General features: G+C 41.3%; 1 protein-coding gene across 2 annotated transcripts; it reads right to left on the bottom strand.

The window, feature by feature from the left end:
- Positions 1–32,963: 32,963 nt before the first annotated feature.
- sts (steroid sulfatase (microsomal), isozyme S) lies at positions 32,964–63,980 on the bottom strand. Of its 2 annotated transcripts, XM_056254399.1 has the most exons (10): positions 63,902–63,980; positions 63,354–63,507; positions 62,894–63,015; positions 61,976–62,098; positions 43,106–43,520; positions 41,355–41,491; positions 38,585–38,722; positions 38,279–38,438; positions 37,552–37,673; positions 32,964–33,968 (listed from the first exon to the last, which is right to left on the bottom strand). In XM_056254399.1, exons 2-10 carry the CDS (start codon positions 63,497–63,499, stop codon positions 33,595–33,597), a joined length of 1,737 nt encoding a protein of 578 aa, XP_056110374.1. In that variant the 5' UTR covers positions 63,500–63,507; positions 63,902–63,980; the 3' UTR covers positions 32,964–33,594. The 2 variants fall into 2 exon arrangements, with proteins under 2 accessions (XP_056110374.1, XP_056110375.1); XM_056254400.1 differs by lacking the exons at positions 62,894–63,015; positions 63,902–63,980 and having other exon boundaries at positions 63,354–63,493.
- Positions 63,981–72,089: the final 8,109 nt, after the last annotated feature.

The raw sequence follows: 72,089 nt of genomic DNA, 5'->3' as shown, positions 1-72,089 counted from the left end.
ACTCATGTTTATGCATTTCTTAAGTGGTTATACTTATAGACAATATAAGATTGCAGAGGCTATTCCTCTTTCTTCATCAGAATTCAAGTGGGAGCTGCGATTTCCCTTGGAATTCCTTTTGGGAGTTATAAAGTTTTATGACCTAGCAAGAGGGAGAGTTATAGAATCTTTCTTTAGAAATAAACTTTAAGGTTCGAAGTTACAGAACAGTTAAGATTACATCTATAGAATAAGACAAGACTAATTAGATATGCATGCATACAGGAAGGTTGGATACAATTCTGTGTTATATACATTATAGGACATTCTTATCCTAAATTATGCACAAAGACGTCTGTGTTCGTGCATCTGTATGTGTGGCGTGCATCTGTCCATCCGTGGTGTCTGTGTGTGTGTGGAATGGGCAATTGTCCGTCAGCATTCAGGCAGCATTGTGAATTGACTTACTCATTGCACAAGGCTCTGTTTGTAAGGTGATCAAATCAAGGATACCCTGAGGGGTCGCGTGGTCTTCGGCCGGACTCGTGAGATGTCACATGTCCTTTTGGTCACAAGTCGTAAACAGGGCATTCCTTTCTTTACTCATTAGAGGAAAACGCTGCATGTGTGAATCAGAGTCAATGATCTAATCAATTCAAAACGCTACTCCTTCTGGTTTCACGAATGGAAGAAGGGAGGGGAACTTAAGTAAATTAGAATCTAGTTAATTTACTCCACATACCAGAGCTGGCTCGATTACCTATCTGATTATCACTACATTGTTATAAAAAGTTAATTTCTATTGCACAGCTTTAAAACAAGTGCTCTCAGTACAGAGCCATGAGAGCACTACAGCGTTTTTTTAAGAATGACTAAACGAAGTGTTTAAATATTTCTGAAACTCCTTTTGTTGGAATCTGTTCATAATGGCCTTTAAAATCTCAGTCAATCCCAAGACCAACAAGTCACCCTTTTGCCTACACTTGCTGCACATATCAGTGTAGCGTTTTTGTAGATCCTTGAGGACAACACTGGAGAACAAGCCTTTGAAGTAAAGCCGCAGGAGAGGTCGTTTGAACTCCATGAGTCTCCTTACCTCTCAGAACTATCGGTTTACTTGCACTTGATTCTGCGAGAGTGTTCTGATCATTTTTCTGTCTGTGAGAACGTCTCTCTGGGGAAGGTTTGGGGATTAGCAAAGGATTGTGGGTATTTATGATGTGGTTGTAGAGAGAAACAGAGCGCTGGCACACACACACTACGGCATAAACTGCTCATGCAAGTTATCAAATCATATGAAATAAATAGTAAAGTTTTCGCAATTAAATAGCAATTTTATTGACTTATTGATTTATAGAGCAGTTAGTGTTGTCAAAAGATAAAAAGATGATAATAACTGCTTCTGTGAAATTACATCAATTGTAATTGGTCTTCATTAGAAGCAAGAGCAATGTTATAAGCGGAGCACCATTAGCTTGATAAAAATGGATTATTCGGTGTATAGTTCCGTGCCAGCATGGGTAATTTACATCAGTCTTTAAATGATGCACATGTTCATATGGGTTGATCTATTATTTATAATAAGACCCCATATTGTATGCCCTCAGTGCTGAACCAGCGTTTTTGAACTACCTTGGAATCAATAGAGTGAATGGTTGTTTAAATGAAAGTATTGTTTAAATGAATGTTAAAATGAAGGTTATGTTAAATAATATGGCATCGCAATGTACTTTGTCTAAGTGTGTGTGAATTTATTTGTGCAATTAACTCTGGCGGGATGTGTCTTTGAATAGCTGCATTAATAATGTAATTAGAATGCCTTCACATAGACCTGTTACAAAGTGAATCTGACACCTCACAAAGACGATCTAAGGAGAAACCCCTGACTCAGGGATGTGCATTATTTACTGACAAATCAAGTCTGTATTAATTTGCATTGTTAAGCACTGAGATTTTTTTTAAAGGGATAGTTCACCCAAAAATGAAAATTAGCCCATGATTTACTCACCCTGAAGCCATCCTATGTGTATATGACATTCTTCTTTCAGACGAATACGATCGGCGTTATATTAAAAATTGTCCTGGCTCTTCCAAGCTTGATAATGGGAGTGAATGGCTGGCTGTCTGTCTTTGGAAGTCCATCAAAGCACATCTACTCCTGATTAAAGAGCTCCATCCGTCTCAGGGGGTTAATAAAGGCCTTCTGAAGTGAAGCGATGCATTTGTGTAAGAAAAATATTCATATTTAAAACTTTATCGACTAAATTAACTAGCTACCGGCAGACGGCCGTACGCAAGTCGACATGCGCCAAAAGAGTAACCCTTGACCTTAATGCACAACGTAATGACGAACCCAGTCGCCCAGCCCTGTTTGTTTGAACCGCGAGAGGCGTCAATTGCCGTCATTACGTTGTGGGTCAACTTCAAGTGTTACTCTTTTGGCGTAAGTCGACTTGCGTACAGCCGTCTGCCGTGGCAAGGATGTCATATACACATAGGATGGCTTCAGGGTGAGTAAATCATGGGCTAATTTTCATTTTTTGGTGAACTATCCCTTTAATCAATGGTTTTATGATTGACATTAATGGCAAGTACTGAAAACACTAGAATATTAATATAATTAAAAGAGTTGAATTTTTTGACAAGCTAACAGATAACATCAAACAGGCAATAGTAAAGATACTGGACAAAAATATTAAAGTGGTGAAACATGAAATAGAATAAATAAGTGCTGTTTGTAGTACAGAGTACCCACATTAATTTAACCCTGTAAAAGTCCGTGTCTGTCATCAATTAATTTTGTTGAATGTTGAATCAAGATGCAGCATTTGGTTGGTCAATCAGAATGGTGACTGGACCACCAATGGATTATTGAGTGCAGTGGCTCAAATGAGCCACAACTTTTTGGAATTTACTGAGTGTTTTTGTCGTTATCTGCTCTTACGACGAAGAAACACTGAAGTCACTGTTCTGGATCGGCGGCAAATTACCAAAATCCCATTGATCTCGCAGACAGCACTGGACTGAACTGGAAGGAAGCCATCATCCGGTGTCTGGAGAGTGTCCTTCCCCAATCCAGGACACAGACCCAGAGCCCATATTACCACCTTCAACCGTGGAAAAATCGTGTGATCCCCCGGCAGACAGAGAGCTACCGCACGCCGCAAAGCCAGAGTCCGAGGAGAAGAAGACAGAGCTGACCCTCGCCCCGGAAGTGGAGCTTCATAGTGAGTCTGACCAGGGGTGTGAGCCCGCAACATCAGTGGACGAGGGAGTAGTTAACGTGGAAAATGAGGACTGGCTGAAGGACTTAAACATGAAGGTATTGACTCCCATCCGGTACCTTCATCATCGCTGTTTCTAGACAGCATTAAAGACCATATGAACTGAGTTATTCATTTCATTGACCTGCATGGACTGTGTCATACTTACCGTCATTCTGTCGAGATTCTTACTGCCACCATCACCGCGAAAGCTCAACCAGTCCTCCAGCTCCGCCGCTGCCGGATGTCTACAGCCCTGTGACGTGGTTCCACCTCCAGCCTCTGATCTCTTCGCTCCATCTCGGCCTGTCGGCTTCGCCGTGGCTCCGACCACCTTCGGCTCTTCCGGGTTCCCTCATCCCACCGGCTTCGCCTTGGTCAATCGTCACTCTACTACCACCATGGACTCCACGGTGCTCTGTCCCTCCACCCCTACAGTTGCAGCGGGTTCCTCCTCCCCTTCGGCGTCACCTCTGTCCTCCGTCACCGCCTCAGCCCTCGGGTACTCTGGCTCCGCCTCCATTGTCGCTAGTTTCCATTAGCTCGCCGTATGCTCCCATGGATCCATCTGCCCCGTCTCCTGCGGTCGTCCCCCAGCTGTCGTCAGCCACTACACCCTTTTGGCTCTTCCCTCCCTTGGCAGAGGTGAGCTCTGGGTCTGTGCCAGCGGACTATCTCCACCTTTACTGCCAGGGGATGGTCGTCGTCCATCTGCCACTATAGTTCTGTCTTCACCACAGTCCATAACCAGTCCCGTCACCGCCTCCCTTCACCACATCTTCGTCCACCTCCAAAACCCCCTCCATCCCTCCCTCTGCTTGTTTGTCAGTTACTGCGCAACTTGGTCGCGCCTTGCCTTGCCGGGGGAGTAATGTCACAGTTATGTTTAGTTTATTTAGTTTTCATGGACTTTTGGTTTCTATTCTCTAGTCACATGTGTTCATTTGTTTGATTTTGCCACCACTCATCTGTTACTATGGACACTAACACTATCATCACAGCTGTTAGTCTTATTTAATCACCATGTGTATTTAAGTTCACTCTGTGTTTGTCAGGTCACAGTTGCATTTAGTGTGTGTTGCCCTACCTGTCTGGCTGCTATTTGTATTATTCTTATTAAACTTCCTATTGGAACTTTATTCTTCGTCTGTTTGCCTGCAACATCATGTGACAAAATGATTTATCTGTGCACTTCATTATTTTATTTTTTTAAATACGCCCAATTTCCAACAATCCATTCCCAATTTTTTTCTCATTTCGGAAGCCGTTTCACTCGGATATTCGTCACAATAGGGAAAAAAAGAACAATCGCAACTTCCGTTTCATGCAGACTTTAACATTAATGACAGACAGCAACAGGTATTTGCATTAGGCTTTAAGACCAAATGCATGGATATAATGATACACATCCGATTTCTTTCCCAACTGTTTATTCACTTAAGACATAACTGACTGTCTTTATGAAAATACTCGCCATGACGGACATTTTTAAATATTTTGTGTATATTTGACCGTTTAGGCGTGTGCCTGAAACCCTAGGTATAATTTGCTAACTTTTCTTTTTAAAATAAAGCATGTCCCTCAGTAGACTGTATTTTATGACAGACACGTTACATGATAGGCTTTTAACCCTCTGGGGTCCAAGGTGTTTTTGGGGTCCTTGAGATGTTTTGACATACTCTGACATTTGTGCTTTTTTCAGTTGCTTATAAACAAATTACTGGCAAAGGTGTAATTACACTCTATTTAGCACAAACAGGGCTACCATAATATGTTATCAACATGTATACATGTTTATATTTTTGAGAGAATATTGTTTATGCGTGGTTATTGAAAAAACTAAAACTTAAAGTTTCTAAAATAAGGCCACAAAACACATACTAAATATGTGTCCACAAGACTTTTGACTAATGGATGTTGTCGCCTAAAGTTTTTTCTTCAAAATGATCTGAAAATCATCCTGCCTTATCATTCACATAAAACAATAGATTGGTTTAAATTTAAAAATGACACTTTTTGTTTGGAAAGGCAATATGCGCAGGGGTGTGACCTGCTGTGATTCACACCTGAGAAGACAATGGGCCCCGGATAATGAGCGCATAATGGGGCTGCATACTAATGACCCTTTCATTCAGGTGTGTCACTGAGCCACAAGAATGCAATGACAATATATATATATATATATATAGGCCTATATAATACAAAATTGGTTCATATTCAAACAGTCTTTTTGTTTACAGACACTATTTCATATCGCGATTAGAACAAAGCACTTGAAAGTAAAGAATGTACCTATTCCTCAACTGGATCCGTTGCTCCTCCAAATGAAACTACCTGCACTTCTGAGGTAATTTTTTCCAGGATTATTATTAAGATAGTATTATTCCTCACAGCGTCGTAAATCTGAGTCTCTTTCGGTGGGTTATCCAGCTGATGTGGGCGTGGATCGCCTCAGAGCATTTGTGTTTGAATAGAGCGCGCGCTCCGTGGGCGTGGTCAAATTAACTTTAATGACCTGAGACGAGAACGACTATCCTCTCTCTCTTTTCGTACAGATTACATAAAATGAGAAAATTTGTTTTTTATATAAACTTCATTTAAAAGAAGATAATTCAGGCTTCATGCCTGTGTGCCTGTATACCTGTTTGACTGAGTATTTGCAGAGTTACAGTTCATTTTTCGGACGCGTTTCAGAATGGACTTCACTGACAGAGAGAACACAGAACGCGCATCATGTTTATTTTTCTTTATTAGGCGAAAAGCACAACACTTTGTTTTTATTGTGAGGTTCCACAAAAAAAATACAAACTTAACAGGATCGAATGATGTACAACACTTTTGCACTGATAAGGAAAAAAGTGAGCTGGTATCGCCGGCGAGACCGCCGACCCCAGAGGGTTAAGGAGGGGTGAAAGCACACCGCTTTAAATGAAAGGAACGGCATGCGGCACAATGATCACGTTTTCATAATTGTTGGAAGCCAACAGATTCGGATTCCATGTCTGCTGAGGCAGCACGGTGGCTTATATCAGCTTGAGATGGGAGGGACCTTTCTCTTGCTACATCCACCAACTCCGAGGATCCTTTTTTGGGGATTTGGAAGCTCACTCTGTGAATTCTTCCAATCCAAACAAGGATCCAATGCTGTCCACATCTAGCCCCGAAACGTGGCCACACCTGTCACAGTTACAGCCTTTTGCGACTGCTTATCTTGTCATATTTCAGGCCTTTTTCCTTCACTGCTTGAATTACCGAAGCAAGAAATGCTTCAGCTACTCAGACTCCAGTGTTGGGGAAGTTACTTTTAAAAAGTAGTGTAACTCGTTACTCGTTACTTCTTTAAAAAAGTAATCCGTTACTTTACTTAGTTACCCCATATAGAAAGTAACTTTTTACGTTACTTGTTACTTTTACGTTACTTTTATGTTGCTTGACTTTGGGCAGAATATCTGTTCCTAAATGTGTAGGCCTACATAAAGTTCTACTATGCATAATGCCATATTTAATGCCATAAATGCATAATGCATTTATCAAAAATTTTAATATTTATGAAGAAATGCCGGTTAATGGATAGGCATATGCATGGGCGGCGCTAGGGAGGGGCTAGAAAGAAAGCCCGCAAGAAAGACCAAAGCACCCCGTTAGCACCCCCAAAAATCATTTCTGGAAGTAATTATATTCAGGCTGTATTCTATGGAAGTCCTGAACCGCATGGTGAAGAAAAAAAAGAAAACTTATCTTGTTATTTAGACATAATAAGGGGACATTCTAATCTGCATTAAGCCAAATTAAGCGTTCTTATAATGGTTTTCTATGGGAGGAAAATGCTTAACGTGTAAGTAAACACGTTGCGTTCATATTCTGGGCTCATCTGATTTTTTGTACATAGTATAGACTTTATCATGATTTTAGTATCATAATGATTAATAAATGCACGCACAATTATCCGTGAACTTGATAAATGTTGCAGATATGTTTTACTATGCACGTAAACAAATGCCTTTCAACTTATGTGTGCAAAATTCAGAATTAAATTAATGTGCAGCAATATACAAATAGAGAGTCTGTAGGCCTACTATAGCCTACGTGTTGTAGCCATTAAATAAGCGCATTTAGTTTCATATTTGTTAATATATTATAATGTTATTTTTTTCCATCTATGCTGATTATGAAAAGTGAACAGCGCGAGTAAGATGGATGCGCAATATATCGGGAGACATTGAGTCAATCAGACATGATTTTGACCACTTCATTAAGTTTTGTTTTGAAGAAAGCCTTTCTTTAAAGCGAATTTCGTTTTGCATAAATTTTATCTTAATTTTAATCAATTTTTTATCAACCAAATGCCTGCAAGTAAGAAGCAAATATAGGAGACAATATAATAAGCGCCGGCGTGGTCACTTGCATTGCACGTGAACTGGAGCATCTCATCATAAATTAACCTTAACTCAACGTATAGAATTTAAGCTTGAAATGTCTTTAAACGAAACAATTCAAAACGAAAAGAAATAGGCTACTCTCTGATTATGTAATCCATTATGTGCATTTCTCTCTGGGGCGTTCACTACGGAGATGGCGATCGCGGTCAAATCGAGATCGCTGTAAAATCCCAGGGACAGATAATCTGTCCCTGGGAAAAGTAACGTTGCGCCGAAGTGAAAAAGGAACTACGTTTCGTTACCAAATTTTCAGTAGTAGCGCGTTACACTACTTTTTACCCGAAAAAAGTAGTTACGTTACTGTAACGCGTTACTTTGTAACGCGTTACACACAACACTGTCAGACTCTGAGGATTTACATCCACCACTCAGGCCAGTGATGTAAATCCTCTCAACTATTGATCTGCTTGGTGGTCGTAGCAAGGGGCTTGTGGTCACCTAGTAGCGCCTTTTATCTTTGATAACAGATGCAATTTATCCTATGATAAATGGCCTATGATGCTCTGAATGGTTTCACCTCTAGGTATAAGAGCTCACTCCACCGAGGGTGTAGCATCTTCCAATACACTTTCCAAAATCCCTGAGAACGTCTCCTTCTGTGGAAATCTGGTCACACCTCAACATTGTGAGCCAGATTTTCTTCAGGGCTTTCAGGGGACGTCTCTACTTATCCTGACACCCGTGGTGATTCGGGAGGTGGAGGCCTGCGATGGGAGCGAATCCTCCATTTGGTTAGTTCAGGCGGTCCCTGCCAGTCTTTCTGCTCTACAAGTGTCTGTGCCAGTGTTTCACAGCCTTGTTTGGCAGGCATCTTCCCTCAGAGTGGCAGCATTGGTATTGAAGTTTCCATAGCGTCAACGCCATGACACAGCGTCAAGATCCATTCGAAAAGAAACGTCTCAGGTTATGTATATACCCCGGTTCCCTTAGAAGGAAATGAGATGCTGCATTGTTTTGTCACACTTCAGGCATGCCTGTGAGGCTACCTTCAGAGAATTAGAATCTGGAGATTTTGTGACATAGGTGGTTTTTATGGTTTGCTGACCTCACGTCAGCCAATCAAGATTGGCATGTTTTCAAAAGTGTTTCAGGCACTGGTCACACAGAAGGAATCCCATATCATCAATGCCATGACACAGAGTCTTGTTCATGTTCCTGTTCAGTGTGATGACATTTGCGTTCCCCAAAGCGCTCCTTCATTTCCCCACAAACTGCATCGATATAACTGAAATCCTGCGTAGGTCTGTTTCATCGATGAGATCTTCATATGTAATTCTTTTCTCAACTATATACATACATTTACATATTTATGTATTTACATACTACTTTACATTATTTACATTTATGTATTTACATACTACAGTGTTTACATACTAAACACATAAAGGATGTGTTTAGTGTTCGTTGTCTCTTACTTGGCACAGGCTCTATTGTTGCATCCTTGCAACGTTTCAAGAGTGTCACAAATTCTGTCTCAGAACGGAAATTTTCAATACATGTACATGCCGAATTTACAAGTTGCACACCTGTTAACAGATCCATGTCTTCTGCCTGTAGAATCATATTAGGGGGGTCAAGATATGATAAGATTTTGTGCACCATCTCGGCAATTAACCTAAAGCTGGGTTCAGACTAGGGGTTGAACGACTTCAGATTTTTTGAAGTGGACTGTTATGACATCAAAGTCGAGTCGACGTCGACTAGTCGATGACGTCATTCATAAAAACACAAGAGATGGGACTGCTTTGCAACATGCCACAATTTGCAATTAATTAACAGAAAATTATACAGATGCTGACAGACAGCTCATAATGGGGCTGTTTACACCTGGTCACTTCATGTTTTTTTACTGATCTGATTTAACAAAACGATGCCATTTAGCCTACACCTGGTCACATAAATTATGTTTTCGCAAAACAGATATAAATCCGATCTTCAAACAACGCGCTATGCAGATTTAACGGAGTTCACGTCACCGAAAGCAACATTAATGAGCTGCATTTTATTGATCATCAGCTAATTTCAAAATCAAAGAGCGCAATAAGAGAGACAGCTCTGGTAAGATCATTTCTGTTTCTTTTCTTTTAATGAAGATGATTGTGTGTTAAGCGTCTGCGACTTACTTTCACTTTGATTTGCATAGTCTGCACGTTGGCTTGATGAATAGATGCTCGAGCTGCTCATATGCGGCGATGCGCGTTGCCATAGCTTCATCGCTATAATACGTTTATTTCACACGTTTATTTTTAGCATTGTTGGGAGAAGTCCAATTTACATATGTGGTTTCAACAACTAGATGCATTTACACTTGTCCAGTTTCGTCTGTTAAGCGGCCCAGGATCCTCCTGAAGCGGTTTGAGCGATCGGATTTAAATCCATCTCGAGTGCGTTTCGGAGTGCATTTACACCTGGTCTTTTCACGATCGGATATAGCTATCAGATCACAGAAACACATGAAGTGGCCTGGTGTAAACAGCCCGCAGTTACATCATCATTTAGGATGAAAAGAAAAGAAAAAAGCTATAACTTCACATCTGTGCCTTAGTGATGCGCAGATCCAAGTAATACAAAATAATATTCCAATTAATTGCGGGTGAATTAGCTACATCATTAATATGTTTAAATAAATAAATGGGAAAAAAAATGTTTTAATGATTTTAATAAAGATACTGAACTCTCATTTCCGGTAAAATAGTGAGCGTGCGTCATGCTTTTACTTTCGTTTTCAACAATATCTATTGTTAGGTTAGTAAAGTATTTACACACACTTGATGTACCAATGCTGCTTTCTTGCTGCAATGACCCTCTGGGCTCTTCATCTGTTGTCGTCTTCAACATGTTAGTATCAAAATTAGCGCAATCATAGTGTCACATGATCAACGCGACTAGTCGACGTCAAGCTTAAAGCGTCGCGGTATTTCATTAAGGTCGACTAGTCGACTAATCGACTAGTCGGTTCAACCCCTAGTTCAGACATGGCCCGAAGTAAACCTGCTGCTTCAACTCGCACATCTGCTCAGCTGGGCTGCTGTTGATTTCTCGGAGCAGTGTGGCTAGGTCATCAAATGATCTCAGAATAACTGAGACCGTGTCAAAATGACCAGTCCAGCGTTGGTCTAGGAGGCGCTTCAATGTCTATCCCTTGTAGAGAATGGCAATGGTAGGCTTTCTGCAGAATTTGTAGAGCATGTTGCACATAGTGAAAAAGTCCCCCAAGGCCTGCTCTGCTGCAGAAGCATGGGTCACCACCAAATGTAATTGGTGGTTGAAACAGTGGACATATTGTATGTCTCGGTGCAGTTTTTGTTGGAGACGTTTTTGCACCCGTCCATGTTTACCTGACATCAGGGAAGCGCCATCATACACCATTTTCCCAGAACTCAGTCCTGCTTTTGTTAATTCTTCAGTGATCGTGTCAGTCAGTGTTTCTGCATTTCCCTGGTCAGCGGTGCCAATTGTAAGAAGACGTTCAGTTGGCTCACACAGTTAATTCACAAAACCCACAACTATCTAAATATTCTCTCTTCATGTCGAGTCTCGAGTTCCATCCACTTTTATCATATAAAATGAATCGCCAACCTCTTTCACTATGTGCTCCGTGACCAAAGTACTCATTATCTCAATCAAACTGTTTTGAATGTCATGGCTAGTATAGCATTGTGTGGGATATGCTTGGCCAACACAGCATCTTTCCTCAAAGTATATTCAAATAAGGACAAAAATAATCCATATCCATCTTCATCCATACAATCAAAAGCATCATGGTCACCTCTAAAAGGTAGCTGGTTCACTGCAAGGAACTCAACGACATTGATTATTGATGACAAGTAGTATCTATTGCATTCCAAATGTTCTGCATTGAGGAAAGTTGTGATTTCTTTACTGGTCTGAATCCATCTCTCCTTGTCCCTCCACATAGCTTCACAAGTCTGGTGTTCTTTTGACGCTGAATGTTTATTAAGTCCTTTCCCAGTTTCTACTGCATGCTTCCAGTCGCAAAATCCAATAATCGTATATGTGGTGTCTGTGGCAGTGGAGGGTGCTCAAAACGTTCTGCATGGGTAGCAGAATGCAGCATCTGCATGAATAGAGTTTTCCAGCCAGTCTCTGCTTCCATACCAGGAGCTGTTAATCAATCTTTTTTTTTTTTTTTTGCCTGAGAAAACACATGCAGGAAAGTTTTTCAAGAGTACTTGGTTGGGTTTCTCAAGTCCGAGATCCTGTGGTGCTGCCACCTGTGGCCGTGACGACCCTTGCTTGAGGCTATGGCCTCAAGTAACGTTAGACCTACTAGCATCGCTGGAATGGCAAGCCTCTGCACTGTCCGGAGTTGGATCGACCTCTTGTGAACTGCTACACCCTGGGTTTTTTGCCCATTACCTCGCTGCTCTCTTCTGCCAACTTTGGTGGTCTTTGATTAAAGACACGCTGTATATCCATGGTAACTGTCACACGAAATAGCTCAGCATAGTTGTTTAAAAAATAACAGCTATTGTTATTAAGCGCTACTATGCTTAGGACACAAACACACATTTCCGCACTTACTAACGACAAACCAATCAAAATCCGTTTAAAATTATTATTTTTTAAATCAGACCAAACACATTTTTATTTTTATTCAGGAGTTTATTCATGTATAACGACAACAGTAGCCTATGGAGAATGCGATTGTGACGTCACACATTTCACTCCGCATTGCAATTTGGGAAGGCGCCGCCATCTTGGAAGGATACGCTATCAGTTGACATGGTTACTTCGACAGTGAGACCAAGAGAAATAGCAGCAAATAGAGAGAGAGCAGCTTGATATTTGTTCGCTTTTTTGCGATATGGCGCAGTTTCTTTGGAATAAATGGAGAAAGAGGAAGCGAAAGGAAAGGGGCTCTAAATAACAATGCCAGGCAGCTTTATTTAGAGAAACTGCTTGACATCAACAACATGGACCCGTATGACCTGCAGCTACAGAATGGACGAAAGCACTACCAAATTTCACATACCCTTACATTGTCAATTACCTGGTTTATGGTATCAGTGCCTACACAATGCAAGAGTTCAGAAGCTTTAAGTTATTAGAAGCTTATGAACAATTCTGTAAGACTTACAAACCCACAAACTGCGAGAGCTCAGTCAAACTTGAGGTTTCAGGCCTTATTCATATGTGGAAATAAATGTGATATGAATCAGTTACGTGCATTTGCATCTGCCGTGAAAGCAGACAGATCGGATATTCCCGTGTCAATGCGAGTCGTACGTCATTGTTAGTCAACAAGTTGTTTAATTTGTTATAGATATATCTGTACTGCAAAATGTTTCAAAAAGACACTTTTTCAGAGTATTTGTCACCGGGTGAACAAACCAGGAACCAAAAATCATTGACTCGTTTCCAGGGGGAAGAATTGCCGGTGTAACACCGGGCCGGCGCTGGGTATACACATCATGGTCGCTGACCATAATGAGCGCCAGCTGAAGCCCATGAGAAATGCTTCATTGAACCACCTGCCCGGGAAAAAGGAGTATAAAGAGAAGGGCTTGAAGTGCTCAAGAAGAGAAGAAAGCTGGTTGAGGTGTTCAAAGCGGGTTGTCCCAGAGAAGTGGTTGTCTCACGGAGAAGTGGTTGTCTCAGAGTTCGAGTGGTTGTTCCAGCGCAGTGAAGAGTGGTTTTCGGGTACCAGCTTGTTCAGGAAAGCTGTCGGGTTGCGGCCGCCGCCCATTGAAGTCTGCTGGATCAGAGTGATCGTCTATGGGAAATCTGCCGGACCGAGTTATCGATTGGACCTGCACGGCGAAGAGAGAGAGATACGTGCATTGATTTCCTCTTACGAACATTCAAACAGCCTGAAGAGGATGCAGTGAGTGTGAACCTGACTATTAGAGAAGTGTGTGTTGCAGAGTGTGTCTAGGAGGAACTGAAGGTTGAATCTCCCCCACGTGAGTGTAACAAACGGATCGTAGGCCTCTGATCAGCCCTATCGTGTGAGTGAATTGCAGTGCTTTTGCCTTATTGATACACATTGATTCCTGGCTATGGATTTGAAGTGAACACACGTGTGGTGTGTTTTTGCTGAGAAGTGGTTCAATCCATGTTTACACGTTTGTGGAAAGTTATTATCTGCTCTCCATCAGAAGCCAGAGTGATGCAGCTGAGCTGGAGAGTACTTTGTACTGTGAAGAATCCTTACCTTTCTACTCACTGTCTGAGTTTGGAAGTATGCAGCATCGCTGATGAAGTAAGCTTTTAAACCACTGTCTCCCTACTGTGCACCGACGAAAATGCTTTGTATTGTGAAGAATCCTTACCTGTTCTACTTACCGTCCGAGTCTGGAAGTATGCAGCAACGCTGGTGAAGTAAGCTTTTAAACCACTGTCTCATTATTGTGCACCGACGAAGAGTACTTTGTACCGTGAAGAATCCTTACCTTTCCACTTACGGTCTGAGTCTGGAAGTATGCAGCATTGTTGGTGAAGTGAGCTTTTAAGTCACTGTCTGTCCCACGAGCCTATTCGACGAGTCTGTCGACGCAAAGAGCCACGAACGTCCCTGTCCCTGCTTTTACCCTGTTTAAACTGAATAAAAACGTACCTTTTAGTCACTGTGGTTGTCTGCCTCTTGGTGTCCTCTGGTGTCTGCTCCTCCGGAGTGTGGTGAATAAACCCTTGGCCTTAACCCCGGTGGCATATTAGTTTCGTTTGTGTGTTAAATAAAAGGCGATCTGGCCCTGAAATGTGTTGCATTTGAAATCATGAGTGCTTGTTCTCGCTGCTGTTAGTTTAGTGACAAGCAGCTTTTCTCTCTCTGTCTCTGCCGCTATTTCTCTCGGTCTCACTGTCGAAGTAACCATGGCAATGGATAGCGTATCCTGCCAAGATGGCGGCGCCGCCCCAGCATGCAACACAGCATGACGTAGGTTCGCATTTTCTACTGATAAAAAAAAAGAAATTGCAAACAAGCAAGGACTGGTAGTTGGTGGTAGACACATGGACTCCCGTGGGACTACTAACGTTTACCGATTAGAGACTGAGCTACAGATAGTACTTTGATTATGGTTGCACTTATTGTTTGCACTTAATAAGACTAAGAGAAAAGTGTTATTTATTTTTGTTATTTATGCTGTTTTTATTTCTATGTTCAATTTACAGAAAGGAGTTCAATCAGGAGGTCACACACAGCCTCAATCAGAAGTTCTGGAAGCTCATAATTAATTATTAATCATACAGGAGAAAAGTCAGTCGAGTTTGTGGCAAAAGCTTTTACAGTGTTTGTACATTTTAGGCTTTTTTTTTGTCTCTTTCATTTGATAATTCATACTCATAAAGTAGAACTGAAATTACATTCATTAGAAGATTATTAGTTAAAACATTTCCAAATGCACCTGCAGACTATTTTTCCAGTCGTGAACTTTGTCATTGAGGATTTCTATAAAATATTGTGCAAAATAGTGTCTCGTCACACCCCTAGTGCTTATAGATTTCAAATGAAATCAGTTTATGCTCAAATACGATTTAAATCACATATGCCGGACGAAACGATCAGAGCTAGTCACTGACATCAGACACTGGCCCTGTCCCAAATGGCACACTTCATATGCACTTACTGTACAGTCTTGGCTGCCGCGTGTGCGTGTCTGTTAAGTCCACAAGACCATAGGGTGTCCCATTTGTCATTTTAGGTGTCAGAAGGGTGCTCGTGAGCGCCACCTTTGCGGTCGATATGCGCCTTCAATGCACACTTTTGCTGAGCCTGCACTGAAGCAAGCTCTGCAACAGACTTCTTCACGACAGTCAAAGCGGCATTACGTCACGAAAGCGTGGACAAGGAAGGCAGTGAGTGTTTAGGGTGCCATTTGGGACAGGCTCAATATCTCTCCAAAAATACACTTTGTATTTACTTTGCATAGGGCCTTATTTATGTCTACAAGCCTCACCGAGGTTTCAATTGTGGCTGTTTCAAGATGTACATTTTATTCTGCACTAGCCTACTGTGAATGTCAAACCCAGTCTGGTATTACATCTGTCACTTTGCTATAACCATAGTTTTACCTGTTTTTCCCCATCCATATTCTTCTAATGTCTGTTTATCAGTGGTCCCACGTCACAACAACACACCTAGAATCAGCGGTAGGGTTCTGTGGTGCCAGGTGCAGTGAATAAGGCGATTCTTTATAGTCCACATGGGGATTTGCCTTGTCAGGCAGCATCACGTTAATGATAATTTTGGGCTAAATTGCCAGAGGCTGAAAGTGGTTACAGGAAAAACACATAAAAACATAGGAGCCCCGCCAAAACCTGACTCAAATTAACAGCAGTTAATGTCAAAACAGAGGACAGAGCTGATTATATCTGATTCAGTGCTCAGATAAACAGTGAATCTGGTTGTCTGAGTCATAAACATTGGCAGTCTTTAGCTGAAACACAACAGTAAGGAATGAGAGGCCACTGAAGTTCAACTAATTGCATTTCATATACATTTAAACTATAACATTTTTTTTTGTATTTAAAAACATTACATTCAGTTGGCACAAGAATATATTTCAAGGCAATAGAAGTAATTACGAAAATTCATATAAAGATCGTGGGTCAGCAAGCACTCTTAAGTTTAAGTAACTGCATTTCATACAAATTAAAACCTATAATACATTTAATTGAAAATAACATGCATGTGTTAAAAAACATTTCATTCAGTTTGCACAAAAATATTCTTTTAAAGTACATTATTTCCATACTCTGTTTAAAAGTAGGCTATGTTACTATGTCCTCTATCTCATTTCCGGGGGCGAACGCTGGCGCAGTTAGCAGCCGCTACTCTGAGGAAGCTGCTCGTCCTCCAGGGAAACATATTAGGACTGCCGATCACAGTGTGTTAGCCAAGGTAACCAAGGCGACTAAGAACGATCTTTCATTTGGACTATGCAATATTCGATCAATCTACGATAAAGGTCCTTTTGTGAATGATCTGCTGCTTTATCGTAAGTTCGATTTTCTCTGTCTAACTGAGACTTGGCAACGAAGTAATGACTTTTTCCATTTTAACCATTCTGTTCCTCCTGGATATGCTTTTATCTGTAAACCATGTACTGTTGGTCAGGGCGGGGGGCTTGCAGTACAATATAAGGAAAAATAGAAAGTTACAACTCTTCCTTTAACAGAATGTACATCATTTCAGTCTTTTGCCTTCAAATCAATGGATTCGTTCCAACTATCCTTGCTATTGTATAAAGGCCTCCGAAGGCCAATTCTATATTCCTACAGAAATTTTCTAGGCAAGGCAATTTTATGTATATAGCACGTTTCAGCAGAAGTGGAATCCAAGGTGCTTTACAAAAAACATAAAATATAAAAGCAACATTTGAAAACAGATTAAATACAAGAATAAAAGTTACAATACAATACAATGAATAGATTAATTAAAAATAAGCAACATTAAAAAGATAGATCTTCAACCTTGATTTAAAAGAACTTTAGAGTTGTTGTGAACTCACAGTTATCAGGGAGTTTGTTCCAGATATGTGGAGCATAAAAACTGAACGCTGCTTCCCCCTTTTTGGTTCTAATTCTGGGGACAGCAAGCAGACCTGTCCCAGATGATCTGAGAGATCTGGGTGTTTCATAGTTTACAAGCAGATCCGTAAAGTAACTATAGGTCCTAAGCCATTTAATGATTTGTAAACCAGCAGGAGTACTTTAAAATCAATTCTTTGTGACACAGGAAGCCAGTGTAAAGATCTCAAAACCGGATTAATGTGATCCATCCTCCTGGTCCCTGTAAGGACCCGAGCAGGGGCATTTTGAATTAGCTGCAACTGTCTGAGAGATTTTTTCGGGAGGCGTGTAAAAACTGTTACAATAGTCCAGTCTACTAAAAATAAAGGCATGGACAAGTTTTTCCAAATCCTGTTGGCACATAAGTCCTTTAACCCTTGATATATTTTTAAGGTGGTAGTAAGCAGACTTTGTTACAGCCTTAACATGATGGGTAAAATTCAGGTCTGGGTCCATAATTACACCAAGATTTCTGGCTTTGTCAGTTGTTTTTAGCATTGTTGTTGTTTGGAGATAAGTGTTGACTTTTAGGCATTCGTATTTTGCTACAAAAACAACCACCTCAGTTTTTTCCTCATTTAATTTTAGAAAATTCTGGCACATCCAATAATTAATTTGTTCAATGAACCTAGCCAAATCTTGTATTGGCCTTTAGTCCCCGGGTGACAAGGTTATGTTGACTTGCGTGTCGTCCGCATAACTGTGATAGCTAATGTTGTTGTCTTCCATAATTTTAGCTAGAGGAAGCATGTAGATATTGAACAGTAGAGGTCCCAGGATGGAACCTTGAGGAACTCCATACGTCATACTTGTATGTTCAGATGTAAAACTTCCTATGGACACATAATAGTGTCTATTCTTTAAGTAGTATTCAAACCACTTTAGTACTGAGCCGGAAAGGCCTATCCAATTTTCCAATCGGTTGCACTGAGCAGCACTGAGATCTAGCAAGAACTGTAGTTTTGCCACTATCTGTGTTTAGATGGATGTCATTAAAGACCTTAACAAGAGCCGTCTCAGTGCTGTGATGTGGTCGGAAACCCGACTGGAAGGCATCAAAAATATTGTTTAGGGACAAAAAGTAATTTTTCAACGACTAAACCTTTTTTTTCCCAATTATTTTACTTAAAAATGGAAGGTTTGATATCGGTCTATAGTTATCCATTAGTGACGCATCTAGATTGTTCTTTTTTTAAGAGTGGCTTAATTACTGCAGGGAATTATTGAAATTATTCACAAGTTCAGTGATTAAAGTCCCAGAAACGGCAGGAGTGAGGGAGAAAAGGTGAGTGAATGATTCACTTATACTTTCAGTGATGTATCGTTTTCTTACTATCTTTGTTTGAACACGGTTACACACAGAAATAACAGCGTTGAAGAAAACACAGAAATTATCGGAGAGAGCAACATCTGTCACTACAACCTTGGAAGTGTTCAAACCTTTGGATATAATCAAATCAAGAGTGTGACCTTTAATGTGAGTGGGCTCTGCCACATGCTGAGTCAGCCCATAGTTCTCAAAAACACAGTAAAGTTCCTTGGTCGCTCTGTCCTGAAGGTTGTCAACATGAATGTTGAAATCGCCAGCGATAATCACACAGTCAAAATCAATACAAATCATAGACAGCAATTCAGAGAGGTTATCAAAAAAAAACAAAAAAAAAACTGGACAGTGTCTAGGTGGCCTGTAGATATTTAGAAATATGGCTCGAGGGGAGGACTTTAGCAGAAGCGCTACATGTTCAAAAGAGGCAAAACTTCCATATGATAATTGTGTACATTGAAATGAGTCTTTATGTAAAATGGCAACTCCACCTTCTCTTTTATTTACTCTGTTCTCACTCACAAAACTGAAGTTGGGGGGGAGCCGACTCAATGAGAACAGCCGCATTATTATTATGATCCAACCATGTTTCAGTTAAAAGCATAAAATCAAGTTTGTGTTTAATAATAAGGTCATTGATTAAAAATGATTTTCCTGCTAAAGCTGACATTTAGTAGGGCTATTGTTAGTGTGTTAGAGGAATTATCTGCATCATTTATTAGAACAGACTGTGGTTGGCGAGGAATGGGTGCTAAGTTGACTATGTTTGAGTGTCTCTTATTATTGTTTTGCGGATTCTTTTCTTTATGTAATCTATTATTGATTCTGACTGGGATTATATTGGAGTTTCGTGGGCTTCTACATTTTTAACTTCTCTTTGTTCCTTGTCCCCAAACGTGGTTTTGGTTGGTGATTTTTACAGTATTTCTGAATTGCTAAAACACATTTTTTGAATGTTTCTCTCGCTTTCTCAAAACCTTAAACACAAATCTCCAAACTTAAGCTACACTGTCAAAACCTTTGACTTGTCTTGCTATATCAAACAATTGCTTCAGAACTATGTTATCTTTACCCAAAACCAAACACTGTTTTCAGATAACACACACATCCAGCTAATGCATAAACACTACACAGAAGTCATTACACACTACAGAGATAAATGCAAAACACTGCACTCAGGGCAGAGCAGGGGGAAAATTATATTTATTATGAAGTACTTGCACAATCCTGCACACAAATAAATGTAGTCACAAACAAAATATGCAGCAGATCAATAGCAAGCAATGTTTTGGAATCAAATTTCTCTCAAATGAAGGACCATATTGACAATAATGCTCTCCTGCTGTTGTGAGAACATACCTCTCCTTCCACCGGCATGTGGCAGTCTTTCAATTCTAGCAAATAAAACCTCTTGTTAGAATTGTACAGACAGGCCTAATGCATTGAAATGTCACCAAATATGTACAATACATAAAATACTATTATTTTTATGTAAATTGAAATGTCACCAAATATGTACAATACATAAAAAAACTATTATTTTTATGTAATACTACTATTAGTTTCAATGTAATACTGCAAGAAAAGGGCCAATTTTTTTTAGATATGTTACAGTAATTTACTGAGACGTTCCACAACTGTACATACTGTACTGTAAGTTTGAGGGAGCACAAATGATAGTACACTTCCCTGTTCTCTTCTCTGAATGTCCTGACAATGGAGGCCACAGAGAACCTGCTTATATTTGGTTGAACACGGAGTCCTGCTTCCCTCATACTCCTTCCATGAACCAGAACATGGTGTATGATTGTTTCTCTAATTTCATTGGAAATGATGGCTCTTGTTCTTCCTCCTCCTCCTCTGTCTCTTCCTCCTCCTCTGTCTCTTCCTCTTCCTCCTCCTCTGTCTCTTCCTCCTTCTCCTCCTCTGTCTCTTCCTCCTCCTCTGTCTCTTCCTCCTCCTCCATCTCTTCCTCCTCTGTCTCTTCCTCCTCCTCCTCCTCTGTCTCTTCCTCCTCCTCCTCTGTCTCTTCCTCCTCCATCTCTTCCTCCTCCCCCTCTGTCTCTTCCTCCTCCTCCTCTGTCTCTTCCTACTGTCTCTTCCTCCTCCTCCTCCATCTCTTCCTACTGTCTCTTCCTCCTCCTCCTCCATCTCTTCCTCCTCTGTCTCTTCCTCCTCCTCCTCTGTCTCTTCCTCCTCCTCCTCCTCTGTCTCTTCCTCCTCCTCCTCTGTCTCTTCCTCCTCCATCTCTTCCTCCTCCCCCTCTGTCTCTTCCTCCTCCTCCTCTGTCTCTTCCTACTGTCTCTTCCTCCTCCTCCTCCATCTCTTCCTACTGTCTCTTCCTCCTCCTCCTCCATCTCTTCCTCCTCTGTCTCTTCCTCCTCCTCCTCCTCCTCTGTCTCTTCCTCCTCCTCCTGTCTCTTCCTCCTCCTCCTACTCTGTCTCTTCCTCCTCTTCCTCTTCCACTTCCTCCTTCTCTCATGCCCTCCATTGTGAAAATCACACATGCCATTTGGATTTGACATGGCTTTATATCCAGATATATCCATTACTGATTTGAAACAGGTGTGTTCAATTTTGAGTACTTGTGTGTTAACAATGACAACAGTGTGTTGCTTGTGTTTCACTTTTGAGGGCTGTGTTGTGCCATTCTGAGTTGAAGTGCACCACAATGCTACATGTGCTTTGTGAATGACAATGTGTTTACAGTTTTGCACAAAGAGTGATTCCGATTAGCTAGTTGTGTCTAACCACATGAGAAGTGTTTAAAGTTCTGCAAACTGTGTGATTCAATCAATAAAGTGGTTTGTACACTTGCAACTTTGGTTTTGCAAATGGATTTTAGTGTTTTAGCAATTCAGAAATACTGTAATATCCATGTGGACAACACAGTTAATTTATGTTCAAAGGAGTTTTTATCAGGCCTATATAGTTTTGGACTTCAGCAATATATCAATGTCCCAACTCATTCAAAAGGTCAAAAGGACTGTTTTGTTTGTCAACTCTGCACCCTGGTTTACATCAGAACTTCGTCAGCTAAAAGTCAAGGGTCGTCGATTAGAACGATTATATTCCAAGACTGGACTGAGAAAAAATTAAACCCACATTAAATATACAGCAGAGTATTTCATTTTACACATGGGGTACTTTTTTATCCCTGTATGAACCCAACCCATTAAGTGTTTGCTGCCAAAAAGCTCTTTTTTTGTTTGTTTCATCTATCAATCTCATAAACATCTGGCTGATCAGACCTCTGTATGTCTTTCTGACCCTCACTCTTGGTACTCTTGTTGGTATAATATGACAAACATGTTTTAATAAATGCTGCAACACACAGAAAGTCACCACATTAGCAACGGGACAAAAGAAACACTTGTTGTCACTGTGGCGGGACAAAAGTGTTACTTTCGCCCTGACAGGAACTCCTAACATTTAAACCTGATTTACTTTTATACTGAAAAACTCTGACAAGGAAAACATTGGGATGTGTTACAGCACTATAAAACCTGCAGATTGATCATTACTGTGACACATTAAACGAGTGTAGCAACAATGACTTTGTTTGGGGAAATTATTTAACTCAAATGGGGAATATTATTCATTAGATAATGAATATGTAATCGCATACATAAATTAAATTATCCCAAATAGGGAATGGACTAAACATTACCATATATGAATAATTAACACGATTGATCGTAGTAATTATTAATATTTGGGTTGGTTAAGTCAGATTAATTATCAGGGTCAATTCACATGTGATTCCAAATCAGTTTGTCATGCGTCACGGTTCGTCCTGCGGACCGGAGCCGAAAACTTCCTTATATCACAAGATTACCTGCCTGTATACCGAGTGAATATTTTCCGGTGGCCACACAGAAGTATTTGCTCGTATACGGCACTTTCAGATGTTTAAAATAGTTAACCGAGGTAGAGCTTTGGTAACTTTACAGACCTTTGACATATTACAGAGACTTCAAGCATGGGACAATGAGACAGATTCGATTCAAAGGATTATGGAATTTAATAACACAATACTAAGGGTTATATAGACTACTAAAAATCACGCAGGAGTAAATAATATGCATATCAAAACAAACAATTAACACAGGATTGCAATATGACGTATTTAAAAAGAGACAGATAGAATGAGAGAGAGAGAGAGAGAGAGAGAGAGAGAGAGAGAGAGAGAGAGAGAGAGAGAGAGAGAGAGAGAGAGAGAGAGAGAGAGAGAGAGAGAGAGAGAGAGAGAGAGAGAGAGAGAGAGAGAGAGAGAGAGAGAGAGAGTCTGTGAGAACAGTTCAAAACAGTGCAACAGAGACCCAAAGGATTCCAATATTAATCTAGACAACTTTAAGCAGCACTTAATTGAGATTTGTACGTTACTTGATTTAAACACGGTCCCTTTGTGTTGAGTTGTGTTACAAAGGCAGCGTGGTTGGAGTTGTCTGGCACGTCTTCCGGTAGGAGGCAGATGTTTGCGATTGCTTCAGCTGCGGCCCGTACGAGAGGCGATTAATCTTAAACTTGTTTCGTTCGTGAATGAAACCGAACTATCAACTGAGGTAGATCGAAAGAAAGCAACTTAGATTTAAAACAAAGTAGAAAAACGACGAAGAAGGAAAACTCCGGCTGGAGTTTAGCAGGAAAGTTTAGGAATCTCTCTCTGGCGTAGGAAACTGCAAAGAGGATAAGGTGGCGGTCTATTTTGAAGGGGCGAGGGACCCGCCTTTCTCACGTGTCTGATCCAATCGTTTTGCAGGAAGGCGGGTCGGCAGACCTTGTGATTCACGCCTTCCGGATCATGTGCATAGGGGATAAAACTTGTTCGAAATACACTTCTAAACTAGTATTAATAAAAGCATGCATCATATTACATTTTGGGTTGATGATTCAATCTTCTTTGATTATTCTGATTACAACCATACCAAATTTGGCATTCCTAGGGCTTAGTGAAATGCAGATACATGATTTTCGTGATTAACCGGATGTTAAATTGATCACATATCATAAAAGCTTACAGTTATACCAGTTTTGTCACCAGGGAATCATGAAAACACAACCACAAAACATTATACATTTACAAAAGGGGATTTTTGATCCCATGTGTTCAGAGTGTTCCGTGTGTGTAAATGGGTGTTCAGAAGTTCAACCAGCGTTGGTCACGCGGTGAATTTGTGATCGAGTCCAGTATGTATGTGTGTGTGTTCATGCGTATGTATGTATGTTCAGAGTTCATTGACCGATGGTGACGGGGGGGGTGAACTCGCGGCCAGTCCCGTGTGAGCGTGTGTGCTTCGAATTTGATGAGTTTAAACAACTGCTACAATGGCCAGTTGTCTAATCTTACAATTCTCTTCTGTGTGTGTAAGCGAAAAACCCCAGGGGGAAATCACATGTGGATAGGCCCTTTTGTTGACTAATCAAAGAGGAAACCTCATGAGCGCATCAGTATCTGTAATTCAATCAGGTCCAGTCACCATCCGCTTAGTGTGGCAAATTACAACAGAGAGACTTTGTGATTGACTCGGTAACCTAATCAACAGTCCCATGACCCTTACTTTTGTCATAGTCTCTGAATTAAAAGAATGCAAAACCAGCAGTTTAAGAAAATGGCAGATCTGACCATGGCTACACGAGAAACACAAGTTGTAATTAGAAAAAAAAAGTACCGCTTCAGTAATTTACTTACCGTTCTCGAAAACTGCTTTCCGGACCTAACCGCGTGAAACGATGACAAAATCACGTGATATTTGGCAGCTCTGTCAAGGGTTTGCATGCTGAACGTGCTGTCATAGCTTGGAATTCAAATGCAGTCAGGACCAATTCACACAAAATTATGTAAAAACACCAGTCTTGGCAAGTAAACAGTCGGTTATTTCTCTAGTTAACGTAGACAATTCATAATGGACCTGTGCATTTGGTCTTAAAGGAGCAGCAGTCTAATCAAACAAAGAACAAAGTAATGCTCTTGACTAAATACCTTTTGTAACTTTATAAAGATCCATCTATATTTAATTTATACAGTAATGAATATGCAGTGTTATTTCACATTTGATTACTTTATTCAAATTTCTGTAACTGAAAACGACTCGGTTACTAACGTAACCTCGGTTCCCTGAGAGGAGGGAACGAGTATTGCGTAATAGCTTACGCTATGGGAAAACTCCTTTTCTCGAGAAATATTGAAGTCTTTATGTAAAACGCATTGCAGCTGCACAGCATACAGCAATGAGCGAGGCAGCTCGGTCATTGGCTGTGCTGCGGCAACTGCACGAACCTATGACGGGGCGACTCTGAACCCGCTTCCAATGAGCGTGCTTCGAGCCCGCCAAGATGGGCGTGGCCAAGGGCTATATATTGGGCGCCCCGTCGTCTGAGTTCTTTAGGTTCAATCGACTGAAGCAAACTGACCAAGCACAAGCACGGCAGATTACGCAATACTCGTTCCCTCCTCTCAGGAAACCGAGGTTACGTTAGTAACCGAGTCGTTCCCTTTCGAGAGGTTCCTCCTATTGCGTAATAGCTTACGCTATGGGAACGCCATGTAAAACGCCGTGCATGCTGACTTCGCTCTATTAAGCCGGAGGCAGATGCCTGAGCCTTCAAGCAAAGTAATCATCCAACGAGCCAGCCGAAGGCGGGCTTTATAAAGGACAACGTGGAACGGCCCAATGGGCGTCCAGAGAAACACACAAGCACATTTTTATGTACTGTCATGCATGAAAAATCCTCTACATCAGTCAGAGACGGATTCTATGAGGGAGGAGACAATGCTCAGCATGTACACACCCCAGCCTATGCATAGTTAGACCGACAGTATGTTAGAGTGCAATGAGGGGATCTGTAGGTTATAAAACCTGATAAATGTTGACGGTAAAGGCCCAGCCTGCTGCCGCACAAATATCTTGAATGGGTATCCCACTCGACCACGCCCACGAGGAGGCCATGCCTCTCGTAGAGTGAGCTCTGATGCCCAAGGGGCACTGAAGGCCCTTGGCTTCATCAGCCAGCGTTATAGCATCAACTATCCAGTGCGATATTCTTTGCTTTGAAACAGCGAGACCTTTGGTGCGGCCGCCAAAGCATACGAACAATTGCTCTGTCTGTCTGAACAGGGCAGAACGTTCCAAATATACTCTGAGCGCCCTGACCGGGCAGAGTAAATTAGCGTCGCTTTCGTCTGCTGGAGACGATAGCGCGGCCAAAGATATCACCTGTGCTCTGAAAGGTGTAGAGATCACCTTAGGAATATACCCGTGTTTTGGCCTGAGGACAACCCTGCTGTTGTTAGGTCCAAACTCCAGGCAGGCAGCGCTTGATGACAGCGCGTGCAGGTCGCCCACTCTCTTGACCGAGGCGAGAGCCAGCAAGAGAGCAGTTTTGAGCGAGAGCTGTTTAAGGTGCACAGTTCGGAGGGGTTCGAACGGGGCACGCTTGAGTGCGTCCAGGACCGTGGCCAGGTCCCAGATCGGCACCGAGGGGGGGCGTGGGGGATTTATCCTCCTGGCGCCCCTCAGGAAACGAACAACTAGGTAGTTTTTCCCTAGTGTGCGTCCTTCTACAGGGTCGTGTGATGCCGCTATGGCAGCCACATATACTTTGAGCGTGGAGGGGGTGTGGCCTGCCTCCAACAGCTCTTGTAAGAAAACGAGCACACTCGGTACTTCGCATGTCTCAGGGTTCAGGTTCCTGGATTTACACCAGTCACTGAACACCTTCCATTTCTGGGCATATAAGCGCCTCGTAGAGGGCGCTCGCGCCTCAGTGATGGTTCTCAACACTCCACTGGGGAGGTTCCCGGGAACCCGCTGAGGGGCCACGCATGGAGGGCCCCCACGGGGCCTGCCTGAGGAGGTCTAGCCTCAGTGGAATCGGCCATGGGGCAGATTGCATCATCTGCATCAGTTCTGGAAACCACGTCTGGTTCTTCCAGAGTGGGGCTACCAGGAGCACTGCACATTTCTCCTCCCTGATCCGACTGATGACCTGAGGTAGCATCGCGACCGGAGGGAAGGCATACAGCGGGCGGCTCGGCCAGACTTGGGCGAGCGCGTCTGTGCTCTTTGAAAAGAAGAGAGGGCAGTGCGCATTTTCCTTGGAGGCAAAAAGGTCGACCTCTGCTCTGCCAAAGGTTTGCCATAACCACTGAATCGTCAGGGGGTGGAGAGACCATTCTCCTGGGAGAACTTTGTCTCTGGACAGCATGTCCGCTCCCTGGTTCAGAACACCTGGCACATGCGCTGCTCTCAGCGAGCGCAGGTTGCGCTGGGACCATAGAAGGAGCTCCCTGGCCATCGAGTGCAGGGAGCTCGATCTGAGTCCACCCTGACGATTTATATGCGAGACTACCGTCATGTTGTCCGTTCGGACTAGGACGTGCTCGTCCTTCAGGTACGGGAGCAGGGCTCTGAGAGCCAAAGCGACCGCTTTCAATTCCAGACAGTTTATATGTAGGCGCTTCTCCGGGTTTGACCACAAGCCGGAGACAGGCCTGCCCTCGTAAAGGGCCCCCCAGCCTATCTTGGAGGCATCTGTCGTGATCATTTTTCTCCTTGTGTTCACGCCCAAACTCACGCCGGACTGATACCAGTCGACAGCTTTCCAGGGCGTCAGGGCTTTTATGCAGCCGTGATTCGCTCTGATTAAAAAGTGGCCCGAGCGCCATGCGTGAGTGGGGACACGGCTTTTGAGCCAGCGTTGGAGAGGACGCATGTGCAACAATCCTAGCTGGAGTACAGCTGATGCTGAGGCCATGAGACCGAGCATCCTTTGAAATCGCTTGACGGGGGCGCGCGCACCCGCTCTGAACGATGTTGCAAGGCGCCGGATAGTGAGCGCGCGCTCTGACGAGAGGCGCGCCGTCATCTGCACTGAGTCTAGCACTATTCCCAGAAAAGAAATATTCTGGCTGGGGGATAGCATGCTCTTTGCAAAATTGATTCTTAGACCCAGGCAATCTAGATGACTGATAATCCAAGACCTGTGTGTCACTAACTGGCTCTCTGATTGTGCTAGGATTAGCCAATCGTCGAGATAATTTAGTATTCGCACTCCCCGCTGCCTCAGGGGGGAAAGTGCTGCATCCATACATTTCGTAAATGTACGGGGTGCCAGTGACAGGCCGAATGGTAGTACTGTGTACTGGTATGACTGTCCCTCGAAAGCGAATCCCAGAAAAGGCCTGTGATGAGGCGCTATCGGAATGTGAAAGTAAGCGTCTTTCAGATCCACTGATAGAAACCAATCCCCTGGGCGAACTTGCGCGAGGATATGCTTGGTTGTTAACATTCTGAACGAGCGAATTATTAAAGCTTTGTTCAGATGTCTGAGATCTAGAATGGGGCGGAGACCGCCATCCTTTTTCGGGACGAGAAAATAGCGGCTATAAAAACCTGCCTCGCTCATAGAGGGAGGGACTGTCTCTATAGCGCCTTTCTCTATCAGTTTGAGCATCTCGGTGCGTAGAACATGTGAAACATCTTTTCTCACTTTCGTCTCGACCACTGCTGTGAAGCGGGGCGGTCTGCGAGCGAATTGAAGCGAGTAACCGTGTTTTATTATGTTCAAAAACCCATTTCGGCATGTCGGGGATATTTTCCCAAGCTTTCGCTCGCACAGATATGGGCTGAATGCTGGCTGGGGGCGTGTCGCAGTGACGTATGGCTCCCGCCAGCGAATCGCCCTGTGCTAATACCGAGCTTACAGCTCTCAGCGGCGCGGGCGCGCGCTGAGCAGCTTTGTTGAATGCTGAGTGCAGGGGTGCGTGTGAGATTACAGGCACGCTCGCCGTAATGCTCACAGAGTGAGATGGGGAAATGTTTAACACTGTATGGGCAGTGCTTATGGGTGGGGGTGCATAGACTGTGGTAGGCACGCGCGCCACTTTCATAAAACTTCCCGCTCGTGGCGGGAGGTTTTTGGTCATATAAACAGTGTTTGTGAGTTGGGGTGCGTGCATAACAGCGGGCACACGCGCTACTCTTATAAAACTTCCCGCTTTTACTGGGGAACTGTGTTTATAACTGTGGGAACAGTGCTTATGTGTAGTGGTGCATATGTGACAGTTGGCACACAATCTACATTTATGGGGCGTCCAGCTTGAGTTGGGAAAACATTTGGCACTGCGTTGACAGTTTTGATATGTGGGAATGCGCACTTTGGTGTGGACACGTGACTCTTTAATGACACAGGCAGAAAATGGCTCTTTATGTGATTTCTGTGTGTCGCCGTAAAAACGGCGTTTGTTTGCAGGTGGGCGAGCTGTGTGGCTGGCACATTGGCTGCTGTATAGACATTTCCAGCCGCCTGTAAGGGGACTGGGTAATGTTTTAAACGTTTTGGAGAGAACGGTCCGGCTCTTGCGAGACACGCGCTCTCCCTTTTTCTCCCTGTAGCTAGGAGGACTTACGAGGCTCTGGGTTCAGCACAATCTTGGGCCGAGGTCCCCGTCGCTCGGGCGGTTGCTTCCTGTTGGCAGAGCGCGAGCGGCGTCGAAAATCCGTTTCAGGTCTGGGCTGAGAGACGGGAGGCGCCGTCTTAGCTCACTGCTGCTGAGGCGGCCTTTGGCGGCTCTGGGATGAGCCAGATCGCTTGGGCAGGAAGTGACGCATAGCCTGCGAGTCCTTACGGGCTTCGGTGAAGCGCTCGGCGAACTCCTTCACCGCTGGTCCAAACAGGCCGCTTTGCGTCGAGAAATGACGCCTTATCTGCATCCTTCATCTCTGTTAGCGTCAGCCACAGATGGCGCTCAAGGACAGTCAGGTTAGCCATAGCACGGCCGATGGATTGGGCGGTGGCTTTTGTAGCTCGCAGCGCTACGTCAGTGGCGCTGCGCAGGTCCTTGAATGCCTCAGGATCGGGTCCAGACTCGTCCATACTGCGGAGAAGTTTAGCTTGAAACACCTGGAGGACAGCCATAGAGTGAAGCGCTGATGCAGCTTGGCCGGCGGCGGCGTATGCGCGACCGGCGAGAGCTGAAGTAGACCGGCAAGGCTTCGAGGGATGAGAAGCTTTAGCTTTCCATCCAGCGTTGGAGGGTGGACACAGATGATTGGCCACAGCCTCCTCGAGGGGCGGAGTCCCCTCATAGCCTCTTTCTTTCGCGCCGTCCACAGAGGAGAGCGACAAAGAAAAAGAAGGCTTCAGGCGAGCGGAGTGCGGGGCTTTCCACGACTTCGTGAGTTCGTCGTGAACTTCCGGGAAGAAGGGGGAGGGCCTTTGTCGAGGGGCCTGTCGGCGCCCCTGCAGGAACCACTCGTCCAGTCGGCTGCGGGCGGGTTCTTCCGAGGAAGACCAATCGAGCCCGAGGTCTTCCACGGCCTTAGACAGGATGCGGACGATCTCCGAGTCCATGCTGGAGCCCGCGCTCGTGCCCGCTAATGTCGATGGCGCGGGGTCGAACGACGAACCCGGCCAGTCGTCGGATGCAGCATCACAGAAAAAAAAACTGTCATCCTTGTCATCGTCATCCCCTGACGCGCCAAACAAGACGAGCCCCATCGCTCTGCTGGAGGGGTGCTGGTCCGCCTGTGTGAACTGGACTGGCGGCGGGGACTCTTCGGGTGGTGGTGAAGCACGCGGGGATTGGCCCGGCGTGACATCACTGCAAACCGCGTGCTCCGGCGGCCTCTGTGAGCGGCGCCTTTTCTTGCGCGGCTCGACCAGAGGAGATGGCAGCACGGAGGAGGTGGGCTCTTTCACGGTGAAAACGGCGAAGCGAGCGCGCAGCTCGGTGAGGCCCAGGGCGTCACACTCGGGACATCCGCCTCGAGTAAGGGCAGCCTCTGCGTGGTCCGGTCCCAAGCAGCGGGCGCAAATGATGTGACGATCCCCGTCCTGAAGAGGGCCTCGACACGAGGCGCAGGAAGGCATTTGAAACAACGCCTTGTTAATTTGCTCTTTTAGAAAAGTGTCGCGGGGGCGAACACTGAAAGCTTTGAAAAGGATATAAGATGATGCGCGCCGGATGGCTTAGCAGAAAGGCGATCGAAGGGGGCTGAAGGCGCCGGCGTCCTCGAAGCAGTCCTGCTGTAGGCTTGTCGACGGCGGCGGCGAAAAGACTCCAAGAAATCCGGAGGATCCAGCGAAGAGAAGGTTCTTTGCTGAAGGAGATTAAATCTAAAGAACTCAGACGACGGGGCGCCCAATATATAGCCCTTGGCCACGCCCATCTTGGCGGGCTCTGACGCGCGTGGGCGCGAAGCACGCTCATTGGAAGCGGGTTCAGAGTCGCCCCGTCATAGGTTCGTGCAGTTGCCGCAGCACAGCCAATGACCGAGCTGCCTCGCTCATTGCTGTATGCTGTGCAGCTGCAATGCGTTTTACATAAAGACTTCAATATTTCTCGAGAAAAGGAGTTTTCCCATAGCGTAAGCTATTACGCAATAGGAGAAACCTCTCGAAAGGGAACTACTATTAGACCTAGACCTACCTGAAAAACTCTAAAAACTGTTTATTTCATTTATAGCCTTTGTTCTATTGTATTAATTTGAACCATTTGTAATTTGATTATTTGTTATTATATTATAGTCTTTAATTGTCCTTAATAATGTTTAAATTTACATTAGTTAGGCTAGTAGTTTTTCAGTAGTATCAAAATTGAAAATTTTGAAAACAGTGAAATAAACTTGAAACTTAAAAAAGTTGAAAATTGAAAACTTAAAAATATCACAATTTCAAATTGTGATATTTCACTGTTATCTAAACATTTGAACAGCTCTAAATGTGTGCTGTGCAAATGAAAGAAAAAATATCATAGAGCAAAAGAATGAACAGTGAAAGTAACAAAAGCTCATACAATACATTTGAGGAGGATTAAGTAAGCATGAAAATAACTGAAGGATATATATATTAAGCCAATTAATAATATTTATAATCTTTTGTTTTCTCTACTCAATACATTTTAAAATTACAAATGCATCCAAAAAACAGGTATTGTATTGCCAAGTACCAAAAATGAAAGTATTGGTATCAGACTCGTTCTGGAAAAAGTGGTCTCAGTGCATCCCTATATATATATATATGAGAGCAGTTTTAAAGATATTTATGTTTTTCAATTTCCAAAAAGTCATTACAAATAAAGTTTCTATAGGTTTTAGAAACCTATCCTTAAGCAGAGCATGTGTTCTCTGCTTGTGCCTTTGATCATTTAAGCCAAGCAGGCCTTCCATAATGCAATTGATTGATCTCCCCTTTGCAAAAGCACCCGGAAAATCAGAATGATTGAACTTGTCTATTTTGACATAGGCCTAGATCTTTTTCGGTTTGAGGAGACCCATGCTTCAATTGCTTTTAAGGCTCCCCTGGGTACCGCCATCTGCTCTTTTAGCTAGGCCTATCTTTGAAAGTCAGTATCTGTTCACATAAAAGTGATTTAGTAGATATGCTGTAAGAAGTGGTCAAAAATGTTTTCAAATTGTATTCAGAAAGATGCTAGTAAGAGATATTTGATCATGTCAAGTAACACCCACTTGAAATTATTTTAAGAACCTGCCCTATTTATTCCAGACTGTGGATAATCATGGAATCTTGAGGAAATTATGCATGATACTATATCAAATGCTAAATATTAGTTAATGATCAAAAGCTCATAGAGCGGACACTCTCAAATATGAAATTTACCTTATTTAAATGACTATCAATATCTGATTAGCAAATATGTTACATATTCCAGAAACATTGATAAATACATCAAGCCATGAAGTACAGCATCATTTCAATAAATATCACATCGGCTCTTAAAAAATTAGGCAAAACATCTTTTTATTTCCTGATACAGACCATTTTGTAAATGTGACGAGATTAGTGTAATGAACATGATGTCGAGAGCGTGGAGAGCCTCTTAAGGCTGGCAAACCATCCAGTGCAGCCTGATTAGTCACAAAAATAAGCAAAACATATTGGATACCAAAAATACTACAAAAACCCTCAGAACACCAAAGCCTGTAAGAGGCATTATGGGTATTGAGTTGTTACCGGTTGCAGGCTAGATCAAAGCTTACGAGCATAAAGGTAGTAATTACAGCTTCACAAAATCCCTGACCTTATGCTGCTGAATCAGGATGATACATCTCCAAACTAGGAGGAATACAGAACTCAGAACAGAGAATCTGGGTGCAGTAACAAACACTCTAGCCACAAATGATCTTAGATCTTGTGATACAAATTTGGCTACACAAAAAAAAAAATGTGTGCAGTATTGGTTTCCCTTCTTTTTCGTTTTTCGCTTGGGGGTTAAAAAGATGTCCGAAATACCTTGCAGTGAGCAGTGTTTAGATATGTTAAAATGTGCTGCGCGCTTACCTCACGATAGCAAAATAAACACACAACAAAAATGACAACGGTGAGAAAACAGCAGTAAAGGAAGCGTTCATAGCGAAGTGGTTATGTTTGCACCAGGTCAACAATTCGGCACTCCAATCAAGTTACTTCATGTCACGTTTATTTGTAGTTTATACAATAGACTGCTTTAAAGCAAGCAGCTTAACAGTATTACAAAAACAGTGTCAGTGCTTTTAACTAGTAGTAGAACTTCAATTTATACTATAAAACAGCTTTTCAAAGTGTTGTGTTCCTATCTGACCTTGACGGACAGAACAGAGGAAATGAACCAGAGAAGATTTCCATGTCAAAGAAGGCGGAACATCCGCACACGACTAGGCTACCTATTACGAAATCACCTCAGACCAATGGTAGTTTGAAGGTGTTTACCAGCCAGAGCAAACTCTTCTGTAGTGTTCTCTTTGGCAAAAAGGTTTTGAACTCCAAAAAACTAATTTCATTTTGACCTGATTTTGGTCACCACATTTAACCTATTAAGGTGTGATTACATTAGCCAAATTTCAGTGACATTTTAATTTCGTCACTATTGTCAATAGTGAACCAATTTCTTTTTTGTGTCAAACCCAAAGTCACATGGGTTTGGAACAACATAAAGGTGAGTAAATGATGGCAATTTTCCTTTTTGAGTGAGCTATCACTTTAAGTATTACATGCCCTCCTTATGCATTAAAGCCACATGATTTTGTGTATCGGACTATTTTTCTTAAAGCTAATGTCGTAGCTTCTCTATCTGATGATCTCGTTCACATCTGCAAAGCTGACTGAGAGAAGAGCAGCAGGGCTGGAGCCAGGGTTTCCATACTATTTGCAGAGGGGAAAGCTGTATTGGGACGGGCTTTAGACTCTGTGTATGACGGCTTACTGCTGCCCTTATGACCTTTAGAACTGAGTAGAACTGGGGCTCCGTGTCTGGACTCAGGGGGGTGCTTTCTGATGGGTCTCTCGACAGGTCATAAAGCAGTGGAGGGTCATGGAATGTGATAAAAGGCTTGATGCAGAAGCAGATATGAGTGTGGAAGCACGCAGAGCTGTTCTGTGGGTAGAAGTCAGGTGTAAAGAAAAAGGCCTTCCAGATTTCACTACCTGGAAACACAGGAAATCTAGTTTTCAAATGCGAAGATTCATCATCTCCTTTATCAATCCATTTCTCAATTTACAGTAAAATATCTCGAAAGGTAAAAATGGTTATTTTTACACAGAAACAGTAACACATTATGGTCATAGAAAAGACGTGAAAAAGAAAGGACACTCTTTAGAATTTTATGGTTTTACATATCAGAACATGCTAAAAAACATGTCTTAAAATTAGGTAAATACAACCTCAGATGAACAACAACAAATGACATATTACACTGTCATTATTTATTTAACAAAAATAAAGCCAAAATGAAAAAGCTTTGGGTGACAAACTAAGTACACCCTATGATTCAATTGCTTGTAGAGCCACTTTTAGCAGCAATAAGTTGAAGGACTCTTTTTCTGTATGACAGTATAAGTCTCTCGCATCGTTCTTGAGGAATTTTGGCCCGCTCTTTTTTAGAAAAAAGTTACATGTGAAGGCCAAGTATGGTAACCCATACTCAGAATTTGTTCTCTGCATTTAACCCATAACAGTTAGTGCACACATATAAGGAGTAGTGAACACACACACACACACTGCAAACTGTGGACACAGACCAGGTGGGCAGCCATTTTGCTGTGGTGCCCAGGGAGCGATTGGGAGTCAGGGTCCTTGCTCAAGGGCACCTCAGTCATTCCCTGTCGGTATTGAGAATTGAACCCGCAACCTTTGGGATACCAGTCTGACTGGTAAGAAAAGGAAAAAAAGCCCACAAACCTTAATGAACTGAGGCAAAATTGCTGTGGTTTGTGGGCTTTTTTTCCCTTTCTTTTTTTTTTCACAATATTTTTTTTCTTCAATATTTCAGTCAGGTTGAGGTCTGGACTTTCACTGGGTCATTGCAACAACTTGATTATTTTCTTTTTCAGCCATTCTGTTGTATATTTGCTGGTGTGCTTGGGATCATTGTCCTGTTGCATGACCCAATATCAGCCAAGCTTTAGCTGTCGGACAGATGGTCTCACATTTGACTCTAGAATACTTTGGTATACAGAGAAGTTCATGGTCCACTAAATGACTGCAAGGTGCCCAGGTCCTGTGGCTGCAAAACAAGCCAAAAATCATCAACCATCCACCAGTGTGATGGACAGTCTGTATGAGCTGTTTGTGCTGATATGCTGTGTTTAGTTTTCACCTAACTTGGCTCTGTGCATTATGGCCAAACATCTCCACTTTGGTCTCATCTGTTCAAAGGACATTGTTCCAGAAGTCTTGTGGTTTGTTCAGATGCAACTTTGCAAACCTAAGCCGTGATGCCATGTTCTTTTTAGAGAGAAGAAGCTTTCTCCTGGCAACCCTTCCAAACAAGCCATACCTGTTCAGTCTTTTTCTAATTGTACTGTCATGAACTTTAACATTTAACATGTTAACTGAGGCCTGTAGAGTCTGAGGTGTAGTTCTTGGGTGTTTCGCGATTTATCTGAGGATTGCACTGGGCATTGTGCACTGGGCACTGAGCATTGCACTGTCTGACATTTGCTGGGATGTCCACTCCTGGGAATATTGGCAACTGGTTTGAATGTTTTCCACTAGTGAATAATCTTCATTACTGTAGAATAATTGGACTTATTTAACCCTTCTCAGATTGATGGCAGCAACAATTGCTTCTCTAAGATCATTGCTGGTGTCCTCCTTGGCATTGTGTTAACACACACCTTAATGCTCCAGACCAGCAAACTGCCAAAACTGCTGCTTTTATAGAGATGATCACACTTGCTGATGATCAATTAATCTAGGGCTGTACTGTCCCAGTCGATTAGTCGATTAATTGGTCGATACGTTCTGGTTCGACCAAAATTCTGATTGGTCGATTTTTTGCCGCGTTCATTTCATCAGTTTTGCCGCGCTCATTTCATCAGGTGGAAAGCACTAACTGCTAATGGGGGTGTTTTCAGAGTACCCCTGTTTCACAGGTAACAGTCTGTCTTCAGAACACCCCCCTTATTTTCACTTTTCTTTGGATTAGCCCAACCCACTGGAGAGGAGAGACAGATAAGTATAGAGGGTTTGATGCTGAATATTATTTATTTAATTGTGAGAGTGTTTAATAGTCAACAAAGACATAGACAGTGTGGCAGCATTTTGTTAAAATTGATAACGGGAAAAAGGTCGAATGCAAAGTTTGCAAGCAACAGTTTTGCCTTCCACAGCTCGACGACAAAAATGACATATCTAAAGGCAGTAAGCTAACTTGTCTGCGTTAGGTTTCCCTGTCTGTCTGTTTTGAGTAACGTTAGGCTATATGAACATATCAGAATTGGCATATCAGTTATGCACTTTATTTCGTTTCTGCTCTTGATCTGGTTTGTTTAATAAATATTCTTTTTTTATTAAAGTGGACGTGCCTTTTGTGTTTATTAAGAGTAAAAGCTTTAAGTTAATAGTTTATTCGTGTCTCAGCCGCAAAGCTGAGCTCCTATGTTCAGCCTCGCTCTGTGCGAGGACATGCACAGAGCAGCTGAAATGATAGTGTCTGACAGTTATAACTTATTATATTCGACCATTTTATTTTATCTTATTTTAGTCGAAAATTTCAGGACTTCAGTCGACCAAGATTTTCTTTGGTTGAGTACAGCCCTAAATTAATCAAAGACATTTCATTAGCAGCGCCTTTTCTACTAACCCTCTTAATTCCTATGAAGCAGTAAGGGTGAAGTTAGTTGCTTTTCCATTTTGGCCTAGTTTTTGTTAAATAAATAATGACATGGTGTAATATGTCATGTGTTGTTGTTCATCTGAGGTTGTAATATGTCATGTGTTGTTGTTCATCTGAGGTTGTAATTATCTAATTTTAAGACCTGCCAAGGACCATGATTTTTTATTATGCCCTGATTCATAAAACCATATAATTCAATAGGGTGTACTTTCTTTTTCACATGACTATATATATATATATTTTATCAAGAGTATAGCATTGACAACTCGTGAGCTTAGAATTATAAGGTTCTATCTCCACTTTTGGTCGAAATTGAGTTTTTGACATAATCGTATCCATTAGGTGTTTATTAATGCCTGTGTGGTGTTATTTTTGTAACAAAAAATATTTTGTTAGTAGTTATTAATAAAATAAAAAGGTTCCATCTCACAAAACAGCAGGAATGTAAAAACTGTGATGCTCAATATCTCAGAACTACCCTAAACGGAGATAGAACTGTATACATTTAGCGCAGATATAATTTCATTGCCTAATGCCTACTGAGCTTTATGCACCATCGCTTGGCTGAGAGCGCCCTGTCGCTTTCTCTCACACACACTCACTGTGAGAAAAAGACAGAGCACATGCAAAGCTCGTTGACTGAACTGTCACTATCCTGATCGGACCAGTGCTGAGTCGTCACGAAAGTTTATCATTTGCATGCGTTTTTAAGCCTTGCCAATTTAAACATCAAAGCACACAAAGTACTATCTTGAATCACCTGAAGAGCAACTGAGCAAAAGTTGTACTTTACAACTAACAAACTAAAAGTAATTATTTAGATGATCAAAAGAGTTATTAGTTACTTCTTGAGAGTGTAGAAAGATGGGTGCATTGAAATTAGGACTCACTGTTAGGAGGGTGCCATCGGACAGCATTCAGTTCGGCATTGCAGTAATGAAACATAAATTCATGTTCAGAACGCTCCACTTGCCCTTGCAGCAGAGGCAAGAGATCATGGCCATCAATGACTCTGTAATGGAAACAAGTTGTAATGCACTGCAACTACTAGCCTATTTAGTGAGTCTATTTAGCAGTTTGGGTGGCCAAAACACAAAGCATCATTATTCTATACTAATTAGCTCATTTGGGCATATGTTCATCTTATTAAGTGACTGAAAACACAATCTAATCTATTGATTTCTGTATATCCAAATATTTCAATGTATCTCCTGATTATTAGCATCTATTATAGACCTTATGCACCAGAGAAACAAGGGTGCAGCCATCTTTAGAATATTGTCTTTGAACTTCCGTTTTTGTGGTCGCTCTGTATATTTCTATGGCATCGCTGTCCAGGAGTAATTCGCTTTTGAAGTGGATTTACTTAATGTAAAGTTAACGAAAGTTATCATAGGATTGTAATGTTTAAGGCAGATGACTTAACAAATGTGAGTCGACCGAGAAGATTTTAAAACGAGCAGTTCATTCATACGCAAGATCGCTGTGAAAGTACAGACCGGAAGACAAAAGACAACGAGTGCAGTGCTGAAAAGGGGCGGGGCTACATAAGGTATATATCTGCATCTAGTATCTGTTGTCTCAGTAACCAAATTCTTGACAGATACAGATTCTCACCTGTCACTAGGTATGGAAGCACCAGCTAAATTCAGCACCGTGGGGAAAATATCCATGTTGCTAGTGGGCTCATCAATGACCTTCCCAGCAGGCAAGACACCTGGCCAACGAAGAATCCCCGGTATCCGAATCCCACCTTCCCAATTGGTAGACTTACCAGCTGCTCCAGTGAGGGTATGGAGAAACAGAGGGAGTGAAATCGCAGTTACTGTTCAACTTTTAAACAGAAAATAATGCTGAAAGGTGATGCTTTGTTCACAAGGGTTGATAAACTGGCCCTCAGGACTATTCTATGGGACAGAATACCTTTGTATATGCTGCTATAACCCCCGTGCATCTCTCCGTGAATAGAAATCTCTTCCAGGTGAGGCCCCTGATCTGAAGTCATGTACACCAGAGTGTTTTGCTTCAAGTTTAAGCGCTCCAGAGTCTGCATGATTTGACCTAAGAACAGCAACAGCGTAGTGAGAAGTCAGACCGGCAATAAGATCAATATAAAAATACTAAAATCAACCTGGTGCAACATTTAGCTTATCTACTTATCTTAACTACTTAAAAAGCTAAATTTTCCAGTGCAATGCAGTACTGAATTGATTTCTCAAACATTGTCACTTGGGGTTTGTTTAAACCCATAACACTAAAGTATAAACAGACTTCAAATCATTTACATGTAGCACACACTTTTATTTAACCAATTTACAATTGAGACCACAGTTTTACAATTTTTTGTGTGTTTTTGGGTTTATAGTAAGTGCTCTGATTACACTTTATGTGATTTAAGTTTAAGTGATGCTCCGCCCTGGACGCCTGCGCCCTGGAGGCCTGCCATGCCTGCTCCGCCCCAGCCGCCTACTCAGCCTGCCCCGCCTCAGTCTCCAGGCCCTCTTCTGCTCCACGGGCCTGGCCCTCCATCCCGCCCCCGCTCAACCTCCCTCATGGACAATTTAAGGAGCGTCTAGAAGCCGCTCCAATGAGGGGGGGGCTATGTAACGGTCACCAACTGGAGTGCCCTTGAGAGCCACCAGAGGGCACTCCACATCAGGCTATTGTCATTCCCTCACAAACTACATCTCCCATAACTCACTGCCTGGACTCTTCATCCATTATCACATTCACCTGTGTCTCATCTTGTTTAGCTCACCCCATATAAGCCTGGTTTTCTCGTTCATTATCTGCGAAGTCTTGTTTAGTGTTACACTGCAATTCCGAGCATTCTCCCTGGTTTCATGTCTCTTGGTTTTTGGATTTCTTGCCTGTTCCGTGGATTACTCTTTTGCCCGTGTTCCCTGCCTTGTTGTGTTTGTTATTGTTTGGACTGATTACCCGGTGTTTATGACCTTTGCCTGTTTTCGACTGTGATTGTGGATTACCGTTTCAATAAAACTGCATTTGGATCCTCAACCCTCGTGTCTCGGAGCAGTTTGTGACAGCCATGGAAACTAGAATAAACCTTATTTAATCAATTTAATAACAAATTAAAAAAAAGAATTTATACATGTGTATGATACGTTGGACCAGCGCGGTTTGGAAAATGGATGGATGATTCAGCTGTGGCGCCATCTTCTGGCGAGACGAAGGAATTCATTCAGTGCGTGACTCTCATAGTGCATTATGAGTATTCTCTAGCCGTTGAGCGTACATCGGTTGTACACTCGTTATTGCCATGCATTGTGGGATTGAATGAGTGCACTCAATAACGTCCACTATGGTTTCGAACACCACTACAAATGGCTGTCCCCTCAAATAGTGCCCTATTTAAGGGTATAGGGGGCGATTTCAGACACAGCCCTAGACACATGTGCCTTAAAGTTTAAGGCACGTGTCTAGGGCTGTGAGAGATACTCCACCCAGAAAATGAAAATTCTCTCATTATTTACTCATCCTCATTCCATCCCATGTGTATATGACTTTCTTTCCTCTGAAGAACACAAATGAAGATTTTGAAAAAAAAACAATCCATTTCTATGAACCCATATTATGCAAGTTGTGCTTCAAACCACAAAAATAAACATGACAGGAACTTAATTTGATTAATCAATGTCTTGAATCCAAATGATAGGAGCATGTGTAAGAAAATACAAACTTTTAACGATAAACCTTAATTTCCGGTCAACTGTCATACACGGCTGTCATGACAGGGCCGTGAAGCATTACGTCAGCATGTTGTGAAATATGATGAAAGTGCATTCTAAAAAAGAAAGTGACGCAAAACCACAGAGGATTGTCACATCTCACGTAAGTTTAGCAACATACTGATGTGTATGTCAAGTGTGAATTCGTATGAACCCATGTATGACACTTGGCAAAGCAATACTTTATATTTAAAATATTTTTTTCTTACACACCTTAAGTTTTGCTTCAGTAGACATTGATTCATCACCTGGGGTAGTAAGGATTCCCCGTTCAATTTACATACATTTGCATTATATAGATTCACAGAGATGGATTACCCATATATATCTGAGTCAGCGTGAGGGAAAATGATATGTAAAAGTTGAGAAATTTTAATTGTGGGTATGAATCCCTTTTATATGGAGTTGGCCCCATTTAACAGATTCCTTACAGGAATTAAATTTCTGTCATTATTTATTTTACTCATCCTCTGGTCATTTATGTATGACTTCATTCTGTGGAACATAAAAGAAGAAATGTCTTTCTTTGTTTTCAAGTAAGTGGTCAGCTAAACTGTTAGGTTACTGTAACAACATTCTTCAAAATATCATACAACCATATAGTCATTCAGGTTTGAAACAACATTAGGGTGAGTAAATGATGACAGTTCATTTTTGGGTGAACTATCCCTTTAATTTTACAGCATGTTAGGGATGTTAAAGGGATAGTTCAGCCAGGTTTGGAATGGAATGAGGGTGAATTTTCATTATTCGGTGACCTATCCCTATTAAGATAACAGTCTGACGGAACTATTGAGAGGGTCTTGTATAGGCTATGGGGTGCACAAATTCAAGCATGGTAGTCAAGGAGGTGTCCACATACTTTTGTCGAACTTGCTTTTAAACTTATCAATTTATCTTTAGAATATTTATGTGACAAGGCAAAGTCAAAAGTCATTCAGTACCTACACTCCAGTCTATCTCCATGACAGCGTCACCATAGAGGCCATGCTGGCTCTTCCCCCTGAAGAGAGGAGAGGCAAAAAGTCCAGTGTGGACTTGAATGAATGAGAAGAAGAGCAAGAAAGGACTCTGTGAATTCCTGTGGGAAAACAAACAAACAAACAAACAGAAAACCCTTAATGTTCCATCTTGCATTACCATTGGACAAACACAAAGCACATAATTTCAGGGTTGTATTATCCCATCAGATCAGGGATCAGAGCCTGGCTGAAAGGGATTTGCTTCCATGTGAGGTTTCATAAGGCTTTGTTGATGACATGTCTTACAGCGCCTTACAATGCACACAATAGTGCAAGGAGAGAATTTAAACTTGATCATTACTATAAGAATCTATAATTGGTTTTACAGATAAAAAACACAATTTCCCAATAAACTGATTCTCTGATACAGCTAAGAATTAAGGCAGAGAGATACTGCATTTAAATCAGAGACGACAAATAAGAAACACCATGTCAGGCGTCTGTGTTTTTATTATTATTAACAATTCAAAATAAGTATAATATATTTTTTTATAATAGGCTTCTAATATGTATTATAAGTAAAATATCATTTAAATAAATGTAAGTATAATAAAAATAGAATTACTATTTTAAAAAATAAGTTGAAATAGAATGACAAAATGATGACTGTAACAAACGCATAGACTACGATTAACAGCCTCGGACAGTAACTGGTCTGCTTACAGTAGGTATGTCTATAACAGTTTATACGTTTTCGTTAAAAATAAATGTCCCTATGGAGAAAATAAAATTATGTTATGACCTTATGACCTTTTTTTCACTTGATTCAGTATAGTTAGTCTTGTATCAAACACAATATATTTTTTGTTGATTGAGATCTGGCAGCAGCAGCAGATTTATCCTCTTGTTCGAGCCAGAGCCATATAGAGATACATATATTTATGAGAAGCAAACTGACAAAGACCTACGATGTCTCAGAGAAATGTATCAATTTAATGAGCTTTGCTTAACTACCCAAAACTATCTGCCAATAGAGTCAGAAAAAATTAACTGAAAGTTAATACCCCAAATACTAAGGCTATATACACATACAAATACTAAGTGTATGATGGGCACAGACATTTTATTTTTTAGGTTCAGACTGATTCCATTCAGACAGAGAATTTCAAAAGTGTTTGATATTTTGAGATGATTTTAGAACACATTCTGTTTTCTTTTGTCATGCGTATCCTAGCAACAAGGAGCATGTTTCTGTGTGAGTTTGTGTTCGAAACTACTTAAAATTCTGGACATGTGTAATCCTCAATCATTTAGTGCAGTTTTAAGCCCAGTTTTTCTCTATAACCATTTTTGAAGTCAGCAAGTGTATGAATCCATAGTGTTTTCAAATCTGCTCTGAATTTAGTTGTGCAATGTACTTCTACATTTTGGCCTCAATCATTGTAGTTGCAAGAGCGACCTGGCACAGAGAAAATAGTGTAATACAGTTTTGGAATGAAAATGAGCGCATCATGACAGAATTTCATTTTTTTGGGTGACATCTACCTTTAAATTCAGAGAGGGTTAATCAAATTAATAATGCAAAAGCTTAAGCAAGACCTTCAATTTCAATACAGACCTTTCAAACTGGATTGGATATTTCCCTTGATATTAGTTCAGTCACTGCATTTGTAAGCTCAAACTGGGTACCTAAAAAAGCTTTTAGCACTTTAACATAAAAAGTAGACACATACCTTTCCAGATACTCTATGGCTTCACTGGTCATCCTTTGAGTGAGGTTCTCTGATGTATATGGTTGCTCAACAATCTCCGCCCCTCGCATGACAAAGCAATTTAGATTGGGGAATGTATACAACAACACACCAAAGAGACTCACAAACACCCCTACCAGAACCAGAAACACAAAAACTACTTTCCTGGTCACAGTTATTGTCCCTCTAATATGGAGTAACACCAGGGAAACCAGACCAATACCAAGGGCCTTGTATGGGATGTGACCTTGTACGTGATGTAAGACAGAGCCATGTCCAGGCTGGCAGTCCCGAAGATGCGTCATAATGGTGCCGTAGAAGTAGTCAAAGCCATGAGAGTTAGGATGGTGGCAGTGGTCGGCACTGTCTTCACAGTTGAGACCCAGGTGCCATTTCCCTAAAAAAAGATACATTAAAGCAAATAAAAACACAGCAGCAGATGGTTGTCAGTTATGTATTTAAATCCTTAATACGGTTATGTCCACACACATTTCAGTTATTTATGGGAGTGACAACAACATTCTTTAAAGGGTAACTAAACCCTAAACCAACTTTTTTTAGTTAATGATCTGTAAGAATGGGGCCTTATTAGTGCTGTTCATTGATTCGAGTAACTTTTTTGATATTTGGGTATAAAGTGTTTTAATTCTACAATATATGGTGTAAAAACGTCTGAGTGCTGCCCTCTTTAGGTTGAACGGTGGCTACTGCAGTTGAATTTTCCTATTGGATGTTTGCAGTGGTACGTGACATAAGCAGCACTGACTTAAAATTATTCCTGCTTACTAAAAATTAAGTATATGTGAATTGTGTACTTAAAATATAGCTCTTTCTGATTGTGTTTTACAGATAGATCAGTATAAGTATTTGATTAGTTAGCAAGAACATGTTCAGGAAATGCATAGGCTAATATAAATTGTATGGGTAAAATGCACGCCTGTTTCACCTCTTATTTACACTGCACACGTCTGCGGCGCGTTACAGCTGCGACACGGCTACCGGAGCTGATCGCGCCCACAAATCGGCAAATCACGTGGAGCGGTGCATATACAGCAGTGCAGAGATCGTGCCCAGCGCATGGTTCGTGGTCAAACTGAACACGGATTGACATGAAAATATAGTAAATAAATGCATTTAATTAAAGTAATGCATTGAATAATACGTTTTTTAAGTTTATTGGGTTTAAACTTGAATACGTCTGTGAAAGAATGCATAGTAGGCTATACAATTTTTTTTTTATATAAACATTTATTATTTTATAAAAGACGCTGATAATAAAAATAGTGATTTGAAATAAAAAATAGAGAATAAATGTTGTTTGTGGTACAGACGTAGATCAGTTGCGCACTGCAAACAGCATGTGGAAGCCGGTGGAAGCACAATAGTGCGTGCTGCTCCTGCACCGCATGTAAATGGACTCTGCACGAAACTCTTTTGAAGCTGTCAAATGGGGTCGCTATTGGACACTTAATTGTGATTATTGCTGCTCTGAGGTTCCTTATCGGCTACTGTTGAATGTTTTATCGTTTGTTTTTTGAAGAAGAAGCATTAGGCTACTCTTGCCTCGGAGAAAACAACACGGAAATAGCGACAATTGTGCATATAAATTACGACTTATGGGCTTAAATTACAACCTGTGGGCAGTTTTTCTAGATCCTTTTGTGAACTTCGTTTTACACTTGTATGATGCACAGCGGGTCATCTTAAAAGTGCCGTCGGAGCTACCGATCTCTGTATAACGGCCGTTGGAGCCCTCTGCTGGTAGGGAATCGTAAGATGGCCGCTCGAACACTTCCGGTGGCTTCACTGCCTGGTGGCAGTTTAGAACGTCATGAGCTATCCAGTCATTATATAGATCAGTGGACGTAAGCGGTGGCAGGTGACGTAAGCAGGTTCCAGCTCACCACGCCCTTGGTACGAGATACCACGCCCATGGCAGTATAAAAACCATCTTGTTTCGTCAAAACCACTGTAGCGAGTCAGGAGTTGGAATTGCGAGTATTGAAAACGATCAGGATAGAGTATTTTAGCATCTATTTAGCATAGCATTTATATAGTTATTGCGATTATTTTGTGTAGCCTAGGTAGTTAATTAGCATAGTTGTTAGTGTAGTATTGTTAGAAGCATAGTTAGTTAGTAGCATAGTATTGCATCAGTTAGGATAGCTTCAAGTTAGCGTAGATTTATCTGTATTTAGTACAGTGGTCAGGATGGTACGTAGGTGTAGTGTTGCTGGTTGCAACAGCACTGCTGGACTGCATAGCTTTCCAGCAGACTTAGAAATTAGGCACCAGTGGTTGCATGCACTTGGCCTGGGAGACCGCGAGTTCCCACCTAGAGCTGGAGTGTGCAAACTGCATTTTACGCACGATTGCTTCTTCAACGCAATAGAGGTAGAAATGGGCTTCTCCACACAGCTCGCGCTGAAAAGCGAGACGCAGTGCCAAACGCTGCTCTTCCTGCATGGACTCCACCACCGCAGCGGCGTCATGATGTGAGTGAGCATATATTTTTAATCACAATTTATGTTCCTTCCTCTGTTAACCCTCTGTTATGTTAACCCTCTGGTGTCGACAAACGCGCCGGCGCGTTTTGCTGGATATTTTTTTAGATATTGATATAGATATTTTAGCGAGTCTTTAGTCTGACAGCAGCTGTCAAATAATCCGCCACTGCGGGTCTCAGGTGCACGACCCCCCGCTCAGCCCCGCCCTCGGTTCGTCCCCTCCATCTCTGCTTGGCTTTGCATTTTTCCAGCATTTTTCAAATATTGCCAGTGGGTGGAGTCAGGCTCTGACCAGGGGTTTAGTTACCCTATAATCAAACTCACACCTGTAAATTTTCAGGACGCACCAACCAGACTGGACAACTAGTTGTTTGTCACATCATACAGTCCGAGAGAAATGCTTTGCAATGCACAAACCTGTGTCTACCGTGTGTTGCGGGTTTTAGTGTGCGGTTTCGCTTTTGGTAACTTACAGCGATGGAGATATGAGGGTCATATGAAGGTTTTAGATCCAGTCACTGCTCTCCACCGGAGCTGCTCATGCCAGGTCTACCTACAAGTAACTCAAATGCTCCGCTCTTCACCCAGATATAAAAGCTGCTGTCGGTTAATGAAGATTTGACGGATGAATTCATTCGATTGGACTCTTGTCGTGTCAAAAGTGATGACGTTTCAGTTTTATGGACATTGATATTACGCTACGGTTACTGGTAAGAGAACATGGACTTGACTCCCGTTGCATGTTCATACAGACAGTAGAGACGCTGCTGTAAGTTGTTGTTTGAACGGAACATTATGAGACTCACACCTGTAAGTAAATGGAGTTATCAATCCCAAATACTGGCAGTGTGAGCATAGCCAATATCTCACCGTGGAAAACGTCTGTCATGAGCGACCGCATTGTTCTCAGCAGAGTTGATGAGACTTTTGCCGTTACATCAGTAGCTATGTTTCCATCCTAAGTTGCGAATGTAACATATTTGCAAAATTGTAATATCGCATAAAACATTTGCGAATAAAGCACCGTTTCCATCCAGTGAGTCGAAGAGAACAAAATCGTCACTTCCTGATAAAATGGCAATATCACTAAGAAAAAAAGTAGATGCAGAAGGAGAAGCCACTATATATTATGTTCATAATATATTACTCCTCTGAGCACGCAATTAAACGCAATAAATGCGTAGACTGTAGCGGTCTGTTACAGTTTTAAAAATAATTTAAAAATAAAAGTATATTTTAAAATTATTATTATTCAAATTGTTTGGCTTCCTAAAAACACCAGTGTGACTATAAGGTGGACTGAGATGCTATCACAACTAAAAGAAGTCCAGGCACAACTCAATAAAAATTTTTTTTTTTACTCGTTCAATATGGTCCTCGAAAAGGAGTTAAATTAAATGTAACTATTAATTTTGCTCTCAAAGTGAAACAGATTGATTCATGAACGTACATGTATTCTGACACACCTGCAAAGTATTCATCTCACCAACTTGTTCAAATTTTTTCACACAGACATTTACCTGCAAACAACAAATTTCCCAGGTTTGCCAGAGACAACAGACTCACAAATATCAAACAAAACCTTTTGGTCTCTCTCTCGCCCCTTGGGTGTTACAGGCAGCTTTGAGAAATGTCGATTTTAGAGTGTCTGCTTATTTAGACAATCTGCTTCTCTGAACTCTGTCTCAGAACAGGAAAGGGACAAGTAGATTCCTTCAGGATGTGCCTTAATGGCCTCGACATGGGTTGTTAATCTCTAGGGGTTATTGCAAATGACAGAGTTTCTGCACTGGACAGCTACACAGTATTTGCGTGCCCACCCTCACCTCAACTGTCAGTTGATAGGTTCTTTAGTCCACATTCAAGACCCCTTATTTATAAGAACTGGAATCTAATGAGGGCCAGTTTCACTGAGGAAAGTCAATAAATGAGCACTCATTTGCTGAGAGCCTGAGTTTGAGGGTAGAACAGTGAAGAGCTTACGACCCCCATAATTTCAATGGAGAAATATGACATATCTTGAATTTTACTAGGGGACTGTTGAATGCTTGAATATGCTTGGTTGACAAACATTAAGGTGGTGTGCAATTATTTTCAGGGAAACGCACCTCTAAAGTAGTTCCAGGCAGGTCTTGACAGAATTATATGTCCATATCACTTCTCCAAATGATTTCAGTTATTTCAAAGGTCCTTACAGCCTACAACAGCAAAAGAACCAAAAACCCACAACGACACTGACCAAGCAAATAATAATAGTGAACAACAGGATAAAAAAGACAAATTATTTCCATGTTTTTTTGACACAAACTTACATTTTATTATGTACAGAAAGCACATACTCTCTTTCTCCAGCTCTCTCCCAATAAAACACACACGCATACAGTACAGACAGACACTTGCACAGAAACCTGTTGTTAGTGCTACTCTGATGATTTTATCAGTAAAATTGTTCAGCAGCTTTAACAATGACATATCTCACTACTAGTGCGGTAATCACATCGCTATTCTTGGAACAGACGTTTTGCTAATTCAAGTATATATATATATATATATATATATATATATGTGTGTGTGTGTGTGTCTATTTTACACTCTTGATGGTTTGGAGTTTAACCCTTTCATTGCTGTGTAGTTTTGCCTGCATTACAGGATAAGAAATCTATTAGTCTTTTTCTCTTTTTTGAATGACAAAATGGCATAGAACCAGTTCATTTATAGTTCACTAACAACATAATTGTATATAATTAGTTTAATAATTAGGTTAATAAAAATAGAAAAATAATTTAAAATAAATACATCTGGACTTACAAAATGCTCTGTGTGTTTGTGTGTGTGTGTTATGAGGTCTGCTACCCGACCCGAGCCCGACGGGTCCCAAAAAACTCACGGGTTTCAGGTCGGGTTCGGGTTAATGTTTAATGAATAGCCTCGGGTTCGGTTTTGTGTGCCGTGTGCTTGCCGTGTTGTGATCGTAAATATGAGCACGCAAGAGAGAAATTACGTGCCTAGTTTCAGCACCACCGTCCTCCTCTGATTGCTGTTGTGACAGAAATAGTGCGCGCGGGAGCACATGCGCAAAACTGTTTTGTAAAATGATATATGAATCATTTAAATTTGATCAAATATCATTTTACAAAACTGTTTTGCGCATGTGCGCCCATGCAGACCTCTAGTGTGTGTGTTTGTGTGTGATAGTGAGTGAGTGAGTGAGTGAGTGAGAGAGATTTTACACTCTTGCTGGTTTAGAGTTTAACCCTTTCATTGCTGTCTGCAGTTGCTTGCATTTCAGTATAAGAAATGTCTCAGGCTCTATCTTTTAATATCAATTTGAATAACAAAAAAAAGGCATATAACCAGTTCATTTGTAGAGCCCTGACAATATAATTGTATATAATTAGTTTATGTCTTAGGTTAATAGAAATATAAAAATATACCATAACATAAATCCTTCTGTAAGTACAAAATTTTGAGATGCAAATGATAAATTTATAATCACCTGAAAATTACCTATGACATCCTATCACATGCAGTTTATTTAAATTTAAATTATCTCATGGATGTGGCTGTTGTGGTTCACGGTCATAGTGGCACCAGCTGACTGCAGTCAATGTAGCATATTCAAATGACTTTGACATAAGCCCTATTCGGACGGGACTAGTTTAAAGTGGAGAGGTGGGGTAAAGTAATAATTACCAGAGCTCCTCAGTGATTTTAGTTCCGTCCGAATGTGCCATCTCAGTAATCATTACGGACAATGTCAGTAAATATTACGGCGACTTTTACCAGCAGGAAAAAGGTCCGGATAAATTACCTCAGGTAATACTAATCCTGTGTGAATAGACCCGCTGTAAATATGTACGTAAATATTTCGTCATTTCCTATTTAAAAGTAGTTTTCCGTGTTTTTTCAAGAATGGAGGCGCTTGAAAGATGTAGATGTGCTGTGTATGACAGAAACCTGGCTAAAACCAAACGATTACATTACTTTAAATGAGTCCACCCCCAAGATTACTGTTATAAACATGAACATCATCTGAAAGTCAAAGGGGGAGGTGAATCAATGTAATTGACAGTCAGTCAATTACAGGCCGATCTCGAATCTATCTTTTCTGTCAAAGATACTAGAAAAGGCAGTATCCTCACAAATATGTTCATTTTTAGAAATAAATGATATCTGCAAGGATTTTCAGTCAGGATTTAGGCCGTACCATAGTACTGAGACAGCTCTCATCAGAGTCACAAATGATTTGCTCTTATCATTCGATCGTGGTTGTATCTCGCTATTGGTGTTACTCGATCTTAGTGCTGCATTTGATACTATTGACCACAACATTCTTTTAAATAGACTCAAAAATTATGTTGACATTAGTGGAATTGCATTAGCATGGTTTAAATCATACTTATCTGACTGTTATCAGCTTGTAGCAGTAAATGAAGAGAGTCTTATCGATCACAAGTTCAGTATGGTGTACCACAAGTCAGTTGTGCTTCTGATTAACAAGTGGCTTAATCATAGCCAGCTTAAAAGTTTTTGGTACTTATCCTAGTGACAAAGATGAATTGATGATATTGAGAAGAGGATCTATGACCTTTGTTTTTCCCCGCATTGACTACTGCAATGTGCTTCTTGCTGGGGTTCCTAAAAACATGCTTAACAAACTGCAATATGTGCAAAATTCTGCTGCTACGATCCTGACTGGAGTCAGGAGAAATGAGCATATTACACCGATTTTAAAGTCTTTGCACTGGCTCCCGGTCAGGTTCCGAGTTGATTTTAAAATCCTCATGCTCACATATAAGGCACTGCATGGTTTGGCCCCTCAGTATCTGTCTGCACTTTTAACTTTATACACACCAAGCGTCACTTACGCTCCCAAGCTGGTCTATTGGCAGTCCCACAGACTCGGTTGTGTACTGTAGGGGACAGGGCTTTCTCAGCCTACGCTCCTAGGCTTTTGAATCCACTCCCTCCAAATATCAGAGATGCAGACTCCAAGTATTTTTAAATCTCATTTAAAAACGCATTTTTTTAGGTTAGCTTTTACTTGACTGTTGTTATTTTTTTTTCTCTGTGTGTGTGTGTTGTATTTTAACTTGTTTGTTCTATTATGTAAAGCGCCTTGAGAAGCTGCTTTAAAGGCGCTATATAAAAATAAAATTATTATTATTATTATAATTATAATATTACCACAAGGCTCAGTACTAGGAGCGTTGCAATTAGTTCATGCGTTCATGACATCAAGGCTAGATTATAGTAATGCTTTCCTGGGTGGTTGCCCTGCACGCTTAATAAACAAATTACAGCTGGTCCAAAACGCAGCAGCTCGAGTTCTTACCAGAACCAGGAAGTATGACCATATTTAGTAGGGAGGTTAAGTGACTTTTGACTTCAAGTCATGATGCAAAGGTCCCCTTTGGTATGGAAGTACCTTAGGGCCATAGAAATAAATTTATCCTAAGACACAAGTGAGATCACATTTTGTATCTTATATACACACATTTTTTAAAAATGGCCGCCGACCATACTTGAGAGGCCCATATCTTTGCTTCTGTCATAGCTATAATGACAAATTTGGTATCAACGGGTACATTTTTGTGGTCAAGGAGTCCAATAAAATAGGTTCCAAGACTAAAAAACAATAATGTTGTCCTTAACATGACAATTGGAGGTGAAGTATGCAATTTTTTATTAAAAAACGCATGCCAAACACACAGTCCATTCACAACTTAATAATTTCTTCGTTTAGGTCTGCTTCGCATGCGCCCTTTACAGCACTGGCTGAAGACGTGGGTCCTGCGTCGAGCATGGGCATCCAGTCGTTTACGTCTCAAGGTAACTCAGAACTGTGTCACAGCTCTGGAGCCCTGGAAGGCGGTCGACTGGTATCAGACAGGTGTAAACCTGGGAGTAATCTCTAAACTGATAGTGGTTTCGACAGACGCCTCCAATTCGGGCTGGGGCGCCCTCTATGAGGGCAGACCGACTTTTGGCCTGTGGTCAAGCCAAGAAAAGAGCTTGCACATAAACTGTCTAGAGATGAAGGCGGTCGAGAACGCCTTGCGGTTCTTCCTTCCCCTTCTAAAGGGCCACCATGTCCTTGTCCGCACGGACAACATGTCGGTGGTTTCCTACATAAATCGCCAGGGCAGTCTGAGATCACGGAACCTTCATGCACTGGCAGAACGCATCCTTGTATGGGTTCAGCACCCATCACTGGCCCAGCCCATCACTGGCCCAGCCCATCACTGGCGGCTGGGCTGCCCATCACTGGCCCAGCCGCCCTCTCTATGCTTTCCCTCTGATCATGCTGTTACCACAGGTAATCAAGCCTATAAGGGAGAACGGTTCCTGTGTACTTCTAGTAGCTCCGTTCTGGCCGAACCAAGTTTGGTTTCTGGAGCTGATGCAGCTTCAGAGCTTGCCTCCGTGGCCTGTCCCATTGAGGAGAGATCTCCTCTCACAGGCCGGGGGTACGATTTGGCACCCACGACCCGAGCTTTGGGCTCTGCATGTGTGGGCCATCAACGGGTACCCATCAGTCTCCCCGACGGAGTGTTAAACACGATTACGCAAGCTAGAGCGCCCTCTACTAGATGGCTTTATGGTTCCAAGTGGTCAGTGTTCTCAGGTTGGTGCTCAGCTCGCAACCTGGATCCACAAGATTGTGGGGTGTCGGAGGTTCTCTCCTTCCTACAGGAGCTCTTGGATAAGGGTAGATCCCCATCCATGCTCAAGGTATATGTGGCGGCTATTGCTGCGTTTGTCAAACATTCGCATGGCCAGTCACTGGGTAGGAACGACCTTGTAGTCCGCTTCCTCAGGGGAGCTAGAAGGATGAACCCTCCTCGCCCCCCCTCGGACCTTTCCTTGGTCCTGGAGGCCATGAAGGGTGCCCCTTTCGAACCTCTACAGTCTGTGGACCTTAAGTATCTCTCATTGAAAACCGCCTTTCTGGTGGCTATCGCCTCAGTCAAGCTGGTGGGTGACTTACACGCACTTTCTGTTAGTGCGTCGTGCCTTGAGTTTGGGCCTAATGACTCCAAGGTCATCCTCAAACCAAGACATGATTATGTCCCCAAAGTACTTGCCACTCCTTTCAGAGCACAAGTCTCTGTGGATCTGACAGCGAGTCTGACATTCTCTCGTCACAGGCGATTTTTGAGATTCACCTTCGAGGGCCAGGCATATCAATACACAGTCCTACCGTTCGGCCTGTCCCTGGCATCCTGTATATTATGATGTACATGGACGCGGCTCTCGCGCCCCTGAAACTTCAGGGAATGCCAGCTTTGAACTATTTGGACGATTGGCTGATTCTAGCTCGATCTCATTCAGAGCTCATAGAACACAGGACCATATTACTCGAACACCTCGAGAATCTTGGTCTCACAGTCAATTGGGCGAAGAGCCAGGAAATATCCTTTCTGGGCACAGAGCTGAACTCGCTGTCAATGACAGCGCGACTATCGCCAGAGCGCATACTGAACATTGCGGCACTATAGTCCCGCTCAAGAGATTTCAGAAGATGCTGGGCCTCATGGCCTCATCATCATCAGTACTCCAGCTGGGTCTGCTTCGCATGCGCCCACTGCAGTGGTGGCTGAAAGCACGAGTGCCGTCTCAAGCTTGGGCCTCCGATCTGTTTCGCCTCAGGGTCAATCAGAAATGCGTCGCAGCTCTGAAACCTTGGAAGGCGACCGACTGGTACTGGTACCACCGCCTCTTCAATCTGACATTCTCTCTTCGGATCTGACAGCGAGTCTGACGTGAATCTCCTTTGCCTGGTTAGGGCCCTTGGAACGTTCGGCTGCTTTCAGACGGTCAGGACAGCTATTTGTTTCGTTTGGTGGCCGATCTAAAGGTCTAGCTGCCTCGAAACATAGCCTTTCCAGGTGGAAAGTGGACGCTATCTCACTGGCTTATACATCTAAGAGCCTTCGTTGCCCTCTGGGCGTCAGAGCTCATTCCACTAGAGGCATGCCTCTTCATGGGCCTGGTCCAGTGGGATTTCCCTTCACGATATCTAAATGGCGGCAGGCTGGGCCTCTCTGTCTACATTTATAGGGTTCTATAACCTGGAAGTTCCCGCGCTCCAAGCTAGACTGTTGTCAGTTTAGTTTATCCGCTCAGTTCTGCCGGACTCGGTTCCGCGGACTGCAAAGTTTTCAGTTCAGGCAGGCTATTGCCTCCCCTGACTGTTATACCGTGTTAAGCACCCTCTATGCATTTAAGGCAGTGGTCTCAAACTCGCGGCCCGCGGGCCATTTGCGGCCCGCAGGGTGATATTTTGTGGCCCCCTACTTGACATTAAAGTTTAATGTTAGTGCGGCCCGTCGTTGCGTATGCCGCGTTTAAAAAAATAAATAATTTTTTTTATCCCTTATGGGCTACCATAGATAGTCTCGTGACACGGTGGGTTTGTTGTCAATAGTTGTCATAGACAACCGCGAAGTACAAACATACTGCGCCTGGAAAAAATGAGCGCGTCGCTTCAATTATGAGCGCGCTTGCCGCGCGCCTACATTTGAAATAACGAACTTGAGCGCGCAAAATATGTGAGCGCGATATGTGAACGGCCCCTTGGCGAGCTAACACCAATCAGACCACGAGCTACTGGCAGCTCGCGAGCGACGTGTTGGAGAGAGACCCTGCTCTAAAACAATGTGAGAATAATCATTTTGAGCTTGTAATATGTGTCCAACAGGTTCATAAGGAGGTTTGCTTTGATTTGTGCAGTCAGTAATTTGAGACACTATTCATGTGTAGAAAGAATTCAATAAGCTGGGCAGACATGACTGCAAATATTTGTATTTCAAAAGCAATAATTGTTTTTCTAAGTATAATAAAAGGAAATGTGCCTTCCAAAAAAAAAAAAAAACATTCAATATCATTAATGTGTTGTATAAAGAAAATAAAAAGGACATAAGCAAATATAAATATCACAAATATGTGTTATAGACAAAGAAAGTTTGTGAAAATGAACTTCAACTGTCAGAAGGACAGCTCATAAAGAACCAATCATGTACAGAAAGGTATGTTCAAATTCAGAGGAAGAGTTCAGAAGAAACGTTAATAATAAATATTGAGAAGATTGGATCAGTTGTGCTCCTTTTTTGGAATACTTGAATACTATTTTTTTGTGGAATACTTGATGCGGCCCAGCCTGACCCCGACTCTACCTCCAGCGGCCCCCAGTTAAGTTGAGTTTGAGACCCCTGATTTAAGGTAACCACGTTTACCTTATATCATTCTTATTAAGCCCATTCCCAATGTCGGCTTTTTATATCCCCATATCATATGAACTCAGGGCGCTCGCCCTTGGGTCAGTGTTGTGGTAGATTTAGCACGCACGGCGTTTTAAATTGGATTCCCGTAGCGTAAGCTAGCTTACGCAACACGAGAGTACTCTCGTAAGAGAACGTCACGGTTACTAACGTAACCTCGGTTCTCTCTAGAAGAGGGAATGAGTGTTGCGTAACCCTGCCGTGCTTGTGCTACCATCTGGTTTCGCTTCAGTCGATGAAAACCAAGGAGCATCTTATCGAGCTCTGGCTTATATAGGCATAAGCCACGCCCATTCGCCCACTCATTGGTGCTTACGTCACGAGCAGTGCCTCGATAGGTTGCAGCAGTTGCCGCATAGCATCCAATAGGCGCGCGAGCTGCCTCGCCTAGGTCTGCTAGCTGCAGCAAGTGTGTTTTAAATTAATACAAATTATAAGGATAATTTTTGGCTTCAGTATTCTCGAGAAAAGAGGTTTTCCCTCTAAGGTTTTTTTTTCCATAGTCAACTAGCTAGCTATTTATTAGTTATCTAACATTAAAAAAAAAAAATTATTTAATGAGAAAGTCATACGAACCTCAAAGTGTTAACCTGTCACCTCTGACCTTCAACAGCTGTCACAGCTCCTGGTGCAGATGGGATGTGTTGTTGCAGGAACTGATATGCTATAGGCTACTCCTGACTGGTCGAAATCTCATGCTACTTAGGACAAATGTAATGTACAGAAGTAGCTGCACTGCTTAAATACAAAATTAAAGTTTTTGAACGAAAAGATAAGTAAAGTCACTCTGATGACAATTTTTATGTGAAATGTGCATATTTACCCCCAATTGTCATGGTATGGGGAAAATTATTATTTTTTTAAACTTGAAACCAATTTTATTGGATTCCTTGACCCCAAGAATGTACACTTTGACACCAAATTTGTCATTATAGCGATAACAGAAGCAAAGATATGGGCTCTAGAGTATTTTCGGCGCATTGGCGGCCATTTTTGAAAAAACATGTTTATTTCTGATACAAAGTGTGATCTCACTTGTGTCTTAGGATAAATTTATTTGTATGACCCTAAGGTACTTCCATACCAAAGGAGACCTTTGCATCATGACTTGAAGTCAAAGGCCTATTTTTTGGGCTTAACCTCCCTACTAATTAGCCCGGTTCTGTCAACACTGCATTGGCTCCCTATTAAACATTGTATAAATTTTAAAATATTGTTAATTACTCACAAAGCACTAAATGGTTTAGCTCCCCAGTTCTTGAGCGAGCTCTTAACGCATTATAGTCCTTCACGTCTATTGCGATCTCAAAATTCCGGCCAGTTGATAATACCTAGAATATCAAAATTGACTGCTGGCGGTAGATCCTTTTCCTATTTAGCACCAAAACTTTGGAACAGTCTTCCTAACATTGTCCGGGAAGCAGACACACTCTGTCAGTTCAAAGCTAGACTAAAACACATCTCTTTGACCTTGCATACACATAACACACTATAGACTTTTATAATTCAATGTTAGGCTGCATAGATTAGGTCAGCCGGAACCGGGAACACTTCCCATAAATCCTGATGTACTCGTTACATCATAAGAAGAATGGCTTACGGGATAATTCCGGTTCACGTGGCTACGCCGAAGCGATAAAATTCTGTATTATAAATTTTAAGGCCAGACAAGTAGTTTGTTGAGGGTAGTTTTTTTAGAGAAGGACTACATGCCTGCGCACATATATTACAACACGCATACCTATAGAATGAACACTTAATACGCATGTGCACGCCATCAGCGTTCTCACAGGTTCGTTTGCGTAGAGTGAACTTAAGAGTTTTCTGTTAAAACGGTGTCGTGTTAGCGGCCCCTAAGTTAATAACTAATGATCGTTGCGACGGAAGTGGATCAATTAAAACTAACTTTAGCTGGAAAATAACTTTATTCTAGAGCTGTCATAAAGCCAAAACAATCTCTGTTGCTTTGATTTCCTATCATCACTGTAAAGCAGCTTTGGAACAATCTACATTGTTAAAAGCACTATATAAATGAAGATGATTTGACTTGACTAGACTATACAAATATAGGTTATATATATGTGTTTGCACACAACATGATATCAGGAAGAAACGTAATATGCACAGGACGACAGGGAGGTGACGGTGGTGCGTCATTTGAGTTACTCCTCCCACTTCTGCTAGTTTTACTAAGATAACTTATCCTGTGCGAATTGGCCATTATTATTACAGATGTCCTGTGGTAAAATTACATTTCCCCCCATTATGCACATTCCCATTAATTATGTGTGACAGTAATCAACTGGTGACTCAAGTATGCGAGAAATACGGATATGTCATTTTATGAAGGATGCGCATAATTTAAAAACCACTAAAACCATCCTGTGATCTAGCTGTGAAACACACTCTCTCAATCCCCTTTTGAACCTAACAATGATTTCCCACAAGACAGCTTTACAGCTTGCACTGTTTTCTGCAAAGTGAGTCAGCGAGCTGCATGCTCCGTCACTGTACCCCACTTGCTTGTGAACCCACATTTGTCCCTGAACCCACATTTGTCCCACATTTGTCTTTAGCTGCTCCTGGCTTTTGATCCAATGGTATATCATGGTGTATCACTGATTTTGATAAACAGGACAACACAAACTGCATAAGTGAATTGCAGTTCCCAAAAGCAGACAATTGTTTTCAACATCAGAAACAGAGAGAGCTTTATTGCCAATTATGTTTACACACACAAGGAATTTGTATTGGTGACAGGACCTTCCAGTGCAGAAGGAAAATACAGACATAGTGCAGACATACATAGGAATTACACAATAAAAATTAAATGTACAGTTTAAAATGTTATTTAGTGATGTAAAATGTTGAGATGTTTTGTACAAATGGACAGGTATGATAGACAATGTATAGTTATGAGAGTTTTAACTGTTTAGGCTGAATATACTGTAGCCTGAGGGAAAAAAACTGTTCTTGTGCCTGGCTGTTCTGGTGCTCGGTGCTCTATAGTGCCGACCAGAGGGCAACAGTTCAAAGAAAAGGTGGGCTGGGTGTGTGGGGTCCAAAGTGATTTTCTTAGCCCTTTTTCTCACTCTGGAGGTGTAAAGATCTTGGAGGTTGGGCAGCGGGGAACCAATAATATTCTCAGCCGTCCTGACTTTATGCTGTAGTCTCCTGATGTCTGATTTGGTAGCTGAACCAAACCAGACAGTTATAGATGAGCACAGGACAGACTCAATGACAGCGGAGTAGAACTGTTTTAGCAGCTCCTGTGGCAAGTTGAACTTCCTCTGCTGAGGAAGGAAGTACAACCTCTGCTGGACCTTTTTCACTATGGAGTCTATGTGAGTGTCCCATTTCAGGTCCTGAGAGATCGTAGTGCACAGGAACCTGAATGACTCCACTGTTGCCACAGTGCTGTTCATGGTGAGTGGAGGCAGTGCTGGTTTTTATTTTCTGAAGTCCACTATCATCTCCACTGTTTTGAGAATGTTCAGCTCAAGGTTGTTATCAGACAGCCATCTGTTCAACCTCCAGTCTGTAAGCAGATTCGTCACCATTTTGGATAAGGCCGATGACTGTTGTGTCATCTGCAAATTTCAGGAGCTTGACAGAGGGGTCTTTTGCAGTGTAGTCGTTTGTGTACAGGGAGAAGAGCAGTGGGTAGAGGACGCAACCCTGAGGAGCACCGGTGCTGATAGTGAGAGTCCTGGATGTGAGTTCCCCCAGTCTCAATAGCTGCTGCCTGTCTGTTAGGAAGCTGGTGATCCACTGACAGATTGGGCTTGGCATGTAAAGCTTGATCAGTTCAGCTGTGAGAAGATCAGGCATGATGGTATTGAAGGCCGAATTGAAGTCCACAAGATCCTTGCGTAAGTCCCAGGTCTGTCGAGATGTTTCAGGATGTAGTGCAGTCTCATGTTGACTGCATCATCCACAGACCTGTTTGCTGTATAGGCAAACTGCATGGGGTTCAGTGATGTTCTTCAGGTAGGCCAGCACCAGTATTTCAAATGACTTCATGACCAAAGATGTGGGAGCGATAGGTCTGTAGTCATTAAGTCCAGTGATTTTTTTTGGGGGGGCGATTCGCAAGATTGTCTCGAACTGCGATCGCTGAAATGTGATGGCGGGTGCACTAACAAGGACGCTAAACAGTAAACACTGCATTCTCTAGCAGTCATCAGCCTGCACAACTCTCACTAGCTGGCCTCCGTTACACACGCAATGAAAGAGTGGATGTCTATTTATCGTAGCAGAAGCGCAACAAAATAATGCTTCATGAAAAATAAAGCGAAGATGATGAACAGATGACAAGGAAGCATAAAATATTTACATACCGATGATCCAGTTTTTTGTCCAGTAAGAGTACATGTTCCAGACAAACAGAGCTCCAGACAAACAATGACAACATTCGCCACGCCATCATGTCACAACATTGACAATAATACCTGTTTCTTGAGCAACAAGCAGCAATAATTGAATGATTTTTGAGGTATCATGTGACTAAAGTAATGGCTGCTGAAAACTCAGCTTTGCCATCACAGGAATTAATTACATTTAAAGGTAGCACTTTATTTTGATTGTCCCCTTTAGACATTCTGTTGACTAAGTAATGTTGCACCTACATGTCAACTAACTCTCATTAGAGTATTAGTAGACTGTCTGCTTAATATGCACTTTATTTTGATGGTCCCCGAACAGACATTCTACAGACAATAACTTTCCAAGTAAATGTCAAATTATTCTACTAACCCTATCCGTCTACTAATAGTCAACTAATACACTAATGAGAGTTAGTAGACATGTAGGTGTAACGCTACTTATAGTCAACAGAATGTGTAAAGAGGATTTACTGTATAGGATTTACTAGATTTATTTAGGATTTATTAGAGGATTTACTTCATTTACTGTATATAGCACTTCTAACAATATAGTTTGTTTCAAAGCAGCTTTACAATGATAATAGAAAATTAAAGTAACAGAGATTGTTTTGGCTTTACAGGAGCTCTAGAATGAAGTTGTTGTCCAGCTAAAGTTAGTTTTGATTGATTCACTTCCGTTGCAAAGATGATTAGTTATTAACTTAGGGGCTGCTAACATGACACAGTTCTAACAGAAAACCCTTAACGCACTCTGGTCCGCTCAGTGCCTGGTGGCTCGAGAATGCAAACCTTGAAATAGGTTCCAAGGTCCAAGTTTAAAAAAAAAGAAAGTTATCTCTGCGCAAACTTCAAAAACGCTGACGGCGTGCTCATGCGTATTACGTGTTTAGTCTATAGGTATGCGCGTTTGTGCGTAGGCGTGTAGTCTTTCTTTAGATATTGACCTCAACAAATTACTTGTCTGGCCTTAAAAATGTATAATACAGAATTATGAATCGCTTCCGCATAGCCATGTAAACTGGAATTATTTTGACAATGTTTTATCTGTACAGAGGTAAAGGGAAGAGAAGGAGGCCTTCACAGGGACCATCAAAATAAAGTGTAACCCATTTTAAAAATAGAAAACAGTTATTTTAATATTTCACACTATTACTGTTTTACTGTATTTTTGATCAGATAAATGCAGTCTCAATGATAAGAGACAATATTTAAAAAAAAATCTTACACACCCCAAACTTTTGAATGTTTCTAAATAATGCATATTAAAATGATTCATAAATATCTATAATAGAGATGCCCATGCGTCACCATCAGCCGGAGTGACTGTGGTTACGCCCACTGAGTGGCAGAAAGACAGAGCGGCAGCATTGATTTTCTCTGTGAATGGCGCGAAAAAAACACAAAACACATCTAAAACAGGAAAGAGCTTTGCGATTGACTGTACAACTAGATTTGACAAGAAATCTGAGGTATATTTTTACAGACTGCCGAAAGCTACAGAACAGAGAAGCAAATGGATCGCTGCAATTCATAGAAACAACTGGACTCCAAGCATGGAAAAGTGGATTTGCAGTTATCATTTTGTGTCAATATGTTGAATTTAGCGGTAAAATCATAACCTATATATTATATATTGTATTAACTCATCAATTAAATATTTACCATCGCATATTCTGCATAATTGGATTTTTAAATAAACACTGACAAGAAACTATACAAGTTTTAGGGCTAGACGATATAATGATATATATAACATTGATATAAGTGATCACCCGGATTTAGACCTACCTATATTATATTTATAGATACAGAGATTCTGCTTATGTAATCCGAAATGTGCATTTCTCTCTATAGGCGTGTTCACTGCGGTCACTATTGCAGCCGACAGTGACACAGAAAACATTAGTTTATTAATAAACAATAAAAATGTCTCTTTGCTATATTTGAAACATTCATAATCATTACTTTTGCCGGTTCTTTGTGACAGCTTTTAGGTGCGTTATTGGCAGCGACACCCTCTGGTTAAATTAATGCATCCCCACCGCATCAGCACCGAAAACATGGGGATTTTTTTTAGACAATAATCGCCCAACCTATTCGATATTCTATAATTAAATCAACTAATCGAATATTCGAAAATCGTGACTCATTCCTAGTCACTACTGCTTTATAAATTTATCCAGTGTAAAACCCGGACACCGACACACAAATGTGGCTTATTGTTAATGACTGTCCTACAGGATATAACACAGAGTAACAGCTCACTACCAGTTACAAAAGACACTGTAACAGTCTGTCACAGGGAATTCTAGTTGCATCAATTCTTAAATTATCCTTTGACTATGTTCTGGCCCGCCATGAAGTGGCGAAATTTTTTTGGGCCCGATGCTAAACTTACTTGCCGACCCCTGCTTTAAGGTTAACGGTGTAACTCCAATTATCTGATAATACTGGTCTCACCACACTTCCCTAGCTGCAGTCAGAACAAAGAAAAGATATGCTAAGGATTGCGCAATGGTAGGTGACGGCAGGGACAGCAGGTGGGGCTTCAGTGTCATTGCTGTGAGTGGTGACCTGTCGGTCAGCCACCGTGTCATTGATCACGTCTGAGGCATTTCCCACAGTGATACTGTACAGGACTCTTACCAGATAACCAGGGTTATGACAGTCACATACCAATTACAGCAGTGGAATAGCCTTGCCCTTTGACAGCCTTGGCAAAGGTGATTTCCTCTTGTGGAAGACCTCCTGACGATGCAGTAAAGAGAAAAACTCCCATTCGGCCTTTTGCTGCCATACCTATGCCATCAAAAAAGAAAAAAAAAATTTATTGTGTACATATTTTTACACTGTACTTATATTTAAAAAATAATAATAATTACATCTGTAATTAATTTCTGTAATTACATCTATAATCATATTGTTGACTATTCCCTTACACCTACCCATACCACTAAACATGTCTTAACTTAACCCGTATCCAACCTCAATAGCAGCAAAAGTGTTTTGCAATGCAAAATGAACACAATAAATACACTAACAGTAGCATTTACATGGACCCTAATAATCCAACTGTAATCAGACTAGTAGCTCAGTCAGAATGAAAAAAGTCGATAGGACAGATGTAAACACTTGATTGAATTGAAAACCGAAACTGGAATGTTTTGGGCATGTGCAATGAAGTAGAAACGGTACGTAATGACGTATAACGCACAGAACGACCTGTAGTTGTTTAAAATAGTGTATTAGGGCTGGGTTTTTTTATTTATCAGATTTTTTTCGATTCATTTTAATTTAATGTTATGCCACGATTTTATTATTTTTAAATCGAGAAATCGCGGTTTTGAATAAAAATGTTAGCAAACGTTACAATTAGACATGTTGACAAATCAGCAGTGATAAAAGTTTTTTATTATTGTAGCTTACTGTATTGCAAAAAACACTTAAGGGCAAATTAAACAGGACAAATAATAATAATAATAATCCCACTCTTTAGCAGAAATCTCTCACATACAGAAGTGTCTTTAAACAAATATCAACAATGCTTTAAAAACAGCACATATTGCTTATTTCAGCAGTAACTCCAGGACTGACCTGATCGGATAGGGTATCTGCCTGTGAGGAAGGCTGCCCTGCTGGGAGTGCAGAGCGGCGCAGCAGCTATGTGTTGGGTCAGTTTCACCCCTTCCAGGGCCAGTCTGTCAATGTTAGGCGTCCTGCAGGCCAGGACAACCACAATACAACAGTCTCATTAAGCTTATGAGAGAGATGACTATTCATCTAGGAATAGGATCAAAACTTTCTTCACCTTTGAAACATATGAACCCATCAAAAGGAAAATCCCATGCATGTCAAATCTACTTTGCTTGCATGAGCAACGTTTTATTCTGTGGGAACTGACTTGACACTGATGGCATGAATGTATACTAATTCATATGCAGAGTACAAAACGGCTAAAAGGTAAGAGATATTCACATAACATGTCTATAGGCAGCAAGCTAGTGTGGATTTCCTGTAGAACAAAAAAGTAACAAACTGAATTGTATGAATAAACCTGAGGGTTGTGTTTCCATAGCATCCAAGGTCTCCAATTCCCAAATCGTCCACCATCATAAAGACAAAATTAGGTTTTGTACCACTGTCTGCATCAGTACAGAGAAGCAGGCCAAGAGTGCACAGGATCCATATAAGAGATTTCATTATACACCCTGAAAGAGAAAGAAGTCAACAAAAACAGAAAATAGATGAACAAAGAACATTTTATGTCCTTCAACATGTTTAAAATGAATGAAAACTACAAATAAGGTTTAAGGCCAAAGAGGTAGGCATTTACTAGCCTACTTATTTTGTTTCAGTTGACAAGGCAACATTTGAAAAAATTTCAAACAAATCCATTGGCCTATTTGAGTTCTACAAGTTTTTTTATGTTCCAGTCTAATATGTATTACTTTATATAAAAGGAATAAATACTTTTAGTTTTTGTTAACATGATCTGAAAAACTGATGAATGGTAGTCAATAACATTTTAAATAGACTAACGTTACACTATATGATTTTTTTTTTTCATCCTAAAAACGGACTGTCTGCCGTGGCTTAACTTACCTGCTGCACCTGCGACGAGAAAGAAATCATCTGACGGCTGACAGAAACTCTACAGATGGCAGGTAATGCATAACATGCTTGTCCAGTGTAAACAGGTTCACGATAAGGAATATCACGTGTCTGCATGTTCAAGCATTGATTGGTCAACTGATCGCGGAAATATGTTTTAGCCTATAACGTTGACCTTTTATCTTCTGTATGTCCAAAACAAGCACTTTTAGCTTGATTTAAATTTGAATTGAAACTAAATTAAAATCTCCACGAAGGAACCGGAAATGTCACGCAGTTTCCTCTTCCATGCATTCTGATTAGCAGCAGTACGAAATGTTCTTTGGTTCAAGCATCTGCTAACATAAGCTAGGCTACTTGTAAAACTTTCGTTTTTGTTTGCCTGCCGCAACATGCTTAGAGATTATAATTATAGATTTTTAGTGAAATAGCGCCACCTCTTGCTCATTTTTAATACAAAAGGACGTCACTGCACCCTCTGCACACGGATTTGCGTGCGTGGTGGTCTACCGTTTTCATGACAGGAAAGAGATCATAATATAAAGCCTGTCAAAACACCGTTTGCAACCGATAATCCCGCTGCATATTAGCAAAATATTAAAATTGTAACTTTTATAGCTCGCACATAAGAGACTGACAGAAATTGCTCTGAAATGAGCTCTTTTTAGGTTTATCTCATTGTGCTGGGCTCATGTGCGTTGAAGGAGAATGAGCTCCCTCAGTGGGATGCGAGTTGTTTCTTAGCAGGATGCGATGTCAACCTACAGATCTATTTCATACAAACTACACCAGTCTCACGCTGTTCAGCTCAGGAATATTCTGGGTTCAGCAATCAACACCATTGATAACCAAAAAATATTACATATTTTCTCTCCTTAAAAAAAGGAAAAGAAAAAAAACTGGCTAAAGGAGGCACTTACAATTCTAGACTAGAGCCAATTCATAAATGTTAAAATGCTCAATTTTACAACTGCCTTGACAACTTAATGCCTAACAATGACTAAAAGCACAAAACGTAACCATGTTCATTTTAATTTAATTTAATGATTGCCTAATCAAACTTGTATAATTTGATTGCATAAAGATATTAACAATATTGCTATTTAAGAAAAGCATGCATGTGCTATTTTAATTAGCAAAACTATTATCACTTCACACACATATGGAATTAAACAGCATACTGCATTTTTTGTCAAACAGTCCTGCAGTTCCTCCTCAACCTTACCACAATGGTAACCCCTGTAAAACTACTTAACAGAAACCCTATAAATAAAGAAAGATAACAGAATATTAAACACTGACACATTTCTCCCTATATTAATCTTGTCCAAAAACACTTAATTTCTGATGCAAAGCATGCTTGGAACTAGAAATCTGCTGCAACTCTGTTTACCTAACTTTTTTCAAAGTAGGCTATAGTGATATGAGCTAATTTCCTTAAGTTAATTTAACTGTTCAGTTTTCTTTAAAATCTTCTCTTGGGTTCCACAGATGAAAGAAAGTCATACAGGTTTGGAACATAAATGATGACAAAATTTTAATTTTCTGGTGAACTATCCCTATCCCTTAGGGTGAACTAACCCGGAATATTCCAATAATGTCTGTTTTCTGATTCTCCCAATCTGGCATAATTTTCCATTGCTTGTTTATTTCTCTGTTCTTCTGCTTTTAACTATTCTTTTTCAAGAACATCTCTATATTATTTATCCATCGAGTAAACTATCCACCCACACTGTTTAGCAGACTACACGGCCTAACATTTATTCCACAAGATGTATCCAGTCTTATTAACTGCATTAGACTTCTGTTTAAACTTTGAGACACCAGGGGCATCTGGGGGTCATTTGCTAATATTCACACTCAAACGCTCAGACTGCGCTGCAAGTTGCTATAGCTAGCAGTTGGTGATGAACACACTTCACACTACAGTACATAAAAATGGAAAAACTACTTCAGCCCATTTTGAAGGTTTGCTTGTATGCAAATCTGGCCTATGGCCATAAACGTGCCAGCTGCCTTTACCATCTGACAAAATTCCCTGATTAATTGTGTAGGTAAGCTATAAAACACAATTCCCCAGGCTTGTTGCCGCTGCACACCAGTGCACAAGCAGTTATGCTGACATTACATTACACTGTTTTACAACATTACCATGTCTCATATTTAACCGCTCCCCTTTATAGGCCTCATGCAACTCTGGGACACTGACTCTATAAGGTACATTTTGAAAAAAAAGAAGAAAAAAACCCCATCTAATTTACTCTCCCATATCCAGATCTGAATAAACAACACATTACCTGCATTAAAAGCTGAACACTGATAATGGATTATCTTATTAAAGTAAAAATGCGTTGGGGTGTTATTTGATAGATGCAACGCAGGAATGATCAAACATGGATCCCCCTTTGGAAATCAGGATTTTTCATTGCTGATTCCGATTTTGTTGCCTTTTTTTTTCTTTGTTGAAGCATGTTTATTTGCTCTATAAAAGGCCAAACTGGCCTGTTATAGAAAAACCTTGGCAAACGGTCCTGAACGCATTCAAGACAGCCTGGAGCGCGAGCTTCCTGTCGCATAACATCGAACACCAATTGGGTCAGAATTAGCGTGTTTTTGACCGCTGACCCATTTGGCGTTCGATAGTTGTAAACAAACACAGCGTCAGCTCATGTGTGAGATGTGCTCCTGCCCATACGTCATAATGCGTCAGGAAGCTCGTGCTCAAGACTGTCGTAATGCAGAGGCTGTGGATTAAAGTTAAAATTGTTGTAAATAAATAATGTTCAGTTTCTTGCACTTTTGCTTCAGACATTAATGTGTCAGCAGGAGCCAAGGGTATTCATTTTGTTTTGCCTCTATGTTTTTTTGACTCTCAAAGTGACTAGCTCTATTGAGTTGCATTATATGATTAAGAACCACGGTTTTAGCTAAAAATCTTCTTTACTGTTCTACTGAATTTTGTGGGTGAACATATCCGTCCCTATGTAGATGTAGACGTATATCCGAGGGAAAGTTGCAATTGTATTTTCTTCTCCATTGAATGGTGGTAAATGCTGATAAATGATTAATTTAATTTGTTTGTAAATTTAGTACACATAATGCATTCATAATCACATAATCATAGTAACCATTAACTGTCACTGTTTCAAAAAAATAAAAGGCATCAAACAGTCAATGTAACATCTTGACCAGTTGATGGCAGTATCAGCTTGCTGACATGGACTGAAAGGTTAGATATCACTGCATAGTCTTGTCCTGGAACTGCTGGCCATTTCCTACTCTCCAAGCTTTATTTTGTTTCCTGAAATATAGGGTAGAATCTAAAGTGCCTACTGAACGCAAACTTCAGTAACATTATAAAACCTGTATGCCATGTCCCTGACTCAGTAAGCTGAAACACTTTAGTACTCAGCACATGCTGCTAAGGATCACTGAACAAACTGATTTGGGCATCAGAATATCTTTTCTTCACCATGTGTAGACACAGAATTGTAATCAGCGCAGTATGACACAGAATGTGCACTGATGCAAAGTAATAAGAACAGCACAACACAAGAACCTGCTGGGCATCACAATGTATTAAGCTTCAGGAAATTTTACACAAATAAGCTGAATAAAAAAACTCTTCATTAGTAGGGGCATTATGATAAATTTGTCTTTAGTGCAGCATGCATATTAAATGGCACTCAAGTAATATGATCAGACCAGATATGCAGATAAGTGTTGGCAGTTCCTCCACCTTCCCCAACCAGGGTCATGCCACCATCACTCAACACGTGTGTCAGCAAAAGCCTTAGGCTCCTGTCTCAACAGGTAGACCCCTCTGGCTCATGTTGGCACGTTCCAGCACAGCCGGCCCACCCAGGTGGAACAGACCATTGAATATCATGTTAGGGTCCTGAACCCACCTTTCATGCTTGGTGGTCGATCTTATCATATAGGGGCTATGAAAGACAGCACACCTGCATTGGCCTCTGAATGATAGCAGGATATTTGAAAACATTTAAAACAGGGTTTATCAATAATTATATTTTTAGGAAATTAAATTGCAGTTTAATTACCTGTGTTTAAGTAATCAGTTGGGCTGTTCATAGAACATAACAACATGTTTTTTTTCTTAATTTTTCTCTCCCGTCTAAACAGAGCCTGCCTTTTGCATTGCTAGAGGGCGAGGCCCACATCCCCACACTCCTGTAATGACTGAATAAAGACAATTTGTCAAACATGAGTGAACGCCTTAAGGGAGATAAAAGAGAAAGGAGCATCTAACAAAGTTCCTTCACAGGAGCCTTCACAATGTGTTATAGAAAAGGCCTCTTAGAAATGGCCGAATGGTGTACTCCCCAATCTTGTAGTAACATGTCCTTATTGTGAAAGTAATATGGTCCTTAGAACCTCAGGGTACAGTGATATCTATATTAATGATCTAGGCCTAATTATAAAATCGACCCCTTTAATCCTGTAATTAGATGTATTATTAGATTTTATTGGATTATTAATAATATGCCTATTAGATTTATCAACATTTACATCTGCTGAGCATGTAATGACTGAATATGCAGTTGAAGCCAGTATTTTATCTCAAGTCACAGAGCTTTATCCCCGCTTACAGGGTAATGTTTTTAGAAAATTCTGGCAAGGTTCTCTCAACATTCTAGACAAACGTTATCTGGTCTTTAATAACGCTATCAAAACATTAGCACAAAAATGTTATATATATACAGTAGGCCTACATCATGGATTTTTGTGTGAGATGCAGCATATTAGCGAAAAGGAGAACACCGGATGTTGACAAACATTTTAAAACATTTAAACTTTATTTTAGCAAAGTTTATTCAGTCTGCTGCACATATTCTCTGTTTTTAAATCCAACAAAACATTATATGTGAATAGCTCCATATTTTTTCCTTTGATTCAATTCTGTCTTATTTACATAATGGCTTTGGTATCTTCTCAAAGACGAATATGTAAGAAGGTCTCAGGAAATCCCATTTCGAATGTAAATATTGTTTTTTATTAGGTGGGGTGGTTCTCTTTAAAGGAATCTGAAATGCTTTATGGGGAAGAATACATTTTAAGAGTAGATAACTTCCAGATTTCCTCCTTTTTTCATCTGATGTCACTTTTGGGAAATATAATTTGAGACAGCAAACTGTTAGCTGGAAAACAGCAGTAAAACTATTTGTACCAACAAAATGCTGCTTGACAACTTTGAAAGGCATAACATTTTTTTTTTTTTTGGCAAGCCCATGTTGGCCCATGTTTTCTATTTAATCACTGGACATATTTCTGTGGCATGATCATTTTGTTCTATTAAAATAAATTGCACAAGCAATGGCTTTCTGGCTTGAAAGGGCTCTCATGGGAAACAGGGCTGTTTGTTGTGTTTGGGGCTTTGTCATTGGTAGACACAATTCTGGCTCGAGTCCCATGGACCAGGAACAAACTGCTTTAAGTGGTTTCACACTTTTTTGAATTTAAACAACAAATACAATATCAAAATGGCCAATTTACTTGATGAGCTTAGTAAATTGGATGATTTGTTTTTTGACTGAGAAACTGTCTGCCCCTCTCCAGGGGTGCAAAAACCACAAAAATTGCCTGTATAGTTTCTGCAAACAAGGGTGACATGTAATCATCTTTTCTGCTCAGATTCAAAGGAAACGAAAGCATGGACCATTAAAGGTAACTGACCATTGGTTTTATTTTAACAGAGGATCTGATGAACAAGTCGTAACCACTCAAAATTGTGTTGACAGAAATTGTGGATGATTACCAGACAGTCAAAGAGTTACGTAAAGACGAATCTTCATAAAGTCTTTATATGTAGGCCCACAGAACACTTTGCAGGCAAGCATTTTTCTGGTTATGTGTAACAAACTACTCTTGTATAAGACTGAATTATGTGAGGAACTGTCACTGAATGTCAGATTTTGTTTGAGGTAAATTATAACAGAGAAATATTTCAACAAGCATAGTCAGTTTCTCCTCTATTTGCAGTTCTACAAAAAATAAGGTTGTGACAAGAACAGCCTTTCTCTCTCTATTAGATGTCATGTCATCACTTGTCGCTTCTTGTTTATTCTGCTTGTGCTGAACTCTCCCTCCTGCTTTCTCTTCATATCTTGTTGTTTTTCATTTCTTATTCTGTGGATATTATTACCATATCCCTTTGAGACCCAAATATGTATAAATATTTTGCAAACTGTAAACTTTCATGTAGTCCTACAGTTGTCATGTAAAATGATTTATGTGTAAAAATGTTGTCACATTAAGACTATACATCCTATAAAATTTTCAGCGGCCATTTTCTTTTTAACCCATATCTGTGTTCCAAACAACTTTATCCAAACAAATCCGCAAGGCCAGTTTGTGCATCCCAATGTAACTGGACAGATTCTGAGCAAGTCTAGTCTACATGAGCAAATTATATATTTAAGCAATATCGCACAAGCAAGAGTGCTTTTTCTCTAAATATTTGATATGCTGATATTCCACCCAACAGCACTATTTGGAGTGGGATGCTTTTATGCAATTGTTCAATAAATAAGAAATACATTTTGGTCATTTAAATTTTAGACATAATGGGTCTCATTCATGAAACATTCGTAAATATACGAGTAAATATGCGAGTGATTTGCGCGTAAAGAGACCTTCCCGAAAACTCTTCTCCTGATTCACAAATACTTCGTAAACGTCAGATGTGATAGTGAAATGTGTGTGTGTGTTAATGAATTCCAATCAGTCGTAAATGGGATGCGCGTGCACGTTCATTCTCAATTACCATAAATCCCGCCCATTAAATCCGACTGACAACTATATATGGGCATCATATTATGACATGAATGCGAATGAAAAAAAACATTCTCAGATGCAGAAATTGAAGTTTTATTATCAGAAGTTCATTCAAAACGCCACATTTTATTCTCAAGCGTACATAGTGGTGTATCGGATCCTAAAAAAAAGGAAGCTTGGCAGCATATTACAGATGCAGTTAATATAGTTTCATCTGTTAATCGAACATTCCCAGAAGTGAGAAGAAAATGGTTCGACATTAAGCTTGAGAGCAAAAAACGAATTAGTTCACTTCGGAAAAATAGTATTCAAACTGGAGAAGGACCACCATCGCAGATGCTATTACTGGCTCTCATAATTAGAAAAACCGTATGTAATTACTATATATAATATTTTTTCAAAATGCTGTGCAAATATGTACCCGATTAAGGTGAATTAAAATGCAGCCTTATTAATGAGCAAAACGTTCGGGTGTTAAGCGCACTATTTACGCGTGGCTGGGAGCAGGTGTAGATTTCTTGTGTAGGCTACCAACTAACATTTGGAAAATAAGAACATTTTAATGAATCCGAACATTTACGCCAGAACCAATTTACACACGATTTACACAAAAATTCGTTCTGCTCGTGTTTCATGAATGAGACCCAATGTTGCCAGTTCTCTTACGAGAGGTTCTCTCGTATTGCGTAAGTTGCTTACGCTACGGGTAAAGTCATCTTTTCTCGAGATCTGAAGCCAAAAAATTATCCTTAATTTTGTATTTATTGTCAACGCAGTGTAGCGGACGCTGCCGCTGACAGCTGCTCTATCTTGGCTTCTGACAGCGAGGAATGGTCCGGTTCACACCACTCGTCAGTTCAGGAGGCCGGCCGTACTCGGGCCGGCGTTGATGTGGAGCTTCTGCACCTCCTCACTAAGGCCGTCGACCAACTTGGCCTCGAGTGGTCAACGCCTGAAGAGCCCGCGCCAAACAGGCTCGACGGCTATTTCCTCCATCTCCGCCACCAAACACCCGCATCCAGGACTGCACCCTTGCTGCCGGAGCTCCACGCTGAGCTTTCCAAATCATGGAACGCTCCTTACTCCGCGAGAGTCCACTCTCATGTCGCCTCGACACTCTCACAGGTTGACGGCGCCGCCGAGAAGGGGTATAATTCCATCCCACCAGTGGAAGAAGCGGTTGCAGCACACCTTTGCCCGCCCTCTGGATGGCGTTCAAAGGCTGCCCTCCCGTCTAAAGCCTGGAGGACTACATCAGCCCTTGTCGGCCGCGCTTTCGTTGCCGCCGGACAAGCCGCATCAGCCTTGCACTCCATGGCAGTTTTACAGATCCTCCAAGCCGATCTCCTCCGTGAGCTGGATGAGAAGAGCTCGGATCCTGCCT

The sequence above is a fragment of the Rhinichthys klamathensis genome, unplaced genomic scaffold (assembly GCF_029890125.1).
Source record: "Rhinichthys klamathensis goyatoka isolate OS25496 unplaced genomic scaffold, OSU_Roscu_1.1 h1tg000111l_1, whole genome shotgun sequence".
NCBI lineage: Eukaryota > Metazoa > Chordata > Actinopteri > Cypriniformes > Leuciscidae > Rhinichthys > Rhinichthys klamathensis.
This window is presented reverse-complemented; position numbering and strand designations above follow the sequence as displayed.

Coding starts and splice junctions, on each gene's coding strand:
- sts (XM_056254399.1), bottom strand. CDS start 63,499: ATGAAATCTCTTATATGGATCCTGTGCACTCTTGGCCTGCTTCTCTGT. Junction 63,016..63,353: donor TATGGAAACACAACCCTCAG/GTTTATTCATAC, acceptor CCTGGCCTGCAG/GACGCCTAACATTGACAGAC. Junction 62,099..62,893: donor CAGATACCCTATCCGATCAG/GTCAGTCCTGGA, acceptor TTGATGGCATAG/GTATGGCAGCAAAAGGCCGA.